The sequence below is a fragment of the Euprymna scolopes genome, chromosome 10 (assembly GCF_053919585.1).
Source record: "Euprymna scolopes isolate OS-2025 chromosome 10, ASM5391958v1, whole genome shotgun sequence".
NCBI lineage: Eukaryota > Metazoa > Mollusca > Cephalopoda > Sepiida > Sepiolidae > Euprymna > Euprymna scolopes.
The window spans coordinates 21,133,448-21,190,947 of record NC_136491.1 but is presented as its reverse complement, the minus strand read 5'-3'; the positions used below and the strand labels follow the sequence as shown (position 1 = coordinate 21,190,947).

Genomic DNA, 57,500 nt, shown 5'->3' with positions numbered 1-57,500 from the left:
TTAGTCACTTATAATAGTTTAAATAAATCGCTATCTAAAAATTATCTGAAAAAAAATTATTCACTGAATTAGCGTTAAACAAGCATAATATGGCTATAAAAAAGTTCAGAAAGCACGTAAACCGGAAATTGATTGATATTATACTGATACTAAAAGAAAAACAAAGCCGTGCCAATAATTTTGAATAAGGGTTTTTTGCAATTATGTTTGTTGTTCCTTTGTTATTTATTTTTTCTAAAATCCGATTGCTGCATCGGAAAGGCCAGTTAAAAATACATAATATACTTTGTTATTTTCTTTAATTTAATCTCTTTTTTAGAATTTATTAGACAAAATTTAACTTTTATTTTACCGTGCCAATAAATATGATCATCACTGTATATATATACATATACATATATATACATACATATATATATACATATATATATATATACATCTATATATCTACAAAAGTGAATGTGTCTGCGTGTGTCTCTGTGTGTGTGTGTACATTTCCCTACGCAATAACTCTGTCAATTTTTAATCTACAGACTCGAAATTTGATATACAGGGTACTGAGATTTGGGAAAATCCATGTGATCGGTTTTCGGCCAGAAATTTGGCTGTTAAGGGGTCAAAGTTCAACTATTTGACCTTTGAGAACTCTACCAAACTCCTCCGACAATTTGGGGTCTAAACACTTGAAATTTTAGATATAGCTTCCTTGGATATGGATCTAACTTAATAACTTGATTTGAGCCTCAAACAATAAATGTTAAGAAGTCATAATAGGAGTCAAATTTTAAAAAATTGACCGTTTTTTTGTGTTGGTTTGTTTTTTTTGCTCACCATACCCCTCCAAACACCCGGGCAACGCCGGGCACCCATGCTAGTATATATATATATTTATTGCAGGTGAATATTTTTTCAATTTCGAAATTACTATGGAATGCAGAGAAGTAAAATTTGGTACAGTGGAAGCACATAAGACAGTTCCTTATTTCCCTGATTTTTTGTCAAATTTGAACAAATATTTTGAAAATTGTGCTAATTTTTCTATTTTCTGGTAATTTAAAGTGTGTGTCACTTTATTGTAGATCTCTCAAAATACCTAGAAAGGGTCGATTGACAGTTACTGAAAAGGAGCGCATTGTTAAGGCCTTGCAGGTTTATTTCTCATAGATTTAGCCAAGGAGTTTGAAGGAGATCGAAGAACATTATCTTCATTCGTTAAAAATCCAAGCATCAAACCAAGGAAGGACAAAAACATAAGAAAGCCAGTTTCTACTCGTGATGTTAGAAGAATTAGCCATCAACTTATCAAATAGCCGGGCAACAACAGTGCTGCTATATTTGACAAGGCTGGAATACTTCCTTGTCCAGAAAGACACGCTGCAATGTCTTAAATGAAATTGCAAGAAGCATCAAGACTTGTTTTAAACCAAACTCATGAGGAAAAAACGTTTGGTTTGGGCTTAGAAATACATGAACACCAGCTTTGAAAATGTTCTTTTCACCGATGAGGCCAGAGCAACCCTTGATGGAGCAGTTGGGTGGGCCAAAGTATGGAGTCTTCTTAGATTTCCTACCTTCATCGATTTTGTCATCAACAGGGAGGTGGAGTGTCATGATTTGGGCTGGAATAATCTGTGATGAACTAATTGGACGATTTCGAGTGCCAGAAGGTGTCAAACTGACAAGCCAGTCTTATATTTGATGGCATAGCCACCTTGTTCTCTAAATATAAATCCAATTGAGCAGCTAACCTAATATCATTTTGTCTGATCACATGTGTTGTATTATTGACACAATAAAACACACACACATTGTTGCAACATGATTGATAACAAGATATTCTCAAAATGTGTGCAACAATAAGTTTTATATCAAATATTCAAGATAAAAAAAGACAAACGAAAAAGTAATCAGAATTTTTTTATTTCAGAAAATTTTTAAAAATATTAGAATTCTATAAACGGTCATAAAAATATAATTTATTAATTAACAGAATTTATATAAAAATGGTTTTCAATCCTTATTTGTAAGATATAAAATAAAAAGAAAAGTTCAAAAACAAATTTGGGTTTAAAGCACCTTGATTCAAAGATAAAACTTTGTTTCTTTGGATCAAATAGATTTAAAGCATCCCAAATGGGCAGTATCAGAAAAGGGATACATTTTATCATAGCACCGATTGTTTTAGCCATTGCACTATATTGTGCTTCAGGTTAGAAGAGAAAGAAACAAAGTAAAGCTCTTCAAGTGTTACCATAGATGGTTGCTGCATAAATATCAATGAATGAACTTAAATGCATCCACAATACATTGTAGTCTACATTGCACTGTAGAGAATCTACTGTTGATTTTATAAAATTGTTTTTATATAAAATGACTCGAATTAAAGTTTAAAATGCAAAAGTCATGTATCATGGTTCAATTTTTCCCTAAACAGAAACATTCATTTCAAACGTGTCCCTGTCATATTAAAGAACCTACTGGTAATTTTATATGCCTAGTCTTTCTATTTGTGCGGGTATAAAACTTCTTCCTTGTGATGTTAGGCTGTATAAGGCGTTAATTTTAGTCAAAATCGCCTGCTCCTTCTTTCATCGGATTTTTTCGATTATTAATACTTATCGAAGACACTACTATACAAAACCTATCTACCAGCCACATAAAGTACATTGTATGAAAGTACATTGTATGAAAGTACATACACAGGTTTTAAATTTTGCTTCAAGCATTTATGTTATGATTGTCAGTCTGTTGTCCATTTTCTATCTGAAGTGAAAGAAAGTCTTATATCCTTATCAAGGACAAAACCGTTTTATCCATAAGAGCAAAATGAAGATACAAGCATTTGTGGTTATAGAAAAGAAGCTTGGTTTTAAGTATATTAACGTAACCAGCCATTTCTCTCTTGCATTGCACTATGTTGTGCTTCAGGTTTGAAGGAGAGAGAAACACAGTGATCTTGATCATTAATGCTCTTCAAAGTGTTGTCATAGATTGTTTTTTAAAATAAAATGTTTAAAGTTAAAAAACATTTGCTAAAATACTTTTTAACAGTAGATTTAGCAGTACTAATTAAAGTTATAAACATTGGGTTCTTGCAGCGAAAAAGTATCCATTAAATAAAACATTGTTTAGTAAATCGTTATTTTTTTGTATTTTTTTTTTTTTTTTTTTGCATTTCCATACACCAAACATGGATATAAATATCACTAAAACATCCGCTGGGTCGTAAGCTTCATTTCGGTACCTAACTTGCCTGGGTGGGTTGCCTGTAGGCTGAGATAAACCGCGTCACACACACACACACACACACACATACAGTAGGAAAGTTTATAATAAGATATCCGGCAAAGGCTTCTTGGGGGGATTTGGGGTGGGGGGCGCTGTTTCTTAGAACTTTTTATATACTCCCTAGATTATTATATCTCCGATTTACGAAACAACATCATGTGTATCTTTTATTTGGTCAACTTTTACACGCTATTTTTGCAGTATTTCTTAGTCTCTGCATATTTATTTGGTTTTTCTATATAAAAAAGCGAAACTGAATCCATAACAAATGCGTCTACCTGGCACTCGTGCCGGGAGGTTCAAAAAATAAAATGAGCTTTGATTAATGCGGGGGAAACACCTTATATCAGACAATTCTATTCATTTGGAAAGTCCCCTTTTTATGGGGAGCTAGTTTTCCCCAAATAACTGCAGGATTTCATTCCCCTATGGCGTGATGTTTGATCTCATTAAATTTATGCCCCTGTTACTTTACTTTTTAATTGTTAAATTAGAACGCTTTCCAGTTCCTGTCCCGAGCGGTAAGGTGTCAGGGTTTTTTTTCCCTTTCTTTTCCACCTTCGCGTTAGGGCTTCGGGTTTGAGCTTACCTCCCTACCAAAATTTTTTTTTACACCGACAAACATTCGGGCAACACCAGGCACCCACGCTAGTCTAATATATGCAAGGCAAAATGGGTGCAAAGACTTTTTGGATGGGAGTTCTTGCATACTTTCCAGATCGTAATATCTCGCATTCACAAACTTTCTTTCCTTTCTTTTGATCGAGTTAAACAAAAGTCATCTTGGGTGTTTGTTGGCTTTTTCATATGAAGCATAATCATACGTTTCGATTGACTTAAATGCGACGCATGCAACTTCTGCTTGTGCGATGGTGACGGGTACCAGCTTACTACCACTTTTTTTTTACACCTCTCTTCACCCTGCTGTTTCTCGCCCCCCCCCCCCTGCTGGGATGCTTTTTATTCCCACCCTTACTACACCACCGCAACATACCCAGGCAACGCCGTGTACCCCCGCTAGTTAAAAATAGAACAAGTTTAAAGAAAAAGTAAAACATTTATTTTTTTGGAAATAAAAAACTCAGAAAGTTACAAATGCGTGCATATGTGTATATGTGTGCAAATTGTGTTCCTTGTTCGTTGTGTCAAATTCATTTGATTTTTTTTTTTTTTTTATAAGTACATCATCATCACAAAAAACGTCCTATTATAGACTAGGGAGATCCGACGTTGCCCGGGATTGAATGAGGTCCATTGAATGTTTCAACCTCCCATATTTTATTGTCATTTTCCAATTAAATTGGTTAATTGCCTACTCTAGTTAGGGTATCACCATGATACACTGTGAGGAAGCTTCACATGCTTTTTTGCAGTGACTTAGTCCACAATACATTCCAATTTACATTGCACTGTAGAGAACCTATTTGTTTTATTTTTAATTAAATCCGTGAGTATAAGAAAAGGTAAAATCACTTGTAAATACAAAAATCCGAAAATTACAAATGTTGAAGCAAATTGTGTCCCTTGATTGTTGCTTCAAAATCATTTGATTCATTTTTTATAAACATATCATCGTCACAAAAAGAATCCTATTATAGAGAGTCAATATTTTTAAAGGCGGATACTTTAATCATGAGAAGAATTTTGGTGCAAAACAAAACAAGGATTTGGAGGGATTTTAAATTTTACTTCATACATTTGCATTATCGTTGTCAGACATTCTGCCCTTTTCTATATTAAACTACAGCAGTTCAAAACACTATTTTGATATTTGGGTGCTTCTTAAAATTTAGAAAAATAATCTTTAATTAATGGGATCCATGGAAACCTCACAGTTGAATCATTCATCTTTTGCTGTCATACTTACAAATATTTCTATTCTTTGGACGACCGACACGAACAGAGACCCCACGATATGATTGTATCTCTTTGTCCAAATTGAAATGTTCTTATTTAATACAATTTAGCAATTTTAGCTATATATTTTTCGAAAATCACCAGTTTTAGACAAAAGTAACATTATGAAAATAGATGGAAATATATTTCTTTAAGGCAGCAACTTTAAAACCCAAATATTATAAAAATAAATGAAAATCTATATATTTTAATCATTAGTTTTCGAAAAAAAATAAAAAGAACATTATGAAAATAGATGGAAATATTTTTTTTTTAAATCGGCAACTTTAAAACACAAATATTATAAAAATAAATTAATATATATATATATATATATATATATATATATATATATATATATATATATATATAGTTTTAGAAAAAAAAAGAAACGTTACAAAAATGGATAGAAATATATTTTTTCTTTCGAAATAAGCAACTTTAGAAAAGACATATTTAAAAAAAATGAAAAAAAAAATTTTTTTTTCAACTTAGCAGCTTTAAAACAAAAATATTTAAAATACCGCAGCCGAAAGATAATTGACTAATGAAAATATTAGCAGCAGCAGTAGCTGTTATATCATGTATACAAATTAGCAAGTGTGCGCGAGCTTGCATCACAAGAAAAGGGGAGAAAAATATTCTATGTGGTAAGAGAGAGAAGCAAGTTTCATGATGGGCAGAATTGACGTCAGATGCTGCAGGGAGAGAGACTTTTAGAAAACGTACGCGTGTGTGTGTGTGTGTGTGAGTGAGAGAGAGAGAGAGAGAGAAAAGACTTGGTAAAAATAATAAAATGTGTTGTTTACACTTTAAAAAAAAATGCCAAGTCGAATTTTTATTTACCTCATATTTTTTGTTTGTTTGTTTGTTCCTGCGACGAGTGTAATACTACGTCACATATATGATGACAATATATATGGTATTTAATTAAAAAAAACAAAAACAAAAACATCCTTTACATTCATTAAATAAAAAGGTTGAAATTGAGATGAATTCTCCCACCCCTGCATAAGATGTGTGCGTGGATTGTATAGCATAATCACATTGACACACTGGTTCTCATTGGATCACTGGAGTTAAGCAACGTTGAATTTGGTCAGTTCTAAATGGGTCACCATTTGAGATTTCCAGGTGCTGTATGTGCTCTCCGCTTATCTCGGCATTGTTTCCAGTCGTCCTGGACTTCTCTTTGCCACTGGACTCAAAACGGTGCCGATTCAGGAGAAGTGTGGTTGGTGATTGTGCAGTCTTTGCCTCACAATTACATGCACAACTGCCCTCTACAAGGAGTCTCCTTTGTCATTCGAGACTGAATGGAGGGATCAGATTGAGCGCGGTGTATAAAAACAATTTTTTCCTAATAATTCGGTTTCAATCAAGAAATTCAAAATTGAAAGAAGCACACTAAGCGGGCATAGGTGGTGGAGTGGAGAATAAGTAATTTTTGTTGAAACAAAACGTATTTTACTGTTCTATTCCCTGATGAATTATTGAAAAACTTAATCTTTTCAGAAAAAAACAGTTATAAGAGGGAAAAGGCAAAATAAGATGGAGAGAGGAGAAAAAAAGAAAAATAAAGTTAAAGTAAGAAAGGAGAAAGACAGAAAGAGGAATAATATCTTGTTAAATAACAACAACAAAAATAAGGAGATAAGGCCCTAGCGATTTGACAGAAATCATTTTTTTTTCTTATTAAAAAAGGGATTCAAACAGAAATTTGCAGTCAGGGAAGGCTTTAACAATTTAAATTAGAAGAATCCGCTTTTTATGGACAAAAAACAGCAAAATTCTTTAAAAAAAAAAAAGGATTAATAAAAGAATCTTGGTTTGGCACAAGATCATCAAGACAGGAGGTATTTCATTTGTCATTGTTTTAAAAATTGCAAACAGTAAAGAAACATTTTAAAAGTATAGAAAATATAAATGGCAAATTATAATGAAGAACAACAAAAAAAATTAAAACATCAATTTCAGCAGAAAAGCTGTCATAATAAACAAGATAGCCACCACAAGGAAATTGGAACCTGCAGTATTTGGAGTTGGTTTAAAATATGGATTCAAACCAGAAAATGTTCGATTCCATTGGTTATACAATGCATCCTTGGCTCCACTCCACTTGCCAGGGCCGACCAATCTGTATTGGTATGGTGTGCAAGAATCGAAGAAGCAAAACAAAGCCAGATAGGGATCAACCAGCAACATTTTCCCTGTTCAAAGAAAAGAAGAAAAAGATGAAACAGAATTTGGATGAGATCAAAATAAGAAAACAAAAATAGAAAAAAAAATTAAAAAGAAAAAAATAGATAAAGAAAGAAAAGGTTGATTAGAAATTCGATAAATTTTAGTTTTGCTTATCATTATTTCTCTACTGAATCATTTTGCATAATTTTTGGAATTTATACTAATTTCATAATGACATGTAAGTAGTTAAAAATCATTTCACCTGACAGGTGTTGGTTGAAAAAAAAGAGGAAAAGAAAGAAACGGTCAACAAGAAAGAACTGTTGGGTCAAGTGCTGCAGTGGAGAATTGCTTTGTAAATTATTTCCATTACATGGGAAAGTTTTAAATGTATTCAAAAACAGACTTAAACAAAGAATTAACATTTCACGTGTTATAGGGTCGATTATGCATACAAACATAACTTCTATTCAATGCAGTTTCAGTTGATATAAGACATCAACAGTTTAATTTCTGGTTCTGTGCTCAATCCCGATTAGCCTGTTAAAATAAAGGAAACATTCGCAGATGTTTGAATATCCGGAAGAGATTTTTTTTTAGTTTGTCACTCAGATTAAGAGTTCATGTTTGAAAAAATGCCAAAAGAATGCAGAGGCTAACTGTTCTAAAAGACAAGAATGACCGGTGAATAGGGGGATTATTTTATATTAAATTTATATGCAAAATTGATCCTATCATCTAAATTTTAATTATTTTGTTGTTTTTTTTATTTTCTGCTATGATTTTTAAGGTGTTCATACATAATCACCAAAAAAAGGCAAATTAAAAGTTCTAAAAGAACCACAAATCGATTAACTTTAGTTTAAAGCAAAAGCGATCTGTCTTTCTTGTTGTTGTTTTTTTTTTTTTCAAACTAAGTCTATGTAGTTTATAACATGTAAATGCAGTTTATAACATGTAAATGCAGTTTATAACATGTAAATGTAGTTTATAACATGTAAATGTAGTTTATAACATGTAAATGTAGTTTATAACATGTAAATGCAGTTTATAACATGTATAACAACCTTTAAACAATTGTTTCTGCAGATTGATGTTATCGTTGCTGATAATTTTGCCAATAGAGCAGCCAAATTGTTGGATTTATCTAAAATGGCGACTATTTTTTTTTCGAAGAGGGTAATTAAAAACTGCTACAATGAAAAGAGAAAGTGACTCATAACTTTAATGTATGAAAAAAGTAATAAAGTTGTGGTATGAAAATTTACTTTTTAATTTTCATTACTCATCAAATTGGTGTGATATTTTTAAGACAACGAAAAAAAAAAGAAATTTATTTTGAACCCAAAAATTAAGAGCTATGTCTTTCCTGATTGATTTTTAATTTTCATGACAAAATTCTTCATAAAAGAGGGGTAGCAAACTTTTAAAAGAGTGAGGGGGGGTGTTCTAAAAAAAACTTACAAAAATGGCAGTTTTATGATGTCCACACATTTATAAATTTATATGCTCTAAACTCTTATTATTTATTAATGCACATAAAAAGACATTCAGTTTCAACTTAGCGTTTTGATTTTTAAATTTGATTATTTTAGTAGAACTCTTGGATTCTGCTTATTCAATTCATTTAAATTAATCAATTTGTGTTGAATCACAAAGTAAATTTGCAAATATTAATATGAAACTGAAAAAAAATATTTGTAGAACTTAAATAGAAATCATCTTTTTTACTCTTGAATACTTCTTAAGTCAGGATCCAGTGTTTAAGTAGAAAATCGGCCAAGACTATGTAAGAGAAAATGTTAATCAAGTGTATTTGTTTTTTACTATAAACAATACCTAGTTTACATAATTGGTTTGTGTTTTAGGTCTTCATTGGATTGAAAAACATAAGAAGTATATTGACAGAAAAACGATTTTTATCATTTATATATAGATTGGCAATGATATTTAAGACACTTAGATAATTAATAGATAAAAAGTACAAAATTTAGGACACAATAAAATAAATCCGAAATCTGGGACACAATTGTGAAAATGCTTATGAATTTAAGATCAAATAATAAAGTTTTTTGTAATAAAGAAAACAACAGACATGCCACAAGAGATTAAGAATCCAAAGAAAACTTAAGAAATCCACATACAAAGATTTGGTTTACAGCCGCACAATTGCGCCAGTTCATCCATGATTCTGATTAAATCCACTTGAATCGTGTGCCGTAGGCTTTTTACATGTGATTTAACCATTATTTCTTCCTTCATTTTGATTTCCTGCCACATTTTATCAGCAGACGGCAGAGTTATGTCCCCCTGAAACGAACAATTTCACTTATAAATATAATGAACTCAATACGTTAATCAACTTGCAGATTTTATATTTCAATTATTTTTAAACAAAGATATTGTCAGTGAGATGGGTTTTTTTTTTATTTTCAGCAAAATTTTCAATATTTAAACAAATTTTGAAAAAATAATTTTTGTAATTTGATTTCTTTGTTTGATGAATAAAGATAGAGAACTTCCTGGACAATGCCTCGACTTTTCAAACGTGCATACCAGAAGACAGGAATGAGAAATGCTGAAATCCCTTTAAGCCTAATGCTTGATCTCCAGTAAACATCCAAAAGGCGGACCCCCCCACACACACACACATACATGCCTTCAACAGAACTTTATACCAGTGGCGCACTCACTGGCGCAGTGGTTAGAGTACTGGGAAAAATCAATCGTAAAAGTGATATTCTCCTGAAGGTTGAAGGTTCAATCCTCAGTGTGGGCGACCGAAATATACATTTGCGAATTACTTAGGACGTCTATCCAGCCATGGCTGATGGAACAAAAGCTTGCTACACCTGTGAAATAAATAAAGGGTTCCGCTTGAAATTTCGTCCAAATTCTCGAGTTTGACAGAAACACCTGAAGAAGACAAGATACACCTGAAGAAGGTCGGAGCTTATATCGACCGAAACGTTGTGAAAACCACACTCCAGATGAGAACAGTAGTCCGTTGAATAATAATACATATAACCAATCCTCATCTCAAAAATTCAGAAACGTAACTTCAGAGTTATGTCAAAATCAGAGTTATGTCCCCCTGATCAGCAGATGGCAGAGTTATGTCCCCTGCAACGAACAATTTCATTTTTAAATGTAATTAACTCAATATGTTAATCAACTTGCGGATCTTATATTTCAATTATTTTTTATTTTTTTATTTTTTTTTTTGATGTTCGTCAGCTTACTTTTGCTTCTTTCTTTTACACTTTTTTATCGTCAAAGTTTTACATCGAGAAGGCGGACCCCCCCCCCCACACACACATGCCTTCAACAGAACTTTATACCAAACATTTGTCTATTTCTTATTCAAGAACTTTTTACTTGAAAACTTCTCAACAAACTTTGTTTTTTTCAAATTATATTTTACATTTCTGGATTTTTTTTTTTTGTTAATTCATGTCTTATCCCCAATATCCTACTCAATATGTTAATCAACTTCAGCAACGCAAGAACCAGTGGCGCAGTGGTTAGTACTGGGAAAAATCAATTGTAAAAGTGATATTCTCTTGAAGGTTGAAGGTTCAATCCTCGGTGTGGGCGACTGAAAGAACTTTTTACTTGAACACTTCTCAACAAACTTTGTTTGTTTGTTTTTTTTTTCAAACTATATTTTACATTTCTGGAAAATCGTTGATATATAAACATTTTGTTTGTTAATTCCTGTCTTATCCCCAAAATCCCACTGTTGAGTTAGAACTTGCAGACTAGTGATCCATTCATGTTTTCTATTCTGCTTTTTATTCGTCAATCCAACTACTATATATTCATTAGTTGTTAGTGCTTTTCTTGACATTTTCCAATGACGTAGTATCACGAAAATACACAAAATGTAAACAAGATAAAAACTACAACACATTTTTGTAGTGGAATGAGGACATAAATGATTGGCTACGAAGACGTCTTTCTTTTAACAACTACAAAAAAAATCTTCTCAACCACCGATTGCTATGACAAATAACACTTTATCAGAGAGCCCATCTTTCAAATGTCTCTACCTAACATTCACAAGCAACGTGAATTTGAACAAATACAAAATTGAATTAGCCTTTCAATCTCTCAGACCAAGTCTGAAAAAGCGTCCCCAATTTAATAGGTTTTACAAGACCTAACCTCTGTCCCATCGTGAAATATCGCATCCCTATGCCTGTTTTACAATTCAATCTGTAGTGGAATAAATCCATGAGTGGTTGGTAACATTCTAATGCTACTAAAACACAGACTTCTCAACCACCGATTGCTATGACAAATAACACTTTACCAGAGAGCCCATCTTTCAAATACAAGCAACGTGAATCGGAACAAATACATTGGAAACATTGAAAGGCTGTTGCAAAGAAGGTGGGCTCCCTATACCATGCTAGAAAATTACTCACACCAGAAAGCATCTTATATCTTTACAAAGCCACAATTCGCCCATCCATATTGTTGCTACATCTGGGCTGGTGCATCTACCATTAGCCTTTCAATCTCTTTGATAAGATCTGATAAAAAATCTAACAAGTCTCAGAAGTGCCAACCTCTGTCCCATCGTGAAATATCGCATCCCTGTGCCTGTTTTACAATAACTGTAGTGGAATGTGTTCCGATAAACTCTTAGCACTTGTGCTTCCTTGACGTACACACCCCCAACTAACCCGACAGGCAGAAAAATCCCACCCATTCAATCTTGAGGTCCCTAGATGCTGGAAAGCCTTCTACTCTAACAGTTTCTTCCCTCTGACTGCCAGACTTTGGAATTCACTCCTTGTTTCCTGCTTACTTGACCGTACTAAACTGCAGAAGTTTTAATGTAATGTAAACATACATCTCGCTGCTCAACTCCCCACAGTATCCTGTTAAACATGACCCAAATAGTACTCTCCTAGTTTCAAGTGGGAGTATGCTTCATTTGTGTTTAAAAAGAGTAAAGAGTCACCTCTCCCATTTTATGTCTACGCACTGTGCTCCCAAATAGACCAACTCTTTTCTCTTACACTCTCTCTTTGAGCCATGTGATATCATATCTGTTTCTATTAATGTCCAGAGTCAAACACCTTGAGTTCATAAAGTTGATCGCAGCTGAACTTTTATTCCATATTATTCTCAATACTTTATATATTAGTGGGTATACTCGTCCAATATCTAACATAATAAATACACAATTTAAAAAAAAATACATCTTACCTTGAAAACACGTGCTGCGACTCGACATTGAAGTTCTGCAACTGGTATGACAGATCCCAATGGTTGGGTAAGACCAATGACGGCTAGTGTGTTCTTTTTTGTGTCAGGTGGAAACATATATTTATAAAATTTAACTTTGTTATTTTGAATATCAAACACAGATTTGGGGATGAATGGAAACTTGATTTGATAGCCCGTGGCTAAGACAATCACATCTGCATCCACATAGCTTCCATCAACAAAGTAGACACCCTTCTCACTGATCTCTTTGATGTCTGGTTTGATTCGAACACGTCCTGAGATAATCTTGTTGGGCAGGTCATCATTCAATGTTGGAAGCTGGCAACTGAAAGAATTCTTTGGCTTGATCCCATAAAGGGCATGATCAAAACGTTGATTCAATTGGTGTTCAGTATACCACTCAAGAAGCGATAAAGGCAGTAAACTTTGAAGTGTTTTTATGGATCTTTTTGTAAAAGACATATCAAGTGGGACACCCTTTTTAAAGAGACGGTTCATGATCCAAGCGCCTCTTCGAGTGCTAAGATAAACCTGAAACGAAATATATTCACAAGGTTTGTCTTTAGCCATCAAAAGCAAAATAGAACTTAAATAGTGTATGTAAAATCTCTTATTAAAACTTTATTAAAACTTTTATTGTTGTCTTTTTCCCCTTCTCCATTTTCCTACCTCTCCCCATTATTTCTCTTTTGCCTCTGTCTTATTTTAATGTGATGAAAAAAAAAACACAATGACATTCTTGATTCAAGGAAATTATATCGGCACATACTTTCACAATAATATTAAGAGAAATGATGTTGATAATGAAAATAGTCCAAAGAGATCTAAATGTAACACTGTAATTGACACTTATTGCTCCCAGACATGCAAAAAGAATCATAGATTCTCTTAACTCCCCTGCATAACAAATACGATAGAGTAATGTTAATAATTTTATTGTTCCTGGACAACGCCACTGAGTAGAACAAAAGTTTCCTTTACCTCTTCCCCTTTAAATATATAATAGTGTAATTTTATTAAGGAAACCTTCACAGCACTGTCAAAATGTACAGTTACAATGAAAATATGAAGAAAAATGATGTTGATAATTTTATTGCCGAAAAGAACAAAAGTTCACTTACCAAATGATATACTGTAATGTTAGTAAGAAGTATTTCACGGACAGCGCCGAGTAGAACAAAAAAATTTTATCATCATCCTCACTTAGAATAGAAGATAAATTATGCTGATAAACACAATAGTCCAGACGGATTCAATATACACCACTTACTAAAAAGCATTAATATAACCTTACAATTACGCATCCAGGACAATCCTGAATTTCACACTTTGTATCACACTCCAGAATATGGTAGACGGTACTTAATCACATCCCAAACAAAGTCTATAAAATGCAACGCCGTGTTTAAACACACTGTTGTAGAGACGCCTACTAATTAGCATACGTGGGTGAAAAGATATAGATAAAGGTATCAAGTCAGCAAGACCGGGGAGCTGTGTTCGAACGCCGGATAAGCAAGATGCATGTGCCGGTTGCTCCATGAAAGACTTTAACCAAGACCGTCTCAAAAGACAAGATGGCCGGTGGGCAAAAATAATTTAATCTGCTGACATCATCACGGATAGTCCTTAGTTGCTTGACACCGGTAGTCACCGGTAGTCACCGGTAGTCACTCGTAACGTCTTGAAGTCAGTGTAATATTTCTTTTTTTATTAAAATGCCTTCACGGTGCATCGTTCCAAATTGCTGAGGAAATTATCGTAAAGGACCAAAAAGTGACAGTATTTTCATTTCCGAAAGATAAAGAATTATAATGCAGTAAAAAAAAAAGATTTTACACCATCTCCATTCAGCAAAGTAAGTTTTAACGTGCTCCCCCCCTCCTGTATTTAACACGATGTAACTATAATTTAATTCAATATTATCATCCTAAGTTTTTTACCATTCAAAAGAAGAAGCTTCAAATAAATTGCTAATATTAAAAAAATATTTTTTTACAGCATACAAAACTAATGAAAATGCGAGACAACATCGACTCTTTAAAACACGTTCTTTTGAAGAGACGATTTTTTTTAAGCTGTTGACACACATGTTTAAAAATCTAGCAAAAATTAATTTTCCTGAAATTTTTCAATATTTAAAAATAAATTATGCCGGCTGATAAAATTTTTAAACTTTTTTTAAAGCTAGAAAGATAAAATTTAAAAATACTTATTTATATATATATATATATATATATATATATATATATATATATATATATATATATATATATATATATATATAAACATATATATATATATATATATATATAAACATATATATATATATATATATATATATATATATATATATATATATATATATATGAAACTAAACTAAAAAAACGCGAGTTCACTCGTGGTCTTATGGTTCATTTAAGTAACGTAATTGGGTTTGTATTACTGTACACATAGATTCGAAAAAGTTGTCAAAAAACAAATATATAACAAATAAATGTTATCAAAGGCAAGATAAGTTACTTTTCTACCAAATATTTTTCGTGTTTTTATTCAATGTAACATGTTTATTCAGCTCGAAAAACATACAGTGTTTACCAATGTATTCGAAAATTCAAGATGGCGCCTTATTCTCTCTTTAACACGGTAAGTTTGGGATAAGGTGTTATAAATAAAAATCTATACAAAATACTATTAAAAACCCGCCGAATATATGTCAAGCTATGTCACGGTAACATATATTGAGCGAGTTTTTAACAGTATTTTATCCGGTTTTGTATTTATAACACTTTTTCCCAAACTTACCGTGTTAAAGAGAGAATCAGACGCCATCTTGAATTTTCGAATACATCGGTAAACACTGTATGTTTTTCGAGCTGAATAAACATGTTACATTGAATAAAAACACGAAAAATATTTGGTAGAAAAGTAACTTATCTTGCCTTTGATAACATTTATTTGTTATATTGTTTTTTGACAACATTTTCGAATCTATGTGTACAATAATACAAACCCACGTATTTTAACAAACTGAAAAATGATTTTGCATGTTATTTTTATTATGTGGTGAAATAATCTTAAATAAGAAACATGATTTTTTCTTTAGGTTAATTATTTTTTTACTGTGCAATATTTCATGAATTTATCAAAAATATTGTTTTTGATTTTGAAAAAATATTGTGGTTCATTTGCATTTAAAAATATTGTGGTTCATTTTGATTAAAAAATATTAATTTTGATTTAAAAAAAAATATTGTTCATTTTGATTAAAAATATTCATTTTGATTTTTAAAAAATTCATTTTGATTAAAAAAATATTCATTTTGATTTAAAAAATATTGATCATTTTGATTTAAAAAATATTGATCATTTTGATTTTAAAAATATTGTTCATTTTGATTAAAAAAATAGTTTAATTTTAATATTTGTTTATTGTCTTAACTCATATCAAATGTTTTGCTTGTGTTCTGCTTCAAATATTCATAATCTTACATGCATAATTTTCATTTAATTATATTAAATAAACTTCAAGTTTATTTCAAATCAAATCGTGTTCCTTCACTTTTTTAAAATGTAATTTATAAGTAATTAAAGAACGCATTCTAATCTTTAAAATCTATAATACAACGAAATATTCAATTGCTTATAATACGTAAACAAACAACTTGTGTGTTTTTAATTATTTTTTTATTATTAATATTAGATGAGTTTCAGTATAAATCATCGTGTTCTTTATTTCAATCCAATTTTGAAGTTTTGTAACGCTGTCTGTAAAAATTACTGTTCATTATTGACAGTCTAAGAGTTCCACATATCTTGCTTGTTGGGACCTCGGCGATGACGTCATTTTTTCAGCTGGCCGGCCATCTTTATAACGAAGGCCACGCTTTAACACGCCCTCTGCCGGACAATCTTCCAACTGCAGTACAACTGCACCTTTGTAAATATGTATTATCTTTTCGTCTTAATATATTTGTTTTACCTTTACTTTCTGCGTTCGTGTTGTTATTGATACAGACACAACACACACCTGCTTCATTTTTTTTTTATTGTACACTTTTGCCATTAGATATATAGGTTGAAAATAAAGTTCTTTGCGAAATTTTTATTATGATTCCAAATGATGTATTTTTTAAAATGTTTGCGTTATAACACCTTTACTTTATATATCATTTTGAAGAGCGTTTTTCGCTCTATCTAATCGTTTAAATTGCAATCGTTTTGAAACAATTATGTCTTCTTTTCAGAATGTTGAATATAAAATGGAAAGAAAGCAAATTCGCACAATTTTCTTATTTCTATTCAAGCTTGGCTTAAAAGCTGCTGAAACAGCTTGCAATATCACTGAAGCGTTTGACCCAGGAACCACTACTAAATGCACAGCAAAATGATGGGTTAAAAAAATTCATGGTGACAACGAGAGTCTTGAAGCTGATGAGCAGAGTGGTCGGTCATCAGATGTTGACAATGATCAATTAAGAGCCTTAGTTAAAGCCAATACATGCAAACTGTTCGAGAACTTGCTTCTGAATTAGACATAACATATACGACGATTTCCAACGACTTGAGAGAGATTGTAAAGACAAAAAGCATGTGATAAATGGGTGCGTCATGAATTGATTGACAACCAAAAGAAACGCTGTTATGAAGTGTCATCTTCCATTCTTTTACGCAACAGGAATGATCCTATTCTTGACCAGGTTGTGACTTGCAATGAAAAGTGGGTGTCTTTACGACAACCAGCAACACTCAGCTTAGTGGTTAGATGTCGATGAAACTCCATGACACCTTCTGAAGCCAGATTTGTACCAAAAGAAAGGCCATGCTGACTATTTGGTGGTTTGCAACCGGTCTCATCTATTAAATTTTTTTTAATGCAGGCGAAACCATTACGGTGGTGAAGTACTGTCAACGCATGGATGAAATGCATCAGAAACTTCGACAACAACACCCAGCATTAGTCAATAGAAAAGACCCAATTCTCCTCTACGACAATGGCCAATAGCATGTTGTTAAGCCGACCCTGCAGAAGTTGAATGAATTGGGCTACGAAACTCTGTCTCATCCGCCATACTCTCCAGATCGATCACCTACCGACTACCACTTTTTCAGACATCTTGACAACTTTCTGCGTGAGAAACACTTTAAAAATCTAAGTGATATCAAAAATGCCTTCAGTTATTTCATTGCCACCAGATTTTTACATTACTGGCATAAATACACTTGTTTTGCGTTGATTCTGATGGTGTTTATTTCGATCAATAAATTTTTATTTGAGCTGAGATATGTTCATCTGAATTTAAAAGTTAAAAACTGCAAGAGCTTGTTAAAGAGAACCGTAAGGAACGGTAACATCCGGGCAATTAGCATTTGTTCAAAAGAAAAGAGAAATGATACAGCAATCTTTTCGTGATTGTTGTATGACTACACTGATTACTCCATGATAACACTACAACTCATTAAATTATGATTAAAGTTTAATATATGACTAGCATGGGTGCCCGGAATTGCCCGGGTGTTTGGAGGTGTGTGTTGAGCAAAAAAAAGAAAGTGGTAGTAGAAAGGCAGGCTCGAATCCGTACCACAAAGGAGGAAAAGAACAGGAAAAAGCATGCCGTCTTTGCTGTTACGACCACCGGCAAACCGGAAGTGACATAGGTTTAAATTAAGGCTAGACAATCGAAAAGAGGTGATGACTTTTGAAAATATCGGCGAAAAAAGCGACCCCTTCCTGTAGAAAAGTGCCCAGTTGAGGGTAAAGAAATTAATTTTTTTAGCCAATTTTTCGGTATTTGTCATCTGAAGGGTCGAGCTTCAAACGATACTGATCTTGTGAAAATCCGTCGCCTCTGTCGAAATTTTTAGGCAGATATGAAAACATATATACATACATACATTTATATATTATTAGCTCAAATTTTAGACCCAAACCGATTAAAAAGCTTGCCCTATCTCTGAATACCCTTTATGTAAAATTTCAAATGTTTAGACCAGAAATTGTCTGAGTAATTTGGTAGAGACCGCAGAGGTCAAATTTTTTTTTTGCTTTGACCCCTATTATGACCCTTTAATATTTATTGTGTTAGGCTTAAACTAAGTTATTAAGTTAGATCCATGTCCAAGGAACCTATATCCAAAATTTCAATTGTTTGTACCAAAAATTGTCAGAGGAGTTTGGTAGAGTTCTCAAAATTCAAATCTTTGAATATTGACCTCTTAACAGCCAAATTTCTGACCGTAAACGGATAACAAAGATTTTCCCCAATCTCAGTAATTTGTATTTCAAATTTCGAGTCTGCAGACTGAAAATTGACAGAGTTATTGCATAGGGAAATGTACACAGGCACACTAACAGACAGACACTTTCACTTTTATAGATATACTAGCATGGGTGCCGGGCGTTGCCCGGGTATTTGGAGGTGTATGTTGAGCAAAAAAAAAAGCGGTCAATTTTTTTTTGCTTTGACTCCTATTATGACCCCTTAACATTTATTGTTTTGGGCTCAAATCAAGTTATTAAGTTAGATCTATGCCCAAGGAACCTATATCTAAAATTTCAAGTGTTTAGACCGAAAATTATCGGAGGAGTTTGGTAGAGTTCTCAAACGACAAATCGTTGAACATTCACCCCTTAATTGCCAAATTTCTAGCCAAAAACCGATTACATCGATTTTCCCAAATCCCAGTACCCTGTATATCAAATTTCGAGTCTGTAGACTAAAAATTGAGAGAGTTATTGCGTAGGGAACACAGACACACAGATACACTGACACTTTCACTTTTATAGATATATAGATTGTTTGTGTAATAGTATAAGAAAATGTATTGATTATGACAATCTATTGAATGCAGCAAAATTTGTATTAGATAAATGTGTATGTAGCATTTATATATATAAAAGGCAAAATGGGCGCGCAAGTTTTTCTCTGTTCAAGAAAGGCTATTTTTTGTGGGGTTCTCGGGGGGGGCACTATATCTTGGAATTTCTTATATACCCTCTAAATCGTAATATCTAGGATTTGAGAATATGCGTGGCGTCTAGATTTATTTACCTCGACTTTTACAAAATGATTGCTATTTCGGTTTCTCACGTGTTGGTTCGGCTTTTTTGTGTAAAAGCGAAACTGATCTGAAGCTAAGTAGTGGTTCACGGCCTTTGTAGCGGGGACGTCCAGAAAGCAATGGATGTTTGATCAATGTGGGGGTAAACTCCTTATATCAGACATTTGATTTCATTTGGGCACTCCCCTATTAAAGGGGAGCGAGCTGGTTTTCCTCAACACGTTGGGGAAACAAAACCAGAAAAAGTTAAGTAAAAACAAACCCAAAAAACTATTCTGCAGTTAAAATTAAGTGCGGAATTTACTTTCCTTTGACCTAATTACGCCACGCACCTGTCATTTATAAACGTTAAATGGAAATTGTTTTCAGTTACTTTCCTTTTATGGGCGAGCGGGTAACTTATCAAGGTTTTCGCCTCAACGTGCGGGTTCAATCCTACCTACCTACCAAATTAAAAAAAAAATTTTTTTCGATTTTTTTAACAAGTTTTTTTTATCTTACTTTTTCTTCTTTTTGCATCATATTCGTTTTTTTTCTGTTTGTTTTTTTCCGTTTTTTCAAAAGAAATTTAACATAGGGTTTGGATCTACCCCCCCCACACACACACCTCCAAACACCGTAACATTGATATTCCTATTTACTTGCCTCCCCACGAGGGTAGAGTTAGGCACAAGGTAGGTTTTTAATGTGGGGAAAATCCAGCTCCCAAAAGGGGGCACTCTGGATAGGAACAAAAAAAAATTGTCTCAGTCATGGAGGATTTCTCTTACATTCACCCTCAAAGAGTAATCTATATATATAAAAGCGAAAATATATGTATGTATGTATGTATGTATGTATGTATGTATGTATGTGTGTTCGCTTTTTCTGTATGTCTACAAAAGGCTTCTTTCAGAGAAGCAGTCGCTCGGTTCACAACTTTTTAAAACTTTTTCTATCACATATAAATCGTAATATCTCACAGCTAACAACGAAGCTCGCCTGTCTATTTAATTTGCTCGATTTCGGGAAGATAAATATTCAACATTTATCGCTCGCCGCATGTGGGTTAGTCTTTTTCCTATAACATCTTGGGGGGGGGAAGCGTTCAGCAGTAAATGAATACTATCCCGCAGTCAAACTTGACCTCATTAACTCATTAAAACGGACACCTGCAAAATCCAAGTAATTATATAAATTCAAACGTGTTTCTGTTAGCAACTCACGGTGGGGCAATCGTTAACGTCGCAGGGTTTTTTTTTTTTTTCACACTTTAATTTACAACTTTGCCTCAAGGGTTCGGGTTCGATCCTCATACTTACTTTTTTTTTTTAACCCCACCCCCACCCTTGGAGTTTCCACACACACACCTCCAAACACCCGGGCAACGCCAGGTACCCCTCGCTAGTCTTTTATAAATGTTAGATATTATTATCCGAGACAACAAGTCTATTTAGAAAATGCTAAATAAGAATATACAACATTGTGGGTCTTTGTTTTGTAGTTGGGAAGTTTTAGCTGGACATACGCACAACTGCTCTTTATATAATAGAATAGTGAGTCTGCATGGTGTTGCCAGTCAAAAAAAAAAAACTAAATAGAAAATGTTAAACAGTGTGTTACATCTTTATATTAAAGCTTCTATCTCTCCTTCTCTTTCTATCCGTCCCTTTATATTTCTCTCTTTACCTCCCCCTCATTTTTCAATTTTTTTCAACAACCATTTCTGTCTCCTCTACTCACGACAATCCTCTCTGTTTCTGTGTTAACAAAAATAATAATGTTATTCATTTATTAGAGCTATTCTTTTTAAATGTAATACCGTAATCCTACATTTATTGCTCTTGAACAATGCTGAGTGGAACAAAACACAATGACATTCTTTATACCAGATAATTCTGTTCCCTGTATCCGCTTTCGCAATAATAAGAAGAGAAATTATATTGATAATGAAAATAATCCAAAGAGATAATTAGATAATACTGTAATTTCTATTCATCGCTCTTAAACAACACCAAGTAGAATAAAAAAAATTGTGTTATTCTTGATTTAAGATAGCATATTACGAAGAAATATAATGTTGATAAATCAAATAGGCTCATACGAGTAGTGGTTGATGGGCAGAAATCAGAGGCCCACAATATTAATGCTGGAGTCCCTCAGGGGGTCCATCCTAGGTCCAACTCTCTTCCTGATCTACATCAATGATCTCCCAAAACACATACTTAAATCATTCGTTGACCTCTATGCTGATGACATGACCATCTATGGCAACACATCAAAGGCCGTAAATGACAAAGTTCTCTCTGATTCTTTCTCCTCTGATCTTGAGCACGTGATACAGTGGGGGAAAAGGTGGCTGGTTACTTTTAATGCATCTAAAACTCCATTATCCCATTGATTACTGTACACGCAATAACTCTTATGCCCGAGTGGCTTCCGGGCGTTGATAAGTGATGACTACCATGTAAAAAAAAAAAAGTCTGAAGAGAGTTTACATATATCACTACCAAAAACAATATAGTGGTCTTACAAGTTTTGATCCTGGACAACTCCGAGTGAAACCATTAATCAGTATGGAATATAAAAAATAACACTCATCTCTATTCCCGAATCGTGTACCTGGAATGCATATTTTTTTTCTTGTTTAATCCAATTCTTTCATTGGATAACCTTAACTTTAAAAATATTTTTAATTAATTTTCAATATATATGCTAATTTTTCAATATATGTGCTAAAAAGCCAAATTATCTTTATCCATAATAATTATTTTGCTAAAGGCATTTCCTTTGAAGAGATGAGCCATAAAAAAGAAAATATATATATATGTCTGTGGAAATATGCTTTTTAATTATATTTCACCTTTTATTAATACCAATCCTTTAATTTATGAAAGTCAATGTAATTACAGAGCATATAATAAGTAAATGACAAAAGTCTATATTCCAAATTTCAAGTTGTTGAGTATCTTACAATTTATTCCTTTTAAGTATGTTGACGTACGTAACGAAACAGGTGCTGTCAAGAATTGTGCCTGCCCACGTACTTAAAGAAATAAATTGTAAGATGGTCAACATATTGAAATTTGGAATATAGTCTTCTGTTATATATATATATATATATATATATATATATATATATATATATATATATATATATATAGTCTTGGAAGTTTTTAACCTTTATATATTACTCGATAATGTAAGTTTTATTTTTACATAGTTACATGGCTACTTCAGCCCATAATATTAAAAAAAATATAAAATAAATTGAATCAAAAGAAAGATAAAAATAATTACAAACCTGTGGACTAACAGCACCAAGTTCAACAGCAATGTCTCCTCCAGAGTTTCCAATTCCAACGACCACAACTCGTTTGTCTTCAAAATTCTTGGGATGTTTATACTGCTGCGAATGCAAAATTTGACCTTTGAACTTTTCTTGTCCCAAAATATGTGGAATAATCGGGAAAACATGGTGACCCGTACAAACCAAAACACCATCAAATGTTTCAATCTGTGTTTGGCCATTGGTCAAATCCTTTGTGTACACCTTCCACTGACCATTACTTTGAAAATCATCATTTTCTTCAATTTTTAAGACCTGAAAAAAAAAAAAAGAAAATACACCAATTAAGAAATTTTTTTTTAAACATTCATATTTAAAAAGAAATATTAATCTATCAAAGTGTTATGTTTTTACGCATGAGTGATCAACAAACTAAATAAAATGAAAGTATGTATACAAACATGTAGGGATTTTATATGTGGTCTTTTATTTAACTGCATCATCACGCTTTCATAAGTTCTTTATTTAGTGGCTTTCAAGCGTCTCGTCTGTTAAATTAAGACAAATAAAATTTCACTACAACATAAATAAATAAAACTTAACCACAGCAAAGACACAAGGAAACTTTTGCTGAGTTTTCTTTAAGGTTTTATTGGAGAGAGAATCGGTTTAAGAGAGAGAGAGAGACCAATGTATGCCAATAATCATTTCCTTCTGAACTTACTAAATTATTAACGTCAGAAATGAGTGATGTAATGGATAGAGACTCGAGGTAACATTCAACTTTACTTATTTTTACATTATTAAGGTTCCAACTATGTAATAAAAGCATACGGGATAAAGTTCGGTTAATTCTTCAGCCAACAATCTCCAACTATGCTGTTGTTCAGAATATATATATATATATATATATATATATATATATATATATATATATATATATATATATATATATATATTAATGAAAACAAAGAGATGTAGTGCTTGCCTGATATGCACAATGGTAAACTTTAAACTAATATAAATAACAGTATTTATATATAAAAAATATAATCCCAACCTAATTAAAAAAGCTCAATGCGCAATAAAGAATAGAGTTTATTATAAGAGAAAGAAAATTCAAACTGTAAGTTGAACTTTACAATCCAAATTAAATTGTTTGTTTGAAGTATTCGGTCGAACAATAAATTTTGATTGTAAATTTCAATTTACAGTTTGAATTTTCTTTCTCTTATATATATATGTATATATATATGTGTATATATATATATATATATATAACTACTTCATTTACTAACATAAAATTAATCTAGGTTAAGTTTTTTTTATATATGTTAGTACATACATACATACATACATACATACATATGTTATGTAATGGATGGCTGGAACCATCATACATAACTGAAAAGAAAAAACTTCTTTAATAAAAGATTTAAAAGAGTGGGCATCGAATAATCGATTGTCCACCAGTTGAAAAGAGAAAGTGCTTACGTCATAAACAGAGAAATCGGACGACGATTTTTTTGTTTACAAAACAAAGAAACGTGACATTCCTCGTAACCTCTGGCAGTACAGATATTGGCATGAGTGGTAAATTCACGTGTCGGTCAGCTGAAGATAAATCGGATGATCATCCGAGGTCAGGAACCGGCAAAGAAATTGTCAAAACGTGACTAAAGAACGCATGTTCTATTATCGATCAGCTGATTGACAGATCGCGTGGATAGGAAAAAAACAAAGCGACAAAAAATGCCAATAAAAACGGTGAATCTAACGAGAAGAAGCTGAGAGCTAGCAGAGAGAGGAGAAAGAAGGGACAGCACGTGTTGCTGAAGACCGGCTCGTTGAAACGTCATTTCCCTCCTCAGAACACTGTGAGAACACTGTTACCATCGCGGTGAACTTCAAAACCACCAAAAGAAAAAAAGACGAACTGTTTTAAATTGTAAATATATTGTAAAATATAATTTTATACAAAAACAAACGCAATTGTGACTTACGTCTTTTAATGCATATTTTTAAGTTACGGCTGATCGTTCTAAGTTGTCAACCGCTTTATTTTCAGGTTCAACGTTGTTATGACATTTTTGACAATTGACGAGAGGCAAGATAAGGAAAAAGTGCCAGTCTAAGGTGAGATAACTCACTAGTCTTAACTCGTTGTCATGACAACTGCTTAGTAAACAGGTGAACCCACGGACGATCGACGTAATTAAAACTGCTATGTACCACAGCCAGGGAGTCCTACGCACTACTACGATTTCCCAACCTGGGAGCCACACCACAATACTACATAGTATTAATTGGTGCCGTGACCAGGATTCGAACCTGGGTTACCACGGCCACAACGTGGGGTCCTAACCACTAGACGATTTAGAATAATAAACAAAAGAAAAAAACTTAGAAGGGAAAAACAAAGAATGGCCTTATTCTGTAAATTTTTAACAACAGCCAGTGAGAAAGAAGAAGAAAAAAAAAGAACATATTCCTTTCTAATTTTGACATTAAGTGATATTTTTCTTCGTTCATAACGAGCTAATTCCTAATACGATAAACATTTTTTAAACTATTTTCTATATATAAAGTTTTACATGTGTGTGTCTGTATGTCTTCCTTTTCTTTTGTTCGTGAAAAGGTTGTACGTGTGTATTGCTTTTCTTTTTTTTCTTTTTTTTATTATTCTAATTCGCCTAGTGGTTTAATGGACCCTACGTTGTGTGTGTGTTGATTTGTATTTTTTTCTACTGTTCTTTCTTTTTCTTTTTTTTCCATACATTTTATTGTTTTTCTTGTCCTCTTTTTTTTCTTTTTTTCCCCGTGGCAACTGTAGTCCTTTTTTTCTTCTTTTTTTTCCTTTTAAACCCACCCTTGCTAGGTGGTCTGGTCAATTACGGCACCAAATTACAGATATGTGTTATGAATATTTTTGTGTAATTTTTAAACTGTGAACTAAGTGTAACTTTTAAGGAAAAACAATATGTACTTTTGATGAAAAACAATGGATAGGTTCTGAAATGTGATTTTTTTCCTTTTTTTCACTAATTGTACGATTTTTTTTTTCTAAGGAATTTTTTTCTGACATGGACAATTTTAGTTCCATCGAGTGTTAGGATTGTCTGAGACTTTATAAGTGAGTCGTTTTATTTTATTTTAGAAACGACTGTATTTTAATTGTAAATGTCTAGGTATTTTTTGTAAACGACTGATTTTTCTTTAATTTTGAATTCTGTGGAATGGTAAAAGATGATGCACTATGCAGCCGACCTAGTTGATGACGTGGTCAAATGGGTTTCCACGAATCTGTGTTTTGTTATTTGGAATTTTGTTGTTAGTAAGATGGGACTTTGTGATTGCTTATAGGATATTTTTGCATTTTTTAATTTATTATTTTTATGTAATTGATGTGTTGTCAAACGGTATTGGCAGAATTTTCTTGTTCTTTGACATGTATTTTTTTTTCGCAGAATGGGGAGGTGAAATCTTTGCTTGTGGGGTCTATTGAAAGAATGATTAATAAAAGAAAGAACGTGTTAATTAATTAATTAATTAATAATCATAATAGTAATAATAAAATAGGGAAAAAGAGAAAGAAATAAGATTTAAACAGTGTAATAAATAATTTAAAAAAAAGTTTCGGAAGAGTCAAAGGTTCAGTCGGTATTAATTTCAATTTTTGAAATGTAGAATAAATGTTCTATTCGACATGAGTGACGTTTTGACCACATAAGTAAGGGAGAAAAATATAGGGTTAAATAAACTATATGAAGAAATGAAAGAAAAAGTGGGGCGTGAATGGAATTTAATTTCTGTGGCAAGCATGTTAGAATTTTGGAGAGGTGTTGAATTACATGGGTAGTTATTAATTTCATTATTCTCGAGAAATGATTCGAATTTTATTTTTTTATCGTGATTTCTATTGATTTCGAGTAGAATCAACATGGAGCAAGTTTGAGTACTTCATGTGTGGAAATCCGATGTTTTCCGTGAAGCTATGTGTCTTCAAGGCAGGTTGCGCTTACCGACTTTGGAAAAAAAGTTTTTTCTGACATAGCAGTAAACGGAATGTATTCTGTCCAGCGTGAGCGGATCTAGTTGTAATCAACTTCAGAGAGCAAATGAAATGCCCTCTGACATGGCGTACGGGGCAGAGGGGGTGCAATGGCTGACGTGGCCATTATGTTACGAATCGCTCAAGAGAAGATGAATGAAATATGTATGCAAGTACTTAGGAAAATAGAAGGCTACCCACCATATGGAATGTTAAGAGGTTTTTTGTTTCCCACAAAATACTAGTAATAAGAGTAGGCTTATGATGAATAGGATAAGGCTTGGGATGGAAATTTTTTTTGTGTGTGCTATCTATGGGAAGAAAAGCTGATCTGTAAAGCCAAGAACGATGATAGTCCGTTTTGAAGAGGCAGATGGACCTCGATTTTATTATTCGGTTGATTGCCAATAATTTATCGATCACGCGTAGTTTCGACGGGAGAAAGGATGCTCCTGAAATTCTGACTTAAGTTATGAAGAGACCATTGGGTCACAGGGAGTTGTTGACCTTCGAGGGCGCAAGGATTAGCGCCACATGGTATTATTTATTGATATTATTTTACTTAGTATATTGAATAAAGGTATGACAGTTTTCTTTGCCAGTGGGGTGAGCATATATATCCTATTCTTAGTAAATGTGGGAAGTAGAAAATGTATGCCTTCGCCATACATTTTGATAAAAAGGGGGGAAAGAATGTTACAGAGAGAGAGAGAGAGAGAGAGAGAGAGAGGAGAGTAAACGTGGAGGTAGACACGTTTACCAGAACCGAAGGTCAGCTGACCAAATTACGTATGTATGACGTGATCAGCAGATCGGTGAGATTTGATTTGAGCTTTGAAGAAGACGGACGTTTTTCCGTGGTCTCCGCCTCTTAACTGGGGAGGGGGGAGACGAACGCTGACGTGTGTGAAGAAGAATCCACACAAGCAGATTTCACTTCCACCTGCTGCAGGACCTCTGGGGAAAGTGAAATAAAAAACTATAAAACACATTCATCGTCTTGGAGTGATAAATCTTCGTCAAACAGGTATCAAGTCTCCCTCCAGGATGAGAAATTTCCAGATGGTCCGTTTTGAAGAAGCAGAGGTAGGTTCAGAAATTACATGTCACACACACGATTTCCTTTATGATAATCAAACGCACAACCATTTATATTAGAGACAATCATACGCACACGGAATCAATTTTTATGTTATACACAAAACGTAAATGGCGCCCCACGATGATAACCCCAGTGAAAACCCCAATGAAGAACTCTATGTAACAAAAGTTCAATTTGGTGTCCCTCTAGGATAACCTCGATGATAACGAATATATAACACATACATACATACATGCATACATATATATGCGTGATAGTTTATGTATATGCATGTTTTTTATTTGTTTATTTTCTATTGCTTTTGTTAGTTTTAAAATTATTTTGTATCTCTATTCTAGAGTAAATTTTATCCTGTGAACACAGTTGTTCGCTATTTCTCTCTTACAGTTTAATAGATGAAGCGATGAAAATGTATTTAACATGAAAATGTATTTAACATGAAAATGTATTTATTAATCAAGCGATGAAAATGTATTTAACAGGTCAACCAATATCTATGAAATAGGTCAACCAATATCTATGAAACCGCACTAAAACAACTAGAACTGTTAGCAACGATAAAATACTTAGTGCAACTGCGAATAACTTTTATCTAGTCATGTCTGAAGGAACGAGAGCATGCCACCTGTATGGATAGAGGTATTTAACGGAAACTTTTATTTAATACATTCTGTTTATTTAATTAAATTTATTTAATAAACAAAATTTAATTTAATAAGGATTCCTTTAGATTCCTGATTTCAACAGAATGATTCCTTAGTTCGACAGAAAGATTCCTTAGTTCAACAGAAAGATTCGTTAATTCAACTGAAAGATTCCTTAGTTCAACAGAAATATTCCTTAGTTCGACAGAAAGATTCCTTAGTTCAACAGAAAGATTCCTTAGTTCGACAGAAAGATTCCTTAGTTCAACAGAATGAATCCTTAGTTCAACAGAAAGATTCCTTAGTTCAACAGAAAGATTCCTTAGTTCAACAGAAAGATTCCTTAGTTCAACAGAAAGATTCCTTAGTTCGACAGAAAGATTCCTTAGTTCGACAGAAAGATTCCTTAGTTCAACAGAAAGATTCCTTAGTTCAACAGAAAGATTCCTTAGTTCGACAGAAAGATTCCTTAGTTCAACAGAAAGATTCCTTAGTTCAACAGAAAGATTCCTTAGTTCAACAGAATGAATCCTTAGTTCAACAGAAAGATTCCTTAGTTCAACAGAAAGATTCCTTAGTTCAACAGAAAGATTCCTTAGTTCAACAGAAAGATTCCTTAGTTCGACAGAAAGATTCCTTAGTTCGACAGAAAGATTCCTTAGTTCAACAGAAAGATTCCTTAGTTCAACAGAAAGATTCCTTAGTTCGACAGAAAGATTCCTTAGTTCAACAGAAAGATTCCTTAGTTCAACAGAATGAATCCTTAGTTCAACAGAATGAATCCTTAGTTCAACAGAAAGATTCCTTAGTTCAACAGAAAGATTCCTTAGTTCAACAGAAAGATTCCTTAGTTCAACAGAAAGATTCCTTAGTTCGACAGAAAGATTCCTTAGTTCAACAGAATGAATCCTTAGTTCAACAGAAAGATTCCTTAGTTCAACAGAATGAATCCTTAGTTCAACAGAAAGATTCCTTAGTTCAACAGAAAGATTCCTTAGTTCAACAGAAAGATTCCTTAGTTCAACAGAAAGATTCCTTAGTTCGACAGAAAGATTCCTTAGTTCGACAGAAAGATTCCTTAGTTCAACAGAAAGATTCCTTAGTTCAACAGAAAGATTCCTTAGTTCAACAGAAAGATTCCTTAGTTCAACAGAATTAATCCTTAGTTCAACAGAAAGATTCCTTAGTTCAACAGAAAGATTACTTAGTTCAACAGAAAGATTCCTTAGTTCGACAGAAAGATTCCTTAGTTCAACAGAAAGATTCCTTAGTTCAACAGAATTAATCCTTAGTTCAATAGAAAGATTCCTTAGTTCAACAGAAAGATTCCTTAGTTCAACAGAAAGATTCCTTAGTTCGACAGAAAGATTCCTTAGTTCAACAGAAAGATTCCTTAGTTCGACAGAAAGATTCCTTAGTTCAACAGAAAGATTCCTTAGTTCAACAGAATTAATCCTTAGTTCAACAGAAAGATTCCTTAGTTCGACAGAAAGATTCCTTAGTTCGACAGAAAGATTCCTTAGTTCAACAGAATTAATCCTTAGTTCAACAGAAAGATTCCTTAGTTCAACAGAAAGATTCCTTAGTTCAACAGAATTAATCCTTAGTTCAACAGAAAGATTCCTTAGTTCAACAGAAAGATTACTTAGTTCAACAGAAAGATTCCTTAGTTCAACAGAATTAATCCTTAGTTCAACAGAAAGATTCCTTAGTTCGACAGAAAGATTCCTTAGTTCGACAAGATACACCTGAAGAAGTTCGGAGGATGCATCGACTGAAATGTTGTGAAAATAACACTGAAGATGAGAACAGTAGTCCGAAGATTCCAAATAAGACGAATATTCTGTAATTCTCTAATCTCTTTTCATCTTTGCCAATTAATATTTAATCCTGCATGTTATATTGTGGTCCGAAAAGGTTAAGGTACCAGAAAGGGTTTATTGTATTGTCCTATACCAAAGAGGGGAATGTGCGTATAATCCCAAAAAAAGCGTATATAGTTTACTGTTTGAAATCTTACATGTTTATATATGTGTATTTGTGACCTATTTGCGTTTGCGATATGTACTTGTTTGAATTGTGTACGTGGCCTTGCTGAATGCCTGTTATATCGTACTGTACAGGTTGTAAATGGAAGTCTGTTATGTTGTTGAGTGCTATGCGTATATACAAAGACAGTTCACAAAACATTCATTTTCCTACAAAAAAGAATCATTCACTCCGGAACAGACAAGCACAACATCACCGATTACAAATATACACATTTTATTTCTTTGATCCAGTCCAGTTGAGTGCTCCAGTCCCTCGGAACCTTGCAAACGTTTTTCTCTATTTAATTCTTATTTGCTTGTGCTTGCTTCCAGCACCTCTTTCTCTCTCGAATCTCGGATACTAACTGACTCAACATCTCAATCAACTTACTGTTACGACATACTCCAAATAACACATATCCTTAACTCATCAGCTGTCAGATCTAATATTCCAACCTAAATGGTTATCTATTTCTCTCAGCTAAAATTAACAAAATATTCAGAAAGAACGTTTATTCTTGTTAAAATTCCTATCCAGCTATTTTTCCCCAAAACATAATTCTTAACATAACAAATGATATTTTGGTCTAATCCTGACAATCGATGAAGAGCTGAGAGTGCTCTATACAACATGCATAGTGAGCGAGAAAAAAGAGTTTCAAACTCAGACTACTATCCGATATTTGCCAAAAGTAAACTTTCGAATGAAAGCTGTCACTAAATTCGCTTTATTGTTTATTTAAAAAATATCGCAAGAAATTTTTACGATATTTGGCGTTGATAAAACATTTATGTACGAGGAAATTAGGCACGACTTAATGTTAGATGTCTATTTATAATATTTTCTCCACACATACACAACAAAAGGCATGGGAACCCTACAACTAACATTAAATTCAAATGTCAACACTCTAATCTCGGATACTTACTGACTAAAATATGCCAATCAGTTGACTGGTACGTTTTACGCTAAATAACACACATCCTTAATCATCGGTTGTCAGATCTAATTTAATGTTTATCTATTTCTCTCAGATAAAATTCACAAAATATAAACGTAATTTTATTTTTAATAATTTCAGAAAGAACTTTATTCTTGTTAAAATTTCTATCCAACTTTTTTTTCCAAAACATGATTCTTAACATAACAAATGATATGTTGGTCTAATCCTGACCATCGATGAAGAGATGAGAGTTAATGTTAGATGTCTATTTACAATATTTCCTCCACACATAAACAAAAAAAGGGGCACAGAAACTCTACACACCAACATTAAATTCAAGTGGCAACAGTTCCCTGAAGACGATTGAAATAATAATAAATAATAAAAAAGACAAAGAAAGAATTTATCGATCTTTGCATTCTATTTGCAGTTTTCCTTCCTCTACATGAAAATAATAATTTTAAAAAATCACATTTTTTAATCTTGTCCTCTTCTGTGAAATTTAAGAAAAAATTGTTTGAAACACTAAAAGTTTGATCTTTTCACCGAGCGCTTGGGAACCTACGTACGTATGGACTCGGCCAAACTCCATAAGTGTATAACTTGTATTGGATGTCTATTCTGCAAAATCTACAAAACTTGAATCTCATTTTTACTTTTTATTGACAAGGTGAAAATTTTACTAACTACCTATCTTTTTATCTTTTTTTTCTTTTTCTTAATACAATGTAATACGATCTATGTAATTATTAATTATCAGTTCACATTTATTTGGGACGGTTTTCGGTAAATATGTAGTTTAGCGGCGTAAATTATTTGCCAGACAAAAAAATATAAAAATGATTTATTTTTATATAAAAAACCCATTATTAGGCCCAAAGGCTGAAATAAACCAGAAGATAATTAATTTCTATTATTTTATCATCATTTTTATTAGCCTAAATATAGGACATTCGAGGCCGTCGCATTGCGTTTAAAAATTTGGCCTTTCTAAGGTTTGATAAATTAGCCTTTTTAAGGCCAAATCTGTCCTTTTTTTACGCTCTTACATAGAAACCCCTTTTTTTGATCGCCATATATTTTGTTTTTGTATTGTTTTTTTTTTTTTTGTAATGGAAGAGCGTAAAAAAGACCAAATTTGGCCTTAAAAGGGTTAATCTATCAAACTTTAGAAAATCCAAATTTTTTGGCGGCCTCGAATGTCGTACATTTAATTTTATAAAAATTATGGAAAAATAATAAAAATGAATTTTTTTTTCTGGTTTTATTTCAGTCCTTGTGTCTAGTAATGTGTTTTATATACAAATAAATAATTATATGATTATTTGTGCTTCAAATAATTTACGCCGCTAAACTACACATTTACCCGGCTTTCGATGCCAAATTAATTTGCAACGCACCCAAAAAGAAAACAGAAATACACACACACACACACACACACACACACACAAACGTACATACATACATGCACGCGAACACACACTCATAAACGCATGTGCACACACACACACACACAGACACAAGATAGAAAACGGAAGTTATTGTATAAAACTGCCAAATAGATTTTGCAATATATATTACTTTGCGTAGTTGTATGGCTTGCATTGTTAAATATAAAAATAATATGAATATTTTTGTTTACCTCAGTGGAGAATCGAATGTGCTTCAATAAATCAAATTTTTCCGCGTAAAGCTCTACGTATTTCAGGACCTCCGTATTGTGCATATAAACAGGAAAATCACTAGGAGGTGGGAAATCACTGTAGGCCATTGTTTCTTTGCTGGTGTTGGTGATGGTTGAACGCATCACAGTAGATCGTCCCACTTCATTCTCGTCTTCTGAATATCGCCACAAACCACCGACATAACGACTCTTCTCGAGACAGACAACTCTGAAACCTTCATCGAGGCAACATTTAATACCAGTGAGACCAATAGCACCAGCTCCGATCACAGCAATACTTTTAGAGACAGACGACGACATGATGTTTGTCAACAATCTAAGGGAGATCACTCTAACTGAACTAATTTCTTTTTTCTTTTTTAATTTTTTTGCTTTCTTAATTTTTTTTTATCAAAGTTCAGAGTTCAACTGTAGATTTCAGACCGTTAGAATTTCTTGACTGATTTCGCTTGGTTTTCGCTATAATGTCTGTATTAATAAAACTAGCACACAAAGCACCTAAATACTCATTGAATACAGTTTTTACTATTTTCGAATATTTATTGAAACCAAATATAAAATAAGGGAAAAGTAAACGGAATTTATAAAAATCCCATTCAAAAAATGTAGGACATGTCTATGGTATTTGTCTTTTTGACTAGGAGCAAAATATATTATTTGTTCTGAAGCAATAAATCATTTTTCTGTTGTTGGTTATTGAAGGAAAAAAATCCTCCTAGACTGAGGCAATTTATTTTTTGTTTTGACCTTATCTAGCGTCCCTTTTTAGGAAGCTATATTTTCGACCTCATATTTAACTCCGCCTTTGTGGTGGTGGTGGTGGTGGTGGTTGTGGTGGTGGTGGTGGTGGTGGGCAAATAAATTGAGAGTATATTCAGATTTTTTTTCTTTCTTAAAGTTCTCCACTCGACTGTTTAATGTCTTCATTTGGACAACGTCGTTTAAATACAGGTAGGTTTTTTTTTTATTGGTTTGTTAACAATTAGTCACAAGTCAAAATGGTCATAGTGTGAATGATATGCATGTGTAAGTAATACAGGGTGTCCCAAAATAATCTGACACATGAAGGACATGGTCTAAAATTTTATTAAAATATAAATGGTATTTTCAGTCAGTAAATGTTCATTTATGTAAAATTGTGTTTGGTAAAGAAAGTCCAGTATGTAGTCAAAAGTTTAAAGAGATTATAAAAAAGAGGTTACTTTTCTTTCTTTATCCCTTATAAACTAAATTTCTTCTTGCCCACCCCTACTATTCTAAAAAAGGGCCTGTCTGATTGGTCAGGGTGATTCTCCTTAACCAATCAGCAGACACACACACACTCTCTCTCTCTCTCTCTCTCTCTCTCTCTCTCTCTATCTATCTATCTATCTATCTATCTCTCTATTGCTATCTCTTTATCGCTATCTCTTTCTTTCTCTCTCTCTTTCCCTCTCTCTCTCTCTCTCTCTCTCTAATGCGAAGTCGTCAGGTCAACAAGTAAGAAACCTTTCCCCCTTAATTTGAATGCGACTATCTTACTTTGAACATTCTGAAGACTGTACGTTTCTTCAACGTAAATAAACTTTATAATTAGACTTTTAAATCTACAAACACAACTAGTTTTGCAAGGGATTTTTTTTATTATTGTTTAATTTAATAATTTAATACATATATTATCCGTATCTTAATCTCGCATATCTTCTGTACTTCTTTCTTTTAGCATTTTCCGACTTCGACAAGTGAGAATTGAAGCACTACCTTGCCAAAACATTTAAAGGTTCATATCAATATTTCATAGTTACTATGTAAGTAATAGGTATTGTGTATGTGTGTTAGTTTATCTTGTTCTTATGAATGTTCATAAGGTGATTAATATACGCATTTAAGTAATATACGTATGTGAGTATTTGGCAGCGTGGTACTGTGTACGTGTCTTGATTTACCTTGTTCTTGTTAGTATGTGTATAGTGACACTCTGCCTTGCTTGAGGTGAAAAAGAGTGAAAAAATTATAATTACTGTATGGCTCCACTTGGACAACATCGGATAAACAGTTAGCTTTTATAGAATTCATTTTTAGTCACATTGAGTTTTAATATGAATTGGATATAAAAGTTATGTTTTAGCAAAAGGAAAAAAGCGAAAGACATATACGGACGTGTATGCATATAAAAATGGAAATAAATAAAATATGGGGGGATATTAAGGTCAACAGTTAGCAAGAGGAATTTTATAACAAAATATTTTATAATTTTATATAAAAAAAATAAATGCTATTTTCAGTTAGTAAATGTTCATTTATGCAAACTAGTGTTTGGTAAAGAAATTCGAGTAAGAAGTCACAAATCAGTTTATTGAGTGACTAATATACTATATAAGTGTTACGTATATATCTGTTGGAAATCGTCTAGTGATTAAAATGACAGTTGATTCATTTATCAATGAATACGAGACACTTTGTTATAAAACAGACTTGGTTTATTTACGAAATATTTCATATACACCCAATGCGGCGCTGGAGGAGGTTGGTGGGAGAGGTGGGTTGCGAACGTGACAGTCGATTCCTCCTGTCGTCTGTGTGTGTCTCTCTCTGTCTCTCGACTTTTCCATTTCACTTTTATGGAAGTATCTCGACCTGGTAACCCATAAACAATTTGACGTCAATGATCCGGATTTTGACCAGGCCGGGCGTTTGCTTTGGTCTGACCCACGACCGATTTACGTCATAGATCCCGGTCACTATAATTCCCGGACTTCCATTGTCTATTTTTGTCGGTCCGGACACGAGTCCATTTGCACCCTGCTCAACATAAAACGGCCTGATCCATAAACGATTTGCGTCATGGATTCAGGTCATCACAAGCTCGGGTATTCGATTGTCCATTTTCGTTTGCCTCTCCATAACATAAGTAATATACGTATGGGAGTATTTGACAACGTAGCAGTGTGTGTGTGTGGTGTGGTGTGTGTGTGTGTGTGTGTGTGTGTGTGTGTGTGTGTGTGTGTGTGTGTGTGTGTGTGTGTGTGTTTTATAGCTCTAACTTTATAAGAAAATGAATGTTATTTTCAGTCAGTAAATGTCCATTTATGCAGACCCATGCCCAGATCGGCAGTTAGATCTCTAGTGCACAGCTGGTTATCACTCTAGACGCGGCTAACCCTCGTTGTCTCGTCTTTTAAACACAAAAAGGTTCAAGTTAAATCGCAATTATCCTCTCCATTATACGATGACAATTTAAAACAAAAAAGTCTGACTTCTTCGTATTTTTACGACTCCAATGTTCAAAAATCCGATTTTTAAAAAAAAAAAATTTAATTACATTTTCACCCGAAACAAGGCACATTGCCACTTTGATGTAGGGGGCTACTATCAGGGACATAATCTACAGGGGTACTATGTGGGAAGTTGGGCAGCAAGATGTCGGTTGACGTTGCACTTGAACTTCTGCATGTCAGTACAGTTAGGTAAGTAGGAACTCGGAAGGGAATTCCAAAGTCTAACGGTTCTGGGGAAGAAACTACTAGAGTAGAAGGCCAAGGGGATACAAGTGCTTGCAGTTCGTCAGAGCATTCACCATTAAAGTACTTATAGAACAGGCAGAGGGACGCAACATTTCGTCGATGGGACAGAGACTGAAGCTTAGATGACAATTCAGGACCTATCAGGTTGGCGACTCTCATTTGAACCTTGTCTAGGAGAGAGAGACTAGTAGCAGATGCACCAGCCCAAATATGACAACAATACTCCATACATGGGCGAATGGTGGCTTTATATTTGAATCGTAATTTAATATTTTCGATAACGTGACGACTCCAATTTTCAAAATATTCGAATCGAATCACAATTCAATCCTTCCAAATCTCTTGAATGTTTGCTTTAAATTCTTTATAACACGATAGTAATTTTCCGAAATTCTGGTTTGCAAGCTCTTGTTTTACATTATCCATAACACGACAACAATTTTCAAAGTCAAGCTCTCCACTGCGTATTCGAAATTCTCCATGACACACCGACGCTAACTGTAAAGAAAGCATACCCTCGTTTCGTAGTTTAATCTTTTTCCAAAGTGCGACTCGATTCGTAAGTTAATCTTTTCCATAACACGATGACGACAATTCTTAAAAGTCCGACCTTTGTATTGTAGAAACAATTCTCCAAAACATACCGATGTTAACCCTTGAACATTTAACTTTCGATTCATAATCAAAACTCAGCCATTTCTTACCGAAATAGCGTGTGATCTAATAAGAAAAAAGTGAATTAACAGCATTCGCACGACTTCTTTAATTCCGTTCTCTTCAATGCCAAACACATGACTTCTTCTCCTTCTCTTTCTTCTTCTTCCCGTATTGGTTCTTTTTAACGCAGCTAATTCATTCATATGTAAATTAATGCATATCAAAACATAATCATTTAGCAGCAATATATTTTGGAAGTTAAGTATGTGTAGGTATTATCTATTAAATACATATGATTAATAGATATGATTAGCGTGTTTGGATTATTTGCCAGCTGCAACACTATATGAAGTGAACCTATCTGATTATAATTGACCAAGTTTCATCAATTTTGAAAACCAATGAGACAAATCAAAAATTTAAAAATATCGTTTTTGCACAGACTAAAATCGAAAAACATTTCCGACAAAGGGCCACCATTTTAAAATATCATTAAGCAGAATACCAAATTAGAGAAACATTTCTTACAAAAGACGTGCCAAATTTGGAAGAACATTTATAAAAAATGAAACAGACCATTATTTTTACGATATCTTTAAGACATGCTAAATTTTTAAAACGTGGCAAACTGAGAAAAAGACCAATTTGGAAAGCATTTCAAAACAAAAAGACAGAACACAAGTTAGAAATGTCGTTGAGGAGACATACAAAATTTAGAAAACGTTGCTTACTAATGAATCAGTCCGAATTAAAAAAAAAACAGCATTGCTAATTAAGGAGATAGGACAAATTTGAAAATGTCGTTAAGCAGTCATACTAAATTTGGAAATCTTGCTTAAGAAGACATGCCAAATTTGGAAATCTTGACTAAGAAGACATGCCAAATTTGGAAATCTTGCTTAAGAAGACATGCCAAATTTGGAAATCTTGCTTAAGAAGACATGCCAAATTTGGAAATCTTGCTTAAGAAGACATGCCAAATTTGGAAATCTTGCTTAAGAAGACATGCCAGATTTGGAAAAACATTGCTATGAGACCAACCGCAATTTAAAAATGTCGTTAAGACATTTTTAAATTTAGAAAACATTGCAAATAAGTCGCACTTTTTTGTTTACAAAGCCATTTGCATATTTTTAGATTGCACTTGCGCATACAACAATGGCCACCTCGATTAACATGAGGAATTACATTGTTTTATATCCGGAAAACTACTTATTACAGGGAAATTTACATGTGACATTCGTTTTTAGCATACCTGAAAGGTTATAACGGCCGTCATTTAAAAGGAAAACTAAGTAAAAATTTACCGAAGTTTTATTCAAACAGTGTTTACTTGAAATTTTATAACAAAATTATAATCTATGCTAAATTATTTTATGAGCTGTTTTACAATAAAATATCAAAGGTGTTGGTAATTGTTTTGCATCAAACATGAAAATATAACTTTTGTGAAAAAATATTTATGAGCTGTTTTTTTTTCAACGATATTCTATGCAAGAATTATTTATAAACTGTTTTTAATATATATATATATATATCAAAATATATTATTTTTAATAATAAATTAATTTTTTAATAATTAAAATATATATATTAAAATAATAAATATATTAATATATATTTATATATATATTATATTATATTACATTGTATTATATTCTTGATCCATTTACGTAATCATCAAAAATATTTTCCTTCCGTCATGAGTATCAAGTTTATACATTACTTGCATGGGTGCCCGACGTTGCCCGGGTGTTTTGAGGTGTATGCTGAGCAAAACAAAAAAAAACGGTCAATTTTTTTAACTTTGACCCTTACTATGACCCCTTAAAATTTATTGTTTAGGGCTCAAATAAAGTTATTAAGTTAGATCCATGCCCAAGGAATCTATATCTAAAATTTCACGTGTTTAGATCCAAAATTGTTGGAGGAGTTTGGTAGAGTTCTCAAAGATCAAATCGTTTAACTTTGACCCCTTAATTGCCAAATTTCTGTCCGAAAACCAATCACATCGATTTTCCCAAATCTCAGTACCCTGTATATCAAATTTCGAATCTGTAAGCTTAAAATTGACAGAGTTATTGCGTAGGAAAATGTACACACACACACACACTTTCACTTATATATATATAGAGAGAGAGAGAGAGATTTCTGCATACTCACTATTCCATCGCTAGCTATAACATATACTGACCCAACGGGTCAGAGGTTGTCTAGTTTGTTCATAAATCTCTTTTTCTCTTTCTCTTTCGCTGTTTTTCATTCCCCTCTATGTTATTTCATAAGGTTGCTTGTACAGGCGGATTGATGTGGATTACGGGTTTGGTGAAAAGGAGTTCTGTCCGTTTTCATTGTGAGATGATAATACTAATATACTCAGGTGTGGATATGTGAGCGACTTCAAAGGGATTTTTTTTAAATAACAGAATCCTTAATTTGCTATTCGTTTTGCCTGTTTTCGTATTATTGGTTTCATGTCATTTGTTCCACATACAGGGCGGAAGTGTTGTATTGTTAGTCTACCGGAAAACACCGGAAACTATTAAAATGGTCGATTATTACGATGAAATAATAATAGCCGATTATTATGATTGGTAAAAGTATATTATAAGATAGAAATATTTTCTGGATGTGTAAAGTTATGTTAAGTTGAGATATTTACATTTAATAGTTGTCGGGAATGTTAATTTGATATTAATTTTATAGATGAAATTTAAGCTAACTATAATATAAGCAAATATACGTGACAAAATCCCAGCAAGGGTCTTTAGGCTACATGTAGTGGTAATATAATGAAAAATATAGATTTTTATATGTACAGGTAGTTACAAGGAAGATCAGTTCTAATACGCAATGCATTAGCAGGCAGATGGGGTTTTATGATTGGACGCCTATGGAAGTCAGACTTATATATATAATATATATAAGACAAACATATATACGATCGCTATACATCTACGCTGTTTACATGCACACCCTGTATACATAATATATTTGTTATATGATTATTTTTTTTATTTAATAAATCAGATATGTGACGTAAGAAGGTTGAAACAGAAATACAACCTCACTCCCACCCCATGATCATGTCATCTGCATAAATGTCAATGAATTAACTCTGATGCGTCCACAACACATTGAAAATGAGGAACATTTAAAAGACATTATTTTTCATGAATAAAGATTGTTTAAATTTAGCATTTTTTATATTTCCCAACGTCTTCGTCTGTATTAAGATTACAGAAAGACATCAAAAATAAAGAATCTATTTAAGTTCAAATCCCTTCAGTGACTTTTTAGGAAGCACTGTATTATGTACAGTTTAGTAAAAAAAAAAAAACATGACAATAACAAACTATTATGTTTTAGATTTAAATTAGAGCCGTTTCATGATTTAAAACCTATAAAACACTGTTAATTTTAAAATACAAAAACGTATTTATGTAAAAAAGGATACATATTTTGAGTTCTAAATATATATCAGATATAAATATAATTATCACTATATATATATATATATATATATATATATATATTATATATATATATATTAGCGTTGCGGCGAATTATATATATATATATATATACATACATATATATATATATATATATATATATATATATATATATATATATATATTTCTTAAATCAGCCCAGCCTTGACAGTCGTGTTTTAAATTCTTCCATTTCTTTTTCAACGCACATCTTATAATAATATTATTTGAACTCATTCCTTTATCCCTATACCCATTGGTGAATTATTCCACAGATTTCTGCCTTTTGGATTACTTTGAACCATCTTCCAATTACACGATTCCCTTGGATTTTACTTGTGGAAATGGAAATTTAATCAACTTTTTTGGATTTTACCGTTATTGGATATTTTATCCTTCACCAGACCATCCATTCGCGTGAAATCATCTTGTTCTTCACCCTTTTCCCTCTGCTTCATTATTTGTAACCACGTAAGGTCTATGACTTACTTGTCGTTCCTTAAATACTTTTGCAAGCAAAATCCGATCCCGAATTTTGCTAAATCCTACCCTCTGATGAGAAGGAAAGTATTTCTTCAAAACTCCGTGGATTAAGGGCTATCCACTTATTTTGTGCTTCCTTTTTTAAAATTAAATATGTTTTTAACTCTTTTTCAAAATGTTTTTAACACGTTTTATTAACTACTTGTTCTTTATATATATACATACGTATATATATATATATATATAATTATCCACATACAGTACTGTTTCGCTGTTTCACAGCTCATCAGTGCGGCTAGACATGCAACTACCTCAAGCCAGGATTGAAACCCGACCGTTTGTACGGCAGTCAAGGCTCCTAACCATTACGCTATTGGCGGCTGCTTGAACGAGTAGTGAGTTTACCGATGTTTAGAGGGAAAAGGGTGAAGAACAAGGTGATTTCACGCGAATGGATGATCCGGTGAAGGGTATATATATATATATATATATATATATATATATATATATATATATATATATATATATTAGTGTTGAGACGATTAATCAGAATCAGAAATCAGAAAACTCTGAGTTTTCAGGGTATCGGAATCGAAAAAAACTGTGCTTATTCTCCGATGCAAAAAAAGATTCCTTTAATTATGTTTTTCTATTTGATTTTAGTTTAAGAAAAATCTTCCACTGCTGGTAGTAATAATAGAATAATAAATATTTATTGATTTAAACTTCCAGTAAAACTAAAATTTGTAAATCACTCCCCCTCACATGTTTTTTTTTACGTTTGAGAAAATATATGCACAATTAAGATGCGTTTTATGGTAATCGAGATAAAATAACCATTTTATAGTTCGAGATTTATAAAGAATCGGAATCACTAATTGTATCAGAATCAGGAAATTAGTATAGAATCAGAAAATACATTAGGATCGTCCCATCACACACACACACACACACACACACACATGATGCAAATAATGGGAATAGTATTCCGACAAAATAGAGAAATAAAAAGGAACTGTTACAAACCTATATTTCAATTTTAATAGATATATTCTTTCGAGAAAGAATATTAACTGCGTTCATATCTTTTAAAAACATATTAACGCCTATATGACGTTATTAAAAATCTCCCTCTCTTTAACAGCGTAAGCCCCCCCCCCTTTTTTTTAATTTGCAACGTCTTTTTTCCGTTTCCTCAAATAGAGCAGCGTCACACTTTGTACATGAAACATTTTCAAATATTTTGATGTTTCTTAATCTCATTATTCCAGAGGAAGTATCGAAATAAAGACGAAACGTTGATGAACGTTCATAACACAGTTTGTTCCTTTTTATCTCTCTCTCTCTCTCTCTCTCTATATATATATATATATATATATAGAGAGAGAGAGAGAGAGAGAGAGAGAGAGAGAAAGAGAGAGAAATAGATAGATAGATAGATAGATGTAGGTGCGTATGTGTATATTCAAATCAGTCTATTTCTAAAAGTTTATCATCGATAGCCTTGAATCTGAAAAATCGATATTTGATTTTGCTGAGCCACCATGTTCCTATATTGACCATATTGACTCCTGAAAATTTTCACCTGATAATTTTTCAAATAATTAACGTCAGAATAATGAAAAAAAAAGTTTGGGGAATAAAATTGTTTTCTTTGAAGATAATTGGTACTGATTTAGTGTGCTTGTACCCGCACAAGATCAAAAACTAAAACACAACTCTTCTTGTTTCTTTGGATTAAATAGATTTGAGGCACGCCAAAATGAGCACCATCGAGAAAGAGATACATTTTGTCATAACACCGATTGTTTTACTTACTGCACTATGTTGTGCTTCAAGTTAGAATAGAGAATAACATAGTAGTCTTGATCATTGTCTTCAAGTCCAACGTGAACATGTTTCTGATGAGCCGTTCCACTTAAGTTAACAAATTTACCGAACTTCCATTACTATCGATTACTATATTTGTCCTTTTGACTACTGTACACTCTTTAACCCTTATCCTTGAGTGGCCTCTCGGCCTTGATAAGTGGTGACGCCTATGTAAAAAAACATATATGAATACGTATGTATAATATACGTTTGAAACCTAAATCATGACGCAATTTTATGTGGATGAACAATATTTGTTGTTTATATATTTCGAAGCAATTTTGTACATTTTCTTTCTTTCTTTCTCTACAACCTTAACTGAAAAACGTGTAGACAACGTCATTCCGACATTTCAAAATAACACCGTCAAGAACAACAATGCGGAATGTCTTTTAATAACTTTCTTATCAAACTCAACACTAAGACAAGAAAGAAGAAAAAAGAAAAGGAAAATGTAAAAAAAATCTGAAGATTAAGTATTGTTTCGAAATATATTAATTTAAAACAATAAATATTGTTTATCCTTCATAATATTGTGTTGTGTTTTGGCTTTCAAACGTATATAATACATACGTATTCATTTTAGATGGAAATATATATTTTTTCAAAGTCAGCAACTTGAAAACTACAATATTATAAAAAATAAATGGAAATATATCTATTTTAATCAGCAGTTTTGGAAAGAAAGAAGCATTTTAAAAATAGATGAAACATATTTATTTCAATATCAGCAACTTTAAAACACAAATATTACAAAAATAAATGAAAAAATATATATATTAATTGGCAGTTTTAGGATAAAAAGAACATTATAAAAATAGATGAAAATATATCTCTTCGGAATCAGTAATTTTAAAACAAATATTATATAAATAAACGAATATATATTTTTTTACTCAGCAGTTTTAGAAAAAAAAGAAACATTATAAAAATAAATGAAAATATTTTTTTTTTCAGAATCAGCAAGTTTAAAAAACAAATATAAAAATAAATGAAAATATATGTGTTTTAATCAGCAGTTGTAGAGTTGGTTGGTTGTTTTTGTTTTACGGCATATCAACCCTTTTCGGATTATTTAATACCGAATCCAAAGATTTTGAAGAATTTTTTTTTAATAGAATATATTTATTGTTTTCACGTCGGTTTCTATTTAACCTATAGTTGGGACCCTAACAGGTACTACCACTCCGGGTCAGAGTAGACCTGGGAGCAATGGTAATTAAAGGGTGGCTCCACACTCCCCAAAGCCCACAAGTTGGGGCCTCACCACTGGATATAGTTTAAGGTCATATCCAGGACCCCCATTGAGGGACTTTTACCCTCTGCAGGGGGGCAGTCGGCGTATTCCAATGCCCCACCGACAGGGCCTCAGCAGTTGTAGAAGAAAAAAAAAAGAAACATTATAAAAATAGATGGAAATATACATTTTTATTTTTCAAAAACAGAAACTTTAGAAAAAACATATTTAAAAAAATAAATGAAAATATATTTGCTCTCCGCTTATATCGGCATTGCTTCCAATCGTCCTGGACTTCTTGCCACTGGTAAGACCCTAAAAAATAGGCAGCTTTTTTCTTATAAAAATGGATTTCGATCAGGAACTCGCATTCAGAGGAGGTTTTAACAATTTAAATTAGAATCTGCTTTTTGTGGATTAAAAACAGCAGAATTCTTTTTAAAAAAAAAAAAAAAAAAGATTTATAAAAGAATCTTGGTTTGGCACAGGATCATCAAAACAGTAGGTACCTCACTTGTCATTGTCTTTTAAAATTCCAAACAGGACAAATTTCAAAAGCATAGAAAATATAAAAGACAAATTATAATGAATAAGAACCAAAAAAATCGTCTTTAAAAATTGCAGTCAGGAAACATTTCAAAAGTATAGAAAATATTAATGGTAAATTATCATGAAAAACAACAAAAAAAATTAATACATCAATTTCAGCAGAAAAGCTGCCACAATAAACAAGATGGCCACCACAAGAAAATTGGAAGCTGCAGTATTTGGAGTTGGTTTAAAAGATGGATTCAAACCAGAAAATGTTCGATTCCATTGGTTATACAATGCATCCTTGGCGCCACTCCACTTGCCATGGCCGACCAATCTGTATTGGTACGGTGTGCAAGAATCGAAGAAGCAATACAAAGCCAGATAGGGATCAACCAGCAACATTTTCCCTGTTCAGAGAAAAGAAGAAAAAGATGAAACAGAATTTGGAAGAGATCAAAACAAGAAAACAAAAATAGAAAAAAAAATTAAAAAGAAGAAAAAAAAGATAAAAAAAAGAAAAGGTTGATTAGAAATTCGATAAATTCTAGTTTTACTTGTAATTATTTCTCTACTGAATCATTTTGCATCATTTTTTGGAATTTATACTAATTTCGAAATACACTTAATAATCATTTCACCTGAAATGTGTTTGTTAAAATAAAAAAAAGAAAAAGAAGGAAAGATTCAACTAGAAATTGAATAACTGTTGCGTCAAGTGTTGTAGTGGAGAACTGCTTTGCATTTCCATTACGTGGGAAAATTTTAAATGTATTTAAAAACAGACTTATACAAAGAATTAACATTTCACGTGTTATAGGGTCGATTATGCATACAAACATAACTTCTATTCAATGCAGTTTCAGTTAATATAAGACATTAACAGTTTAATTTCTGGTTCTGTGCTCAATCCCGATTAGCCTGTTAAAATAAAGGAAACATTCACAGATGTTTGAATATCCGAAAGTTTTTTTGTACTCCTTACTGTAAGTTTGTGAAGTGAGCAAACATTCTTCTTCCAATAAGGTTTGGTGATTTTCTTCTGTGAACGGATGTTTTTTTGTACAAGGGAAGGGGCTTGCAACTCCTCTCTACAGTTGGATGTTAAAATAAAGAGTTTTTTTAGGGGACGAGGAGGTTGGTACTCAGATTTAAAGTCCGTGTTCAAAAATACGCATTTGTAAAAAGGTGGGCTTGTCACTCGAATCCAGGATTAGTGCAAGGGTAATAATTTTTTTATATTAAAAGAATGTGGAGGCAAACTGTTCTAAAGGAAAAGAATGAATAGGGAATTCATTTCACGTTAAAATTATATGCCAAATTGATCCTATCATCAAAATATTAGTTATTTCGTTGTTTTATTTTCTGCTATGATTTTTAGGGTGTTTATACACAATCGCCTACAAAGGTAAATTAAAAAGTTCTGAAAGAACTACAAATCGAACTTTAGTTTTAAGCACAAGTAATGTTTTTCTTTTTTTTTTCTTTTCATTTTTTTTTTTTCAAAATAAGGCTGTGAACGTTGCTTATGACAACCTTTAAGTAATTGTTTCTACAGATTGATATTCTCGTTGATGATCATTTTGCCAATGGAGCTGTCAAATTCTAGGATTTCACTAAAAATGTTTCGGAGAGGGTAATTAAAAACTGCTACAATGAAAATAGAAAGTGACTTACAACTTTAATGCATTAAAAAAGTTAAAAAAATGTTGTGGTATGAAAATTGATTTTTTTTTTTTAATTTTTACTACTCGTCAAATTGAAGTCATATTTTTAAGACAAGAAACATAAAGAAAAAATTTTGAACCCAAACTGATCGGTTTTCAATTTTCATGACGAAACCCAAACTAACCATTATGCATACAAACATAGCTAGAAAAATAAAGAAAAATAGAAAATAAAGACAAACATAAAAATAAAGAGAAATAGAAAAATAAAGACAGACATAACAAGAAAAATAAAGAAAAATGTTTGAACCCAAACTGATCGGTTTTCAATTTTCATGACGAAATTCTTCATAGAAGAGTAGTAGCAAACTTTTAAAAGAATGAGGTGGGGGTGTTCTTAAAAACCTTATGAAGATGGCAGTTTTATGCTGTTAATATATTCATAACTTTATATGCTCTAAACTCCTCAGATATATCACATAGATTATTATTTATAAATGCACGTAAAAAAAGATATTCAGTTTCAACTTAGTGTTTTGATTTTTAAATTTGATTATTTTGATACAACTCTTGGAATCTGTGCTTATTCAAAGTGTTTAATTAATCCATTTGTATTGAGTCACAAATTAAATTTACAAATATAAATATACTCAATAAACTGAAAAAGAAAAATTTGTGTAGAACTTTAATAGACGATCATCTTTTTTACTCTTCTTTTAGTCGTGAATGATTCTTAAGTCAGGATCTAGTGTTCAAGTACGAAATCGGCCAAGACTAAATCAAAGAAGATGTTAGTCCAGTGTTTTTGCTTTTTTACAATAAACAATACATAGTTTACATAATTGGTTTGTGTTTTAGGTCTGTGTTGGATGGAAAACCATAAAAAGGATATTGACAGAAAAACGATTTTCATCATTTATATATAGATTGGCAATGAGGTACTTTAAGCCGCTTATATAATTAATACAAAATTTAAGACACAATTTCTATGAACTTAAGATCAAGTAATGAAGTTTTTTATAATAAAGAAAACAACAGACATGAAACAAGGAATCAAGAATCCAAAGAAAACCCAAGAAGTTGCTGGAATCAATAAATGGAGAAGTAGTCAACCACCTCAGCAGAAATAACCTTCTTAGTGATATGCAATATGGCTTCCGTCCTGCCAGATCTACAGCAGATGTGCTAACGGTTATATTTCATAGGATTAGTGAATCTCTTGACAAAGGCTTCCTTTCTAGGGCAATTGCTCTTGACATATCAAAGGCCTTCGATAAGGTATGATATAAGGGCCTACTTCACAAGATTTCCAGCTATGGTATAACTGGAAATGTTTTCTCAATCATTAAATCATTTCTCTCTGATAGGCTCATAAGAGTAGTGCCTGATGGGCATAAATCAGAGGCCCACAGTATTAATGCTGGAGTCCCTCAGAGGTCCATCCGGGGCCTAACTATCTTCCTGATCTACATCAATGATCTCCCAAAACACATACTTAAATCATTCGTTGACATCTATGCTGATGACACGACCATCTATGGCAACACATCAAAGGCCGTAAATGACAAAGTTCTCTCTGATTCTCTCTCCTCTGATCTCGAGCGCATGGTAGAGGTGGCTGGTTACTTTTAATGCATCTTAAACCAAACTCCTATCCTTACATCATCAACGTTCTGATCCCCATCTGACATCAAGTGAAATGGATGGCTCTTGTCTAGGGAAAGCTCCATGTTTTGACAAGCTTCTGGGCTTTACCTTTACTCCTGACCTGAAATGGAACACGTACATCAAGTCAGTTGCCAAGGTCGCTGGAAAATGGTAGGATCCTTCTACCGCTCCAGAAGATATCTCACTGCTGATGCAATTCTCTATCTATATAAAACCCAAGTACGTCCAAGGATGGAGTACTGCTGCCACATCTGGGCAGGAGCTGGTAAAAACAGTCTATCCTACCTTGACAGAGTACAAAATAGGCTTAGTGGGGAATGCCCTTTTCTCTTCCCTGCAACCTCTCTCCCACAGAAGAAACTTTGCGAGCTTGTCTTTGTTTTATCATTACTTCCATGTAAGTGCTCATCTGAGTTCCAATCTCTTGTTCCCCCTCGCCAATCTTTTACAAAAAACACCCATCTAGCCGAAACCACTATAAAAAATTTTACCCACTCTTTATCTGTGCCAAAACCAAAACGTAGATTCCATGAACAAAGCTTTTTTCTTAGAAATGCACACCTGCCGAACTCTCTTCCGTTTGTCTGTTTCCCACCTGACTACAGGTTGGATGTCTTCAAGTCCAACATAAACAAATTCCTGATGAATTGCCCCCTTAAGTAAGACACTTTATCAAATCTCCAATACTAACATACTGTACATGCAATAACCCTTATCCCCGAGTGGCTTCTGGGCCTTGATAAGTGGTGACCACCTTGTAAAAAAAAAAAAAAAAAGAAATCCACATACAAAGATTTGGTTTGCAGCCGCACAATTGTGCCAATTCATCCATGAATTTGATGAAATCCACTTGGATGTTGTGTCGTAAGCTTTTCACTAATGATTTTGCCATTATTTCTTCCTTCATTTTGATTTCCTGCCACATTTTATCAGCAGACGGCAGAATTATGTCCCCCTGAAACGAACAATTTCACGTTTAAATATAATGAACTCAATACGTTAATCAACTTGCAGATTTTATATTTCAATTAATTTTTAAATAAAGATATTGTCAGTGAGATGGGTTTTTTTTTTATTTTCAGCAAAATTTTCAATATTTAAACAAATTTTGAAAAAATAATTTTTGTAATTTGATTTCTTTGTTTGATGAATAAAGATAGAGAGCTTCCTGGACAATGCCTCGACTTTTCAAACGTGCATACCCGAAGACAGGAATGAGAAATGCTGAAATCCCTTTAAGCCTAATGCTTGATCTCCAGTAAACATCCAGAAGGCGGACCCCCCCACACACACACATACATGCCTTCAACAGAATTTTATACTAAACATTTGTCTATTTCTTATTCAAGAACTTTTTACTTGAAAACTTCTCAACAAACTTTGTTTGTCTGTTTTTTTCAAATTATATTTTACATTTCTGAAAATCGTTAATATATAAACATTTTTTTTTTTTTTTTTTTTTGTTAATTCATGTCTTATCCCCAATATCCTACTCAATATGTTAATCAACTTCAGCAACGCAAGAACCACTGGCGCAGTAGAGTACTGGGAAAAATCAATTGTAAAAGTGATATTCTCCTGAAGATTGAAGGTTCAATCCTTAGTGTGGGCGACCGAAATATACATTTGCGAATTACTTAGGACCTCTATCCAGTCATGGCTGACGGAACAAGAGCATGCTACCCCCGTGAAGTAAATAAAGGGTTCCGCTTGAAATTTCGTCCAAATTCCCGAGTTTGACAGAAACATTCCCGAGTTAGACAAGATACACCTGAAGAAGGTCGGAGCTTATATCGACCGAAACGTTGTGAAAACCACACTCCAGATGAGAACAGTAGTCCGATAAATAATAATACATATAACCAATCCTCATCTCAAAAATTCAGAAACGTAACTTCAGAGTTATGTCAAAATCAGAGTTATGTCCCCCTAATCAGCAAATGGCAGAGTTATGTCCCCTGCAACGAACATTTCATTTTTAAATATAATTAACTCAATATGTTAATCAACTTGCGGATCTTATATTTCAATTAATTTTTTTTTTTTTTTTTTTTTTTTTTTTGATGTTCGTCAGCTTACTTTTGCTTCTTTCTTTTACACTTTTTTATCGTCAAAGTTTTACATCGAGATGCGATTCAGATGAATGCTAAAACACAGATGGTTTAATTGTTTATCCTTTTTCTTTCTTTAGTCAATTTTCTCTTTATCATTTTCTAAAATGTTAAATCAAAGAATTTTCAACCAACGGAATTATTTCCAAACCTAAAAAAAAAAAAAGGTAACACCTATATGCAAATGTCGTAATCCAACGTGAAATTCTACAAGAGTGGTTTGATGGACAAAGAGTTCTTCCTGGACAATGCGACTGCGACACCTGCCTCGACTTTTCAAACGTGCATACCAGAGGAATGGAATTAGTAATGCTGAAATCCCTTTAAGCCTAATGCTTGATCTCTAGTAAACACATGCCATCCAGAAGGCAGACTCTCCCCCCCCCACACACACACATACATGCCTACAACAGAACTTTATACCAAACATTTGTCTATTTCTTATTCAAGAACTTTTTACTTGAAAACTTCAACAAACTTTATTTGTTTTGTTTGTTTGTTTTTTTCAAACTATATTTTACATTTCTGGAAAATCGTTGATAAATAAACATTTTGTTTGTTAATTTATGCTTTATCCTTATACCCCAATGTTCAGTTAGCACTTGCAGACTAGTGATCCATGCATGTTTTTTTATTCCTTTTTTTTATTCATCAATCCAACTACATATTTATTAATTGTTAGTGCCGTTCTTAACATTTTCCAATGACGTAATATCAACAAAATACATAATATGTAGACAAGATCAACGCTACAACAGCGTTTCGGCTCGTAATTTGGTTGGTCATGATTATAGATGAACTGGGATTCTGTAAATTCCAAATATAACAAAAAGATACTTAGTAGGTTTTTTGTATGATTTCCCCCCCCCCCCCCAAAAAAAAACGGTTGGTCTGGAAGGTGTTTTCCTTGTTTAAGAAAGTCAGTTCAGCAGAGGTGAGGTGCTCTTCCCTTTTTTTGTTAATCAAAATTAACTTCCTTCAATATTTGAGAGTTCCTTCCCCTGGAAGTTCTTCTATGAGAGTTTATGTAGAACCTCTTCTCTTAAGTCAGGTGTGCAAAAAGCAACATAAATTATAATAAACTCGCTTATGCAAATTGCCAAGTATTTACTTGAGAGTAATCTCTATCTTCTATCTTTCTATCTATCTTCTATTTCTATCTATCTTCTTCTATCTATCTATATAAATAAAATGAACTCATTTTTTCACGTCTGATTTTGACATTAATAGGATTAAAAATCAAGATATTTCATGCAAATATAATATGCACAAACGGCAGAACAATATCTGAGGTGTGTTATAGGCTTATTATTTCTCAAATTCCTCGATAATCTTAGATTTCTATACTTTTTCTGCTGAGAAGTCACGGCCAAAATCGGTTAAGATCAATGGAAGTGGTAAAATATTTTCTCTCTAATAAATTCTTCCTCCCCCTGCCACCACTTAACACCGTTTGGGGATCGTTCACAAGGAACAGTTGAGAAGAGAACCCCGGTTTGGCTTCGTAGTTCTTTCATGTGAAGTTATTTAAAATCACTAAACTGAGCTGCAGGGCTCTGTGGCGTAGTGGTTAGCGTGCTGGACGATTCACATTATATTTTCACGTTCGCGCCGACCTACCGTAGTCGGTTTTTTTTTTTTTTTTTTTTCCTAAACAACTGGAATGGACTTTTCTTGGTGGCCGAACTGTTAATGTTGCAGATGTTTTTTTTTTGTTTTTTTTTCACACTTTATTTTCCTACTTTTACTCATGACTCCGGGTTTGATCCTTCCTACTTACCTACCATAACATTTTTTAAAACTCCCACCCCCGTCCCGGAAACAAACACTCGGGCAACGCCGGGTACCCCCGCTAGTATAAAATAAAAGTCCAATATCCAACATAATAAATAAACAGTTAAAAAGGAATACATCTTACCTTGAAAACACGTGCTGCAACTCGACATTGAAGTTCTGATACTGGCATGATGGCTGCCAGTGGTTGGACAAGACCAATGACGGCTAGTGTGTTCTTTTTATTGTCAGGTGGAAACATATATTTATAAAATTGAACTTTGTTATTTTGGATATCAAACACAGATTTGGGGATGAATGGAAACTTAGTTTGATAGCCCGTGGCTAAGACAATCACATCTGCATCCACATAGCTTCCATCAACAAAGTAGACACCCTTTTCACTGATCTCTTTGATGTCTGGTTTGATCCGAACACGTCCTGAGATAATCTTATAGGGCAGGTCATCATTCAATGTTGAATGCTGGCAACTGAAAGAATTCTTTGGCTTGATCCCATAAAGGGCATGATCAAAACGTTGATTCAATTGGTGTTCAGTATACCACTCAAGAAGCGATAAAGGCAGCAAACTTTCAAGTGTTTTCATGGATCTTTTTGCAAAAGCCATATCAATTGGAACACCCTTTTTAAAGAGACGGTTCATGATCCAAGCACCTCTTCGAGTGCTAAGATAAACCTGAAACGAAATATATTCACAAGATTTGTCTGTGGCCATCAAAAACAACATAGAAGTTAAATAGTGTATCTAAAATCTCTTATTGAAACTTTATTAAAACTTTTATCTTTGTCTTTTTCCCCCTTCTCCATTTTCCTCCCTCTCCCCACTATTTCTCCTTTGTATGTAACACATCTTTCATTGAAACTTTATTAAAAATTTTATCTCTATCTTCCCTTCTCCATTTTCCTCCCTCTCCTCACTATTTCTCCTTTGTATTTCTCTCTCTTATTTTAATGCAGTGAAAAAAAACATAATGAAATTCTTTATTGCAGGCAATTTCATCGGCACCCACTTTCACAATAATACTAAGAGAAATTATGTTAATAATGAAAATAGTCCAAAGAGATTTAAATGTAATACTGTAATTGACAGTTATTGCTCCCAGACAAGCAAATAGAATAACAGATTCTGTTACCTCCCTCACTTAACAAATATAATAAAGTAATGTTAATACTTTTATTGCTCCCGAATGGAATCATTTTAAAAAAATTAACTGCAAAATAATTGAAAAATTAATAAAAATGAAAAAATGTAAAAATTGAAATAAAGGTCATGAAAGATAAGCAGGATAAAAAATAAATGAAAAAAATAGAGTAAAAAATGAAGTAAAAACCAATAAAAGAAATAAATGAAAAACTTAATGAAAAAAATGAATAAAAATTAAAGAAAAAATGAATGAAAAAAAATAAATTGAAGAATTGTTAGGGAGAGGGTCTGTGCGATCAAGGAAACAATAAGTCAATCCCAGAAAAGATTACCTATAATAGTGTTACGAAGCTGTATCCAGGCAAACAAAAGAACACATTGGGAAATCCCGGGATTTAAAACGACCTATATCCATGACGTCAATCGGTCAGGAAAGCTAACCGATATTAAATGGGTCAGATCAAAACCAGCAAAAGTGCAATAAACAAATGCTAGCGGAAATAAGGTTAACAGGTCAATCAACAGAAACTATGACCCAGAGAGTTGCAAACACTAAACAAACTGGCGAGAAAATGGTCAACAGGTCAAAGTGATATAAATAAAAAGAGCAGAAAGACACAAGCGAGAAAACAGGTTGACACAGAGTTCTGCGACCCTAAACCCTAGCCTTCCACTGTGAAGATGATATCACTGTTACTTTTGAAGTGTAAATTGTAAATAAACCAAATCTGTATTATAAACAATAAAGTGTCTCGTATTCATTTTAAAACGAAATAACTGTTTATTTATACAACCAAGACGATCATCGCCTGACAACCAGAGATAATTTGTAGTTGCAGGCACAAGAGAAAGTTCAAATACGGAAATACAAATAACCCCGCTGTAAGAACACCGCCAGACAGGGGCTAATATCTAGCACTTCTAATGTTAACAATGCAGAAACTTAGCACCCTCCCTTGCTGTTCCTTGCCCCAAGCAAACGGCTAACACCCTAAATAATAATAATATTATTATTATTATTATTATTATTATTATTATTATTATTATTTCTTTATTTTTTTATTTTTTATTTATTTTTTATTTTTTTAATTAAAAATTTTTTTTTTCCTCTGCAATCGACACAAAGACTTTTTCCCCTGCTGCAATCGCCACAAAGACTTTAATCTTTTAATATAAACTATTAGCACACTCTCTGAATATATAACGCTTATATAACATTAATACAGCAAACCCACCTTGAATCACTTTTCCCTGGCAAGTTCAAACTAACGCTACAACTATTTTACTGACAGTTTCTCAGTTTCTCTCTAAGCAAATCTTATCTCGCAAACTCTAACACTTCACACTGCTTATTAAACTGCACCCCAATTAGCAATTAGCATCAGTTTTAGCAAGATTATGTCCTCATCAATTTAAAGCCAAAGCTTAATGTAAATTAACATAGAACCCCCCCTCTTCCCCGGGCCTCAAACCTCAAACCAAAATAAGAACCCTTCCACTTACAACTCCCCCACCTCACAAATCTAACTAATTTAAACTCCTCCATAATATAAAATCAACACATATAAATTCATGCAATTAAAATAATAATAATAACCCATTCAATCCAGAAATAATTATATTTAAATTTACTAAAAATACTTTACGATAAAGGCAACCGACCCCCATTTCCTCAAAATCCCCTCCGTCATGAATACCCACATACTCACATCTCCCATCTAAATCTCATGACTCATGAAATCAGTTAAGGTCGATCTAACCACACTGCTTAGAGTATTCTTTCTACCTCCTCCCACACAGCTATTTTGTCGCTACTACTAACTTACTCTGACCTTCATTCGAATTGAAACCAGCTGAATGCGCTCACTTCTGGCTACTTCGACACAGTTATTGAACCCGGACCAATTCTGCTGCTCCATACACAAAAGACAAATAAGAATTACATTTTATCAACACTAACTAAGGAACACCCATGGAACCATATAACAAAGAATATACAAGACAAACACGGAAATACCAACACCACCCTTGAAGATAACTAAACCCAATCTCCTCATCATCTTTTATAGGACAGAGGTAATGTCTCCTTCCCCCACATCTTTATACAAGTTATAAGACAACTCACCGAAATGCTACACAGGAAGAACCTTTTCTCGCTTATAAACGAGCATATATGTATTCTGTTGTTTATATCTTGTTTATTCATAAATAACATAGATCACTGGTCATTGCAGTCGGAAAATTCAGGACTATATTGTTGACTTTTGCAGACATTTTCTGTCATGGAGATTTGTATCCTCCGGGGTATTGTCTACCGAACTCTCTTCTTTGCTGACTAATCCCATATATATATATATATATATATATATATATATATATATATATATATATATATATATATATATATATATATATATATAATCGAGATAAGACACTGATTAGAAATCAGATGAAAGATCCAGATAGGTATTACTTGAAGTAATACTTTCAAGGCGATCCTAACCAAAAGGGAGAAGCTCAATATTTAAGCATAGAGCAATATATAAGTTTAGTGGTTATATTTAAATTCTGAAAAAAAACAACAACACAAAGACACATATATTCGAATTAAGAATTTACTTGTACTCCTTCCGGTAATTGACTACCCAGGTTGTATCAAATTACCTTTTCCTATAATTATATCCATATAATTATCATTCACCACTTAAAAAATTATTTTCAACATTTGTGCTGAAAAGCAAAATAAGTGCCTATTCACAACTGAACATTTTGCTAACCGCATTTCATTTCCTCTGATGATGTGAGCCCTTTATTGAAAATCCATGGATTAAGGAAATCTACATAACCCCTTCTATATATTCCTTTTGTCAAACAATAAATTCTTAATTCGAATATATGTGTCTATATGTTGTTTTTTCAGAAATATTTTAAATATAACCACTAAACTTATATATATATATATATACTAGCAGGGGTTACCCGGCGTTGCCTGGGTGATCGGCCCCCTTCCCACTCTGAGGGGTAACAAAAAAAGTCACCCCTCTGGATTTACATGCTTGGTGCCGGCCTCCCCCATTCAGGGAGAGATAATCCCCAACCCCACCTTCAGGGAGGAGGGTGCCTGGAGGCTTCTCCCCCCCCCCCTCCAAAGTCACCTCCTCCTGGCCTCTTCGCCCCCCCCCCACCCTTGGGGGGGGACACCGGCTCCCTCCTTTGGGGGGAGAAACTGCAAAGCTCCACCCTTTCGGGTGAGAAAATGCCAGGCTTCCCATTTTGGTGGGGGGATGGTGGCGTGGCCTTCGTTATAAAGATGGCTGGCCAGCTGAAAAAATGACGTCATCGCCGAGGTCCCAACAAGCAAGATATGTGGAACTCTTAGACTGTCAATAATGAACAGTAATTTTTACAGACAGCGTTACAAAACTTCAAAATTGGATTGAAATAAAGAACACGATGATTTATACTGAAACTCATCTAATATTAATAATAAAAAAATAATAAAAAAACACAAGTTGTTTGTTTAAGTATTATAAGCAATTGAATATTTCGTTGTATTATAGATTTTAAAGATTAGAATGCGTTCTTTAATTACTTATAAATTACATTTTAAAAAAGTGAAGGAACACGATTTGATTTGTAGTAAACTTGAAGTTTATTTAATATAATTAAATGAAAATTATGCATGTAAGATTATGAATATTTGAAGCAGAACACAAGCAAAACATTTGATATGGGTTAAGACAATAAACAAATATTAAAATTAAACTATTTTTTTAATCAAAATGAATTTTTTTAAATCAAAATAAATGTTTTTTAATCGAAATGAACAATATTTTTTTAAAATCAAAATGAATATTTTTTTAATCAAAATGAATATTTTTCAATGGGTTTGTATTACTGTACACATAGATTCGAAAAAGTTGTCAAAAAACAAACATATAACAA

General features: G+C 32.9%; 2 protein-coding genes across 2 annotated transcripts in view; both read right to left on the bottom strand.

The window, feature by feature from the left end:
* Nucleotides 1-6,609: 6,609 nt before the first annotated feature.
* LOC145285854 (flavin-containing monooxygenase 5-like) lies at nt 6,610-34,578 on the bottom strand. Its single transcript, XM_080134294.1, has 5 exons — nt 33,353-34,578; nt 22,955-23,254; nt 12,589-13,140; nt 9,513-9,678; nt 6,610-7,394 (listed from the first exon to the last, which is right to left on the bottom strand). Exons 1-5 carry the CDS (start codon nt 33,692-33,694, stop codon nt 7,144-7,146), a joined length of 1,611 nt encoding a protein of 536 aa, XP_079990420.1. The 5' UTR covers nt 33,695-34,578; the 3' UTR covers nt 6,610-7,143.
* Nucleotides 34,579-44,814: 10,236 nt separating this feature from the next.
* LOC145285851 (flavin-containing monooxygenase 5-like) overlaps nt 44,815-57,500 on the bottom strand; it is a 24,470-nt gene continuing 11,784 nt past the window's right edge. Inside the window, exons 3-5 of the mRNA XM_080134291.1 lie at nt 52,536-53,087; nt 49,296-49,461; nt 44,815-45,581 (exon numbers count right to left, since the gene is read on the bottom strand). Of these exons, the coding sequence (XP_079990417.1) occupies nt 45,331-45,581; nt 49,296-49,461; nt 52,536-53,087 (969 nt within the window). The 3' untranslated portion in view covers nt 44,815-45,330. The remainder of the gene's footprint in view (nt 45,582-49,295; nt 49,462-52,535; nt 53,088-57,500) is intronic.

Bases quoted from the DNA above. Each gene is read 5' to 3' on its own strand.
- LOC145285854 (XM_080134294.1), bottom strand. From the start codon at position 33,694: ATGTCGTCGTCTGTCTCTAAAAGTATTGCTGTGATCGGAGCTGGTGCT. The intron at 9,679-12,588 runs GTAAGATGTATT...TGTTCGTTTCAG, and splicing joins TCGCAGCACGTGTTTTCAAG to GGGGACATAACTCTGCCGTC. The intron at 7,395-9,512 runs GTATGTGGATTT...TTCTTTGAACAG, and splicing joins CGGCTGTAAACCAAATCTTT to GGAAAATGTTGCTGGTTGAT.